The 72089-nt window shown below is 35.6% G+C and overlaps 4 protein-coding genes across 9 annotated transcripts; 1 reads left to right on the plus strand and 3 right to left on the minus strand.

Annotated features, from left to right (window-relative positions):
- Positions 1–1401: 1401 nt before the first annotated feature.
- Positions 1402–3443, plus strand: LOC110706213. Its single transcript, XM_021884106.1, has 5 exons — positions 1402–1974; positions 2085–2207; positions 2368–2604; positions 2704–2868; positions 2990–3443. The coding sequence occupies exons 1-5, from the start codon at positions 1846–1848 to the stop codon at positions 3293–3295; spliced, it is 960 nt and encodes a 319-aa protein (XP_021739798.1). The 5' UTR covers positions 1402–1845; the 3' UTR covers positions 3296–3443.
- A 9272-nt stretch (positions 3444–12715) lies between these two features.
- On the minus strand, positions 12716–19974 carry LOC110706214. Of its 5 annotated transcripts, XM_021884109.1 has the most exons (11): positions 18760–19100; positions 17916–17976; positions 15355–15548; positions 14958–15263; positions 14836–14890; positions 14249–14731; positions 13901–14116; positions 13719–13811; positions 13547–13636; positions 13083–13450; positions 12716–12954 (listed from the first exon to the last, which is right to left on the minus strand). In XM_021884109.1, exons 3-10 carry the CDS (start codon positions 15435–15437, stop codon positions 13094–13096), a joined length of 1683 nt encoding a protein of 560 aa, XP_021739801.1. In that variant the 5' UTR covers positions 15438–15548; positions 17916–17976; positions 18760–19100; the 3' UTR covers positions 12716–12954; positions 13083–13093. The 5 variants fall into 5 exon arrangements, with proteins under 5 accessions (XP_021739801.1, XP_021739800.1, XP_021739802.1 ...); XM_021884108.1 differs by having other exon boundaries at positions 15355–17976; XM_021884110.1 differs by having other exon boundaries at positions 13547–13630; positions 15355–17976; positions 18760–19099.
- Positions 19975–27411: 7437 nt separating this feature from the next.
- On the minus strand, positions 27412–30248 carry LOC110706206. 2 transcript variants are annotated; one of them, XM_021884103.1, is made up of 7 exons: positions 29357–30248; positions 28613–28810; positions 28418–28520; positions 28199–28326; positions 28043–28101; positions 27819–27930; positions 27412–27668 (listed from the first exon to the last, which is right to left on the minus strand). In XM_021884103.1, the coding sequence occupies exons 2-6, from the start codon at positions 28728–28730 to the stop codon at positions 27901–27903; spliced, it is 438 nt and encodes a 145-aa protein (XP_021739795.1). In that variant the 5' UTR covers positions 28731–28810; positions 29357–30248; the 3' UTR covers positions 27412–27668; positions 27819–27900. The 2 variants fall into 2 exon arrangements, with proteins under 2 accessions (XP_021739795.1, XP_021739794.1); XM_021884102.1 differs by having other exon boundaries at positions 28023–28101.
- A 2341-nt stretch (positions 30249–32589) lies between these two features.
- On the minus strand, positions 32590–33954 carry LOC110706199 (ATP-dependent DNA helicase PIF6-like). Its single transcript, XM_021884094.1, has 2 exons — positions 33493–33954; positions 32590–33375 (listed from the first exon to the last, which is right to left on the minus strand). Exons 1-2 carry the CDS (start codon positions 33952–33954, stop codon positions 32590–32592), a joined length of 1248 nt encoding a protein of 415 aa, XP_021739786.1.
- Between the last annotated feature and the right edge of the window lie 38135 nt (positions 33955–72089).

A 72089-nucleotide genomic window follows, 5' to 3' on the forward strand; every position in this document is an offset into this window, starting at 1 on the left:
GGTGGTTTTCGGGGTGAAAGGAATGGGAGAGATGAGGTATTTTTTGTGATAGTTTTCGTGGGTGGGTGGTAGGAATTGGGGCGATTCAGGGGAAGGGGCTGTTTCGATGGATGGAAGGGGTGGGGAGGGGGTTTTCAACTGGGCGTGGGGAGAGAGGCTACCGGAGTGTGGGAGTTGGGAAGGGGGCTACCAGAGCGAGGTTGAGGAGTGGTAGCGTGATGGCTTTTCTTTTTCATATTTTTTTTTTAAAAAAAAAAATCTTATTTTTTGGGGCCAATTAAGTGGTGCTACGTTTTGGGACCAATAAAACAAATACCCCATAAAGTTAAGATTATTCAATAATAATTCATAATTGGGATTATTAAAAGTGAATGCCTCAAAATTGAGATTAGTTTTATCAATCTAATATATATAAATAAAGTAGGCATTTTTGGAAAGCATTGGGAGCGCCACATAAGAAAAGGTATATTTTCGATCAAAAAATTATATTTTTATTTTATTTTAGAACTAAAAAAATCACTCGCCACCTAAACAAAAGTGACGAATGAAATTTTAAATTTTTGCCATGTAGGTAAAAACGACGAATAGTAATTTATTAGGATTTTAATTATTTAAGAACACTAAATTTTATCATTTTTATTATTTAAAAAACTAAAAATTATATTTTGATATTTAAAAAATATAAACTATCATTTGATGTTAATGGTTTTATGTAAATATCTAATGATATGATACTTTCATACAAAATTTTAAAACTTATAATGCAAGAAAAAAAATTAAAAGATCACCAAAAAATATTTATATACAGAATGTATATAAAAATTCGTGCATCGCACGCCACATAAGCAAAAGTAATATTTCGACCAATGAAAAATTAGATTTATAATTAATTTAGAATTTTAATTTTCAGTTGCCATTTAAGAAAAATTTAACAAATGAAATTTGAGAATTGAAAACAAAAAATAGTAATTTAATATTTAAATTATGAAAAAAAACAAAAATTATCTTTTATATTATCTTTTACATTAGGATTTATATTATTTTAACAAATAATTAGAAATTAAAAAATATATTTGGATTTAATGATTTTATCTAACTATCCGATGAATGAGATGATACTATTTATTTCAATTTATATATTCAAGTTCTATATATGTAAAATTTGAATAAGAATAATTTAAAACTTAAAAAAATATTTTACCTTAAATTAATGTTAAAATAATAGAATAGAAAATATAAACAAAAAAAATTAAGAAATTACAAAAAAATATACAAAATGAAATATTTAAAAACCGTGCATCGCACCGGCTTACATCTAGTTTTTCCTAAAATAATCCAACCATGTGTTAATTGAAACACTCGAACATAACTCAGTCATTAACTAGTTAAAAATATTTTAAAAAGTAGTTGTATTTGTGGAATTGTAAATTTTTCCAACAATATTAAGGAAAAACATTCAATTATAATTTACTCCATATAACATATTAAAAGTTTTAATTACAGCTCATTAAAGTAACATGTCCCACAACCTCAACTACAAAGTCTACAATGAACACAGTTTAATCAATGCCGTTGAATTCAGATGGATCCACCGTCTCTAACTCTTCGAACGTTAGTAACACAAGCGCCAACTATTTAAACACCAAAAAAGCTAAACCCAACATTACCCCTTTATTTCTCCAAAGAAATACTAGCCGTTACAACCTTCATATTTTCTCTTTCTACAACCCTCAATTCATCATCATAATCTGCTGCTCATCTAAAGAATTTACACACCACCTCTCTCTTCTAGATCTCAAACCCAAACTCGACTCAAACTAGTGTTTTTTGGAATCGCTTTTGTCAATGGCTACTCCTGCATCTCCTTTGATTAGCCCCTCGTCAGATAAGCGCTATTGGAGTGCTTTACATGAAAGGGTTGAAACCCTTCTTGAGAATCGCAAATCTGTTCGATCCTGTTCGATTTCCCTAATGGTAATCTATAATATGTGTTTTTTTGTTGTTTATTAAAAAAGAAAATTGGGGAAAAAAAAAATCCTGAACTTCTGATTTTTTTTCTAATTTGTTATGGGGTTTTGGAACAGCATGATGGAGAATTAAATTCGGCTAAGAAATCGAAGGCGGACTCGATGCTATTGATCAGAGGTTTCGATTCGATTGCCTCTTCACTCTCTCAGCTCACTGGCAACATTGAGAAAGCTCTTCAGGTAATTAATTCAGTCCGGAATTAATTATTTATTGAATTCGTAGTTCAAATACACCATCAACGTGACAAGTAATTCCAGACCATTGGACAATTTTAAGTATACCTATTTCTGATTTGATGTACGAATTATTCTAAACTCGTATTATTACTTCTTTTGTTAGGGAGCCAGAGAACTAGAAAAAACTTCAACTGTAACAGAGATTATCCACAGCAGCAGTAGCAGCGACGGAGCTGAAACAGAAGAAGATAAGAATCAGGAAATTTCAGAGAAAAAGGGAGTGAAGAGAAAGCTTGATGCAGAAGATTGTTCAAACGGTGAAGGAGAGAAGGAAGCAACTCCTGATAACAAAAAGAAACAGAAGCACCAAACAGAACTGAACCTTAAGAATGTTAAAAATGTAACAGAGTTTTACAATATTTCATTTTTAGCATTTTTGTTTTTCAAATCCAGTTGTTTTAGTTTATCAAACTGATTTACGTGTCTGATATTCTTTCAGCTATCAGTTGCTATGGCAGCGAAATCATCCTCACTAGCTAGGGAACTAAAATCAGTGAAATCTGATATGTTTTTTATGCAAGAGAGGTGTGCTCTATTGGAAGAGGAAAACCAGAGACTTCGAGACGGGTATGGAAAAGAAGACAGACCTGATGACGATGATTTGGTAATGAATTCCTCGGGTTTAAAAAAAATTCATCGAATATAATTGTTGCCCGAGTCTTAGTTATGTGCAACTTTCAGAAATTGATGTGTTATTCCTGCTTTATGTGTGTGTGTGATAACAGGTGAGGCTTCAACTAGAGGCACTACTTGCTGAAAAATCAAGACTAGCAACTGAGAACGCGAATCTAACAAGGGAAAATCAGTGCCTTCGACAACTTGTCGAGTATCATCAGTTTGCCTCTGAAGATTTGTCTGCGTCATATGAACAAGTGATTCAAGGGCTTAGCTTAGATTTCTCTTCCCCAACAGCAAACGACAAGGACAATCTCGAAGATCTCCAAACTCCTAGGACATCAACAGAGGTTTTTGAGTTTCCGTCCTGCCTTGATGATAGCTTTGCAGGAGAGCAAGTAACGCTAACAGACTAACTCCACTGTCGCATGGATGCTTAACCTTAAATGTACCACCATTTGATTTTCTTTGTAATATCTCTAAAACTATGCCATGTACTTGGAGTTCTTGTACTTTCTATACAAAGGATCAAAAATAGAAATTAATCCGCCTTTGTTAATAATATGAGCTGCATTTGACTGTTGGCGGTTGGTTGTTTATAAAAGTGTTTGACTAGCTGGAATGTTTGGCTGTTTATAATGGCTTTTGAAATTGGCCGTTGGTTGTTTATAAAAGTGTTTGGTAAATTAATTGTTAGTTGTTGGCTGTTTATTAGATAATTTGCAGGCCAACAAGCCAAAAGCCAACAAAAAAGCTACTCAAATCAGCTTTTTCATTTTGGCTTAAAAGCCAGTTTTTTCGCTGACTAAAAAGCCAATTACCAAACACATTTTTTGGTTGTTTGACCACCTAAAAAGTTAAAAGCCAAAAGCTAACCAAAAAGCCATTAAAAAGCCAATTACCAAACATGGCCAAGGAATTGCCGGGTAATTAGTAGAGCTACACAAAAAAAATTTACCCAAGTGTCACCATTAAAAGTAACATAGGATATGAGTTCAACAGAACATGTTATTGCAGTCCAACTTTCATATATCTTCAGTGATACCGTTGTTCTTCTTCTTACAGGTCCTTTCTCCGGAAATTTCATTATCATCAGAAGCACCCAGGGAGCTCTTAAATCTCAAAGGTCAAACCTATATGGTCAAAGTCAAAGTTCATGTGTGCTAGAGTCAAAATTCTAGATCAATGTCCTTTTGAACTAGGGTCTAAGTCCAAGGTCAAAGTCTAAGATCAAGTGTTGAGGACTAAGTCAAACTCTAAGGTCCAAGGGTCAAGTCAATGTAGACTAAGGTTAATGCCAACTAGGGTCAATGTATGTGGTTCAAACTAAGGTCTATAGATGATGTGAACTAAAAGATGACCATGACTACAAGAATACAAATGGACGCGATCTAAGGTCAATAACTGTACACAGACAATTTCTTCTTATGGTCCAAGATCTAGAGCTTCAAAAATAGATTTTGGCATAACATTTATAGTAACACCTAAATCAAGCATAGTAAAAATACCATGATCAAGAATTCAACGTCTTCAATACAAAGCACGAAATAAGAATAATGATGAAAAAAATCCACATCTATTAAAGAAGGCATAACATATGATATCAAATTAAAAAAAATAATAATAAAAAAAAAATTCAAGAAGTTCATATGAAATAATATCCGCATAATCAACACAAACATAGCACAACAGAAACACCCACAGCATCATTTGCATCACCCTCAACAGCAACAGCATCCTCAGCAAGCTCTCTCGGCAGCAGCAGCATCATCCTCAGCAAGCTCTGTTAGGCTCCTTCATCATAGTTCTGAGGACTGTCAGCTTCTTATCCTCCGACTCTTTCGCGTTAAGAAACAACAATACAGGCAATGTGGTATTTTCTTTCAATAATTTATCGAAACGGTAGCTGGCATCAACCATCTCCTCATACGTGAAGTTATCATAATTGTTCTTTAAACTGAGCAGTTGACACGCAACTTTGAGGCCTAGATCTTCTGAGCTACAAGAACTCAGACCCTGATTGGTGCTGGAACCGACTTCATCCCAACATACCTCTAGCCCATTCTCCGGCTGCTCAGTGGGTTCATACGTACTGATCAAGCCAAGGTTTGGGAACTGTGGCACAGGGCAACGACTATTTCGTTTTTCCTGCATAATAAACGTGTAACATCATAAATACTTCTTACATATGATAGTAACATAAAAATCTGCTGGAAATAATAATATCTCTTCTAACATTCCAAAGTACAACAATCAAAACTGCATAAACTGCTTTGCTCATGTCCTAAAAGATTCAAGTAGGAGCTCTTAAATCTCAAGTAGGAGCAGCAAGATTCTCGTTGACTACACATTGCCATAACTTCTGAATACACATTGTTTTGCTTCTCATGCTGCAGTTGCAAATTTTGATTAGAATATATACATTAATAATCAACGAGACACGAGCTGAAGCAAACAATGTAATAAACTAGATCAAACCACTATGAACAAGGTTCAAACTTCAATTTTTCAAAGTCCTATTAAATTACTCTATATTCAATTTATAGCATTAAAGCTTGTGCCCCTTTCGAAAATCAAAAACTTCAAAATTGTCAATCTGATTTCCAATTAAGAAACCCCATATAAGGTAATGCTTTTGTGCGTAAAATGTTATGACTTGAGAACACAAGGATCATATGGACATTCTTATTTATAGCAACTGTATATTGTAACTTAAACAGGTTCTTCGGCTAAGTAAATCTGATCCTTGTAAGAAGCATTGGGACGTAAAGGTATTGTCAAAGTCAGCATAGAATGTCAGCCTGTAATGTTACCATATAAAGCACTGAACAAGTAAACTTCAGTATGTAAAATCTAGCTTTTACTAACAAAGCAAGAGCATTATCATACATTTCATATAATTAATAACAGATTATACTGACTACAATTGAAAAGACTATTGAACAAAATTAAGGCAAAAATTAGCACATACCAGATGGATCTTTCCATTGGCAAGCTCCAAGGCATTACTCAACTTCTTATTTTCCTCCATTAGAGCCTCAATCTGAGAATTTAATGCAGTATGGAAAGGATATATTCAGTCAAGACTCAAGAGATAGGTAGGGCATTCTATGTCCAACTACATGCTTGTATGTACCTTTTTTTGGGAGGATATGTACATGGCTTTTTACTTAACATCTTCGGCATCAGCATCATCCTTCTTTGAAGACCTTCTAGTTTCATATCAAGGATTGAAAATAGCTTCAATCAATAAGAACAAAACCAATAAGCAATGGATCGAGAAAAAGTTGTGATAATTACATCAGATGCTTCCTCGGTGAATTTGTTGTCTTCATGTAGCATTGGCTTATCATTGTTCGGACTTTCACTGATGATTATCTCTTCAATAGTAGGTTCTATTGCTAGGTTACCACATGTGCTCTGGATCCGCGGAGATCTTCTAATAATGGCAGTACGAGCTTTCAATCTTAACAATACGTGAGGTGTTAGAAGGATGAGTGCCTTCAGCGGTAATTGTGTGCACTTCAGGGAGAGATTTTGGTGCTGATGTTGGTTGAAAGTTTTCAGGCTGCCAGCATTATGTTAAAGAAAACACCATTCAAAAAGTTAAAGCATCATTTAAAAGCAAAAGGACAATGTAGGACTTGATTGATCTTGACAGCTAAATATGATAAATTATTATGAAGCGCGGAACAGAAAAAGGAGATAAATTAACAATTTCATTAGAAACAAAAATATGATATCATGCAAAAGGAAACCATCTAATGCTATTTTCACAACTCACGACAAAGGTTCCAAACATAATACTTGCCCTGCAGAAGCCAAAATATTTCAGGTAAGCTAAACTACACTTACACTTTATTTGGATAGGAAGAAATGAAAGGAATAGAAGAGAAGAGAAATGGAGGGGGACAAAATCTCTTGTTTGGGTAAAAGATTGGGGAAGGAAGGGGAAGCAGAGGGAGGGATCCATTTTCCCTTTCTCTATAATAACCATAATCTCTTCAAAATTGGAGAGATTTGGAGGGAAAATGGAGCTCACCTCCCCCTCCCTTTCTTTTCCCTTCCCTTACTCCATTTTACCTCCCCTTCTTTTCCTTCCTTCTTTGCTATCCAAACAAAGCGTTAGGGGGCGTTTGGTATAAATTCCGTAAATGAAATGGAAATGATTTATATAAGTAAGGGAAAGGGTAATGATACACGTTACTTTTTATATATGTTTGGTATCTTTATAAAATGGAAACAAATTGAGGAATTTATGATTGAGGAGGGAAACACACTTTGTTTCCACTAGTTGGATAAGGGTAACAATTTGGGGGATTTTATTACCCTTTCGAAACGGTATTTGTTACTTATAGCTCATACCAAACTAATAGAAACGGAAACACTTATTTGTTTACGTTTCCTATGTTACGAATTTTCATACCAAACACCCCCTTAGAAGGGATGTACAAGATAATGATGGCGTAAAGCTACCCAAGATGCATTCATTGTTATCAGACCAGTAGACCACATAGATGTTGGATGAATCAGCCTCACTGCACCCATAATTAGATTGAAGTACAATAAATTTGATCAAATTTGCTTCTAGCAAGTGATTATTTACATTATAAAAATATAGTTTTTGAACTCCAAAAGTAGCGACAGCATAGGTATCTTAAAAATTCTCCCTCCATCCCGATTCCCAGTTTAATCTTCATGTTGGCTTTGTCACGATCTCATTGCACATCTTCATGCATTCATATATATGTAGCATTTAAAAACTTTGATAAATGATTGTTTTTAATATCTAATATGATGTATCAAAATAAATCCAACAAAACCCCACACAATAATGTTTATTCATATGCATTCGTGATCATTGAGGTCAAAGTCTTGGGTATATGACCAAAACCTTCCTTGCATGTTGTAAGACAACTATAAATGGAACAGAGCCACGGGGAAAGTATGCATATACCAGTGGTTTATCAGGTATGGCCTCTAAGTTAAAAAGTCTCTGATATATGAGTCCCGCCTATAACAAGTATTCAAATGATTAGCTAAACAATTCAAACCTCAAATAACAATCACTACAAGAAAATAACCTTTTCGAAGCGATTATTTTAACCTTTAGTATCGATTGTAATTGCAACAAAAAGCTTTCCCAACGAATGGTCATTCAATACAATATCCCCCGTTGCCTTAGCCTTTAGTAGTGGTTGCGTATATGATTGAGGAGGAAAACACACTTTGTTTCCACTAGTTGGATAAGGGTAACAATTTGGGGGATTTTATTACCCTTTCGAAACGGTATTTGTTACTTATAGCTCATACCAAACTAATAGAAACGGAAACACTTATTTGTTTACGTTTCCTATGTTACGAATTTTCATACCAAACACCCCCTTAGAAGGGATGTACAAGATAATGATGGCGTAAAGCTACCCAAGATGCATTCATTGTTATCAGACCAGTAGACCACATAGATGTTGGATGAATCAGCCTCACTGCACCCATAATTAGATTGAAGTACAATAAATTTGATCAAATTTGCTTCTAGCAAGTGATTATTTACATTATAAAAATATAGTTTTTGAACTCCAAAAGTAGCGACAGCATAGGTATCTTAAAAATTCTCCCTCCATCCCGATTCCCAGTTTAATCTTCATGTTGGCTTTGTCACGATCTCATTGCACATCTTCATGCATTCATATATATGTAGCATTTAAAAACTTTGATAAATGATTGTTTTTAATATCTAATATGATGTATCAAAATAAATCCAACAAAACCCCACACAATAATGTTTATTCATATGCATTCGTGATCATTGAGGTCAAAGTCTTGGGTATATGACCAAAACATTCCTTGCATGTTGTAAGACAACTATAAATGGAACAGAGCCACGGGGAAAGTGTGCATATACCAGTGGTTTATTAGGTATGGCCTCTAAGTTAAAAAGTCTCTGATAGATGAGTCATGCCTATAACAAGTATTCAAATGATTAGCTAAACAATTCAAACCTCAAATAACAATCACTACAAGAAAATAACCTTTTCGTAGCGATTATTTTAACCTTTAGTATCGATTGTAATTGCAACAAAAAGCTTTCCCAACGAATGGTCATTCAATACAATATCCCCAGTTGCCTTAGCCTTTAGTAGTGGTTGCGTATGATCTTTACAAGATTCGAACATGCAACCTCAAACTTTTATATTAAATGTTTCACCAATAAGCTATGATATATTTTATGTATTCTTTTTCTAACAATATTTATATATCTAGTGTTGAAAAGGCTTTTCGTATCGATTTTTAGGATTTAATGGCGATTGTAAATGATACGATTTCTCAAAATTATATAAATGTGTAAAAATAGTGTGAATATGTATTATTATGTTTTCTATATCGATTTTATATGGGAAAACCATGGCGATTGTAAAAATGATACAACATCTTTAATTATTTCACAAACATACTTGCATATTGTAGCGAATGTACAATCGCTACGAAATAATCGCTACGAAAAGAGATTTTTCTTGTAGTGAATGTTCCACAAGACGAGGTGTAAAATGAGTCATATGTGAAATTGTGAATCAATGAATGTAACATGAATTAGAAAGGAAGAATTAAGGAGAAGGATAAACTATGAGCTGGGGAAAAAATCCTTGCAAGTAAAAGTTTAGCTAAATTTGAAACTATTGTAAGAATAAAATGAGCACAAAGGAGCAACACCTTTATCAAAATGCAATCAATTGAAAAATCAAATTTATTCGCTTAATTCAAGGGTACTAATAAACCTTTCAGAGCTAGCTACTCCATCAACAATACCTCACATTGTGAAGGAAAGTTATGGCATCTTAGCCAAATTCCTTCAAAACCATCAAATCAATTGTTATTGAGATATTATCGTATATTAGGAAGATTTGATAGAATATTTCCATATATTTATCTCCTATATTTTAGTTAATTTCCTAAAATCCTACGATATCTTTTGATACGAGGACTAGGACTTTGTAACTATATATATTCCCAATTATAATCAATGAGAAGGCAAGCAATTCTATTCCAATTAATTTCTAATTATCTCTAATTTATCATGATATCAAGAGCAGGTTAATTTTTTTTTTTTTTTGTTTTAATTTTTGTTAAGCCATGGTCGGTGATGATCAAACACCACCGGAGAAGCCTTCAAATCTGCAATTAAATTTCCCCAATTGGGTTTAGCCACAGGCGCATTGCTCACTAATCCGGAGTCTTATAGACGACTTGTAGGTCGTGTGATTTATCTTACTGTCACGCGCCCTGATTTGGCATATTTGGTTCATATTCTATCTCAGTTTATGCAGCAACCACGGTGTGAACACTGGGATGCCGCATTATGGGTGGCTCGATACTTGAAAGGGACTCCCGGACAAGGTATTTTATTGAGCTCTGATTGTGACTTAAATCTGCAGGGTTGGTGTGATTCAGATTGGGCTGCTTGTCCTCTAACTCGACGTTCTTTATCTGTTTGGCTAGTTTTCCTTGGAAATCTCCTATTTCATGGAAAACTAAGAAGCCACCAACTGTTTCTTTCTGTTCTTTTTGGAGGCCGAGTATGGTCTATGACTTCGTGTTCTAAAGAGCTAAAATGGGTGAAGGGCTTGTTGTTAAGTCTTGGAGTACAACATCCAAAGGCAATTAAGTTGTTTTGTGATAATGAAGCAGCTTTGCACATCGCAAAGAATCCGGTTTTTTATGAACGGACAAAGCACATTGAGATCGATTGTCACTTTGTTCGTGATGCTATTACTGAGGGATGGTTATCTACATCTCATGTTTCGACATCTTCACAACTTGCTGATATTTTTACAAAGGCTCTTGGGAAAACACAATTTGATTATCTTCTTTCCAAGTTAGGCATTTTTTTATCCCCATGCTCCAACTTGAGGGGGGTATTGAGATTATTGAGATATTATCGTATATTAGGAAGATTTGATAGAATATTTCCATATATTTATCTCTAATATTTTAGTTAATTTCCTAAGATCCTATGATATCTTTTGATACGAAGAGTAGGACTTTGTAACTATATATATTCCCAATTATAATCAATGAGAAGGAAAGCAATTCTATTCCAATTAATTTCTAATTCTCTCTAATTTATCAATTGTATTCTTAATTATCAGGGTGGATGGGTTAATAATGGACTTATGGTCTAATTTGAAGTAGTGCATTATTATTCACACACAAGTGTAAATTCAACCCCGAAAAGGCGAAAACTTAAAAGTTTCAAATGTCATCGGGTACTGATGCCATGCTACTAAGTTGTTCAAAGTCTAAAGAGTTGAATAGTTTACCACGACCCCTCCGATCAAATCTCATTTATATTACTAGTTGAGCCATCGCGCACCACGCGCGCGATAGCCCAATAAACACGGAATGAGTGTGATTAATGTTGTTATTTATTATACGGGCTATACTAATTTAATTTAGCTATTGCATGTAAAGGGTGTTATTATATTATTGTTTTTGTGTTTAGACTAAGTTTAGATTTAGATAGGTATGTAATGGGAGGTCGTAAAATTTGTAAATACTCGAATCTTATTATTGCTTAAGATAATGTGTAGAAAATCGCTTTCTAAAAATAGAAAAACGACTAACACACGTGTGTATAGATATTAAGCAAAAAAGGAAATCTATGAAAAGGGACTTTCTGTTTTTGCATTTTTTAATGTACATGTACAGTGCTAGAATATAGGATGTCATTAAGTTTTCCGTCTTTCAAGATTTTAGTCATGATTGCTTCACTTGCTTTTGATTGGTCAATGTGTGTACTTCTATTGCGTGGTGTATAAAGTATAGTCTGCTGCCTTTCTATCTTTCATTTTCAGTTGAAATCTCTTTTTTTTTTTCCTTTTTTGTTGTGTCTTAAAAGTTTATCTTGTTCTTTGCTTGACTTTTAATTTCCAAGCCATAACAATGGCAAGCACCGATAGCACTGCCACCTTTGGCAGAGTATTTTCGCCACCAATTCAAAGACCTAATGAAGCGAAGTCAAGAGAAGAAAACGTTGCAAGTTTTCGTTTGTACTCTTTGGAAATGGAGATGAAGATGAAGATGCATTTGGAAATTCTGCAACAAGGGCTTTCAAAGGTTGAAAGCAAAAAAGAAAAAGGTGAATCAAGCAAAAAAAGGAAACGGGAAGTAGTAAGGAATGACTGTGGAAAATGGCCTGTTATCGTGATTGAATCAGATAATGTTGATGCTGAAATTAATCCACTACAACATTTACCTTCTTGTGCCATGGGTATACTCGTGGCTAGCCTTCAAATTTCCCATGGCACAAGTAATTAGCCACGGGTATTTTGGTCGTGGTCTGCTGTGGCACAAAACCCTGAGGCTCTAGCCAGGGGTATATTAACTCCCATGGCATATCCATGAACTACTGCCATGCTTTTTCCCATCGCCAATTTACTACTTAGCCATGAGTTCTCCTGTGGCTAAAGTAACAATTAGCCACGAGTTATCTTGTGGCTAATAGCCTACTGAGCACAAGTAAATGATGGCTAATATATTACATTAGCCATAAGCAATCCTATGGCCAACAAAAAAATAAATAATAAAAGACTACATTATTAGCTACAGGTATATTTATGTCTATCAAGTGACATTGCCACAACATTTCATACCTCAAACCATTTACATAGCCATAACACGTCTTGTGGCTAAATAAAATACCTTGACACAACCTTAGCCATGGAAATTAGTAGCCAAAAAAATCTGTAATGTCCAACTAGTTTAACAGACACATTTTGTATGAGATTTGTGGTAGAGATATAATACTTATATTATATTATATTATATTATATTTATAAGATATAAAATTTAACATATAAAAATAACATTAACTTATACTTGTAAATATTGATACCAAATAATTAAAATCCCAAAAAATTACATCATACCATCACTAGTTTATAAAGTCATGCTTTACAAAAGATATCATTTGTCAATAATGTCTCAAAAAATATTGTTAATTCAACGGCCTTTTATATCCCCTACATCATCTAATCTGGTGAAGCAGTAAGTTCCTAAGTTCTTGACATAGTCATCCCTACAAAAATAAAAAAAAAAAAGAAAAAGAAAAAAGGGGTTAAAAATGTAAAATACTTCAATTATTGGTGTTCCATATAAACCTTAAAAGTAAAAGATATGTAATTAAGCATTGGTAAAAAAACTTACTAGTGATCAAATTAAGTTGTCTTAATGATATCATGGTTTGTTGATGGTGCTCCAAGCTTCTCACACAACTTCTTGAACCTTTCCTCCCACATTTGATCACGTTCAGCTAATTTTTCCTCTATTTTTTCTTCCATGGCCTTTTTAACTTCTTCAACTCTTTCGTCAGCTTTTTTCTCAATTTTTATAACCTGATTAGCAAGATTGATACGACTTGGTTTCTCTTTAAAATGATCTGTAATGCTTTTATTTCTTCCATAAGCACGCAGATATCCATGTTTTTCTTCACCAAGTATTTCCTTAAAAATTTGTTCATCAGACATATTATTATGACCATCTTCTCTCTCTTGTATGGAGTTTTTCAACTTTGACTGCATTTAAGTGGACAATCAAGTGGATTAAAAAATCATTAACATTATCATAAAATCCATTTTAAAAGATAAGAGTTCACAATTTATAACCCATACCACAATCTCCTGGTTTTCAGCAAACTTCACAGGATCAACAGGTTTACTCAAAATTTCAGCGCGAGTAGGTTCTCGATTAAGTTTCTTTCTCCGCAATAAAGATAATTTGTTATTTTGTAACTTCTAAAGTATGATCAGACAAAAATCAAACATGTAGTTGTATAATACGTACTAATTCATCAGCAATTCGAGCAAAGCTTTTTGTTCCTGAGTAGTGAGGAATCTTCAATCTAGATCTATTCTTTCTATTCCTTTGACTTAGCTTCTATAACAAGAAATGTACTTTGTATTTAATTGTCATATAATAATACAAGATTAGAACTGAAATGTATATTAATGACACTAACGAGTTACCTTGAAATCTGGTGAGTGCCAAAGTTTACACAAGTATAACCAATCTCTTCTTGCAACATTTTTTGGCTTATTTTTTTCCCTCTGTACTTGGTTAATCAATTTAGGATCGTCGTAGTATATAGCTTTTAACTTCCTTCTGTAGTCACGATATAGTGCATTCATATGCCTGAGAATGAACTCTTTGCGCATTTCTGGTTGATCCATTGTGAACTTCTCCTAGGTATTAGGTGATGAAAAAATGAGTTAGAATCATCTTTAATATATACATACATATATACCTTTAAATAATAAGGTTGAAAATAATTTATACCAGCACAACATTCCATGCAAAATCAATATAATTTATACCAGCACAACATCATAGCTATGTCGCGCTTGTGTTCTAATAGCAACAAGCCAATTTGGATCAAAACCATCTCGAACATAAAATACTTGTTGCGCTTGACATGCAAGAACAAAGGGCTCATGAGTTTGCAATTTTCTCTTTGTATTTACACTCACAATGTTATGCTTATCAACTTTAATTCCTTTTCCAAAATTACTAACATCCCACCAGTGAGAATTAAATAAGACCACCCGTTTACCATCCAAATATTGCAAAGAAATGATTTCAGTTAAAACACCATAATAGTCTAAATTTCTTGCATCCGAAGCTCCTTCGACTAATATTCCACTATTTTGATTTGTCCGCCTTTCTTCAAGTGCCTTTATATGAAATCGAAAACCATTAGCGAGATATCCATTGTAACGCTCCACACCCATCAAAGGACCAAAAGATAATGATCGCAAGTCTTTTAGCACCTGAGTATGTTTGTCCGGCAAACTGTTCACCTATAAATAGGATATCAACAAAAAAAATCTTACAATGAAAAATTCATAAATAATCTATTGAATATATAATATAAAAGGAATAGACGTTGAATAAAAAAACATACACGCTCACGAAACCATTCTGAAAACTCGTTCTCATTCTGCCCTTGTTCATATTCTCTACATAAAATGTATGATTTTTGTCGTTAGCTATTGCATTAAAACGTAAGAGAAAAAAAAATATTACCTTAGGAAAGGTTGGACCTCATCACAATTTTTCAAAACATAATCTCGAGCCTTTTCCCACTCTTCTTGTGTAAGACACTTTGAATTTTCTTTTCCAAGTGGAACGCCAGACGGTGCAAATATTGAAAGACCCTCATAATCATCACTAACACTATCAGAATTTCGTTCTTGTTGATTAGATTTAGTCTCAACATTATGCAAATACTTTGAGCAAAAAAATAAACATTCTTCGAGAATATATCCTTCTGCAATACTACCCTCTGGCCGAGCTTTATTACGAACATAATCTTTCAACTTCCCTAGAAATCTGCATAAAATTATATGCATATAAAATAAAGTGAGGCAAAGTCATAAAATGTGCTAATTATCAAAATCAAAACAAAAGAAATGTTTCATACCTTTCAATAGGATACATCCATCTACTCTGAACAGGCCCTCCAATTTTTGCTTCACCAACAATATGTACACACAAGTGAACCATAGCATCAAAGAATGATGGAAGAAAAACCTTTTCCAATTTGCACAAAGTCACAATTATGTGATTCTCCAGACGATCAAGATCCTCTACGCTAAGTGATTTCGAACACAACTCCTTGAAAAAAAATACCAAGTTCAACTACTAAATCATACACTTGCTGGCAAGATATCCCTCTAATGGCAAGTGGCAATAATTGTTGTAGAAGAACATGACAATCATGAGTCTTAAGACCAGACACCTTACGCTTCTTAATACATTTGGAAAAAATTGAGGAATAACCATCTGGAACTTTAACTTCCTCCAAAAATTTACACACTTTATCTTTTTCACCAGGAGATAATGTGTACATAGCAGGGGGTATATGCCATTTCCCATTAATCAACTTTGGATGCAACTTTTTTCTTATTCGGAGTTCTTTTAAATCATGTCTAGCCTTGATGTGGTCTTTACTCTTGCCTCGAATGTCTAATAATGTGCCAAGAATGTTATCAAAAACATTTTTTTCAATGTGCATTACATCGAGATTATGACGCAATAAAAGTCGACTCCAATATGGGAGTTCAAAGAAAATACTAATCTTTCTCCAATTATCAGCTCTCTTTGGATGTTTTACATCTTTGCCAAATTTTAAATCTTCAAGTCCACTCATTTGGGCTAACATCTCATCTCCGGGCAGAGGCTTAGGAGCTGGTCGTCTCTCTACTTTTCCATCAAATGTCTTGCTATCCCTCCATTTATGATTAAGAGGCAAAAAACATCGATAATCCATGTAGCATATTTTCCTACAATTAGGCAATCTAAAGGAAGAAGTACCCTTACCACAAGTAGGACAAGCCATATAACCTTTAGTAGACCAACCAGACAAATTCGCATACGCTGGAAAATCATTTATAGTCCATAAAAGAGCAGAACGCATAACAAAATATTCTTTTTTAGATGCATCATAAGTTTCAATCCCACATTCCCATAAATCTTTCAACTCATCAATTAAGGGGCGAAGATACACATCAATATTATTCCCAGGAGCTTTTGGCCCAGGAATTAACAAAGATAGCATCAGATAAGGTTGTTTAGTAAACATCCATGGAGGAAAGTTATAAACAGATAACACAACAGGCCATGTAATATAGTCACTTCTTTGTTGGCCAAAAGGGTTAAAGCCATCAGATGCTAAACCCAACCTAATGTCACGTGGGTCAGAGTTGAAAGTAGGATCAATTTTATTAAGGGTCTTCCAAGCTTCTGAATCTGCAGGATGTCGCAAAATTTCATCTTTTACTCTACCCTCAGAATGCCACCTCAAATCAGTTGCATTATCAGAAGACATGAATAATCTTTGAAGCCTAGGCTTAAGTGGAAAGTAACGTAGTACCTTGCGAGGAATTTTTTTATGATTTTTGGTGACATTTTTTATTACTTTCCACCTAGACAAACCACATACTTTACAAGTCTCAAGACTCTCATTCTCCTTCCAATATAACATGCAATCATTCTCACAAGCATCAATTTTTTCATAACTAAGGCCCAAATCTTGAATAATTTTCTTTGAATCATGGTATGTTGTTGGCAAATTGTTACCTTCAGGCAAAGCCTTTTTTACTAATTGCAGTATATTAGTGAAAGCCTTATTAGAGAGACCATTAACACATTTGATTTGAAACAAATTAACCACAAATGACAACTTTGAGAAACCATTGCATCCAGGATACAACTGTTGTTCAGCATCTTTTATTAATTTTTCAAATTGTTCATGTGTCAGACTAGGCTTCTTAGGCTCTTTGTGACTATTACTAGATATGTTGATGTCATCACTCATATCATCTTTATCAAAGGGATTATCATCAGGATGTCCTAATGCATCATGAATCATCTGGAACATGTCACCATTAAAATGCTATGTACTATCATTTTTAGCCTTTTTTGGTACTGGAGTATACTCCCCATGATATATCCAACGTACATATTATTTTACCATTCCATAGCCCAACAAATCAGCTCTCATTTCGTCTTTGTTCTTGTATTCAGAAAAATGACATTTTTTACAAGGGCAAGACAATTCATCCTCATCGTCAAAATCACAAAAGGCAAAATCAAGAAACTCTTCTATTCCCATTCTATATAAAGGACTAAGTGTGTCAGGTAACAACATCCACTCCAACCTTTTCTTCACAATTTCAGAACAATCCATCTTGAAAATAAATAAATAAATAAATTTCATTACAAATTTAATAGGAAAGATAATTGAAAACAATATAGAACAATAGGCCATGTTAATCACGTAGGCCACATCATTAACATTATAACATTTTTAACATGTAGTGTGGCAAATGATCAATCAAATTCCTAATATATAACAATGGTTAATGATCAATTAAAAGGAAAAACATGTTATAATATGTCAAACATAATCAAAATTAATTCTAAAAGATGGTGATCCATAGACATCTTATATAATACAAAGATATGAAAGGTTGACTATACCTTATCCAAATGCACCGCAAAGTAGATATTATAAATTTGGTTGGAATGACACAAAGATAAACTACAACAAAACAGATAGAATTAGTTAAAAAAGCAATCATCTCATAAACTATATGTAGCCAAAACTTTGCATCTTTAGTGATTAAAAAAATAAATTATATATGTAGCCAAAATAAGAATTAGATATTATATTATCTTAGACATGTAACTAAACTAATCCACCGTAACCCACTATAAAAAATAATGTGCATAAAGTAAATCATTCACAACTTACTAAAGTTAGGCAATCTATAAACATACAAAGAAAACTCTATGTCAGAACATGAGGATCAAGTAAATTCTTACATTACCACCATCTTAACAAACAACACTTCATTTCTAACTTGAACTTAGTTTCTTTGTAATTGCTATATCTTTGTATTTTATAACAATTCCAATTACAATGAAGCAAATTTTATAATAAACAAAACCAAAATAAAGAGCATTTACTGATTATGTACTGCATGTTGCAATTTATTAGAATTAGATTTAATAGAGCATCTTTTAAAAAAACTATTTTTAAAAAAAAAAACTAGTATAATATATCCTCTAAAAATGTAGATCGGTGAATAAAATATTAACAATATCCCCTAACTAACAATGGGATTTGAGATAAACCCCTTGTATAATAATCCATGAAATTTTCTTAATTTTAAAGACCCCATATCAAACAAACCCCATCAAACTAAACAATATTAATGATTAACCATGTTCCCAATTCAATCTAAAATGAAATACCCAGAAATTCAAAAGTAAGGTTTTTTTGACATAGAAACTAAAGTTAGGAGGAAGATGAACAACTCACCAAAAGAAAGGAAGAAATGAATTTCTGAGCCGGCGTGTCCCAGTGGTCAGCGTACCAAATTAACCCAAAGCATCAATTTTTAAAGAATTTCCCAAAATTGAAGTAATGAACCATTAATTTTGTAAATTTTGTTTCTTAATTCAAGAAAAGGGAGAGGATTTTACAACCTAGGAGGAAATTGGAGTTAAATCCATGGCGGTAAGTGAGGAAGAGTGGGAAATTTCTAGAGTATGAGTATCCTAAAAAATATAATAAGAAAGTTAGGTTTTATATGTGAGAGAATATATGTCCTTAAAAAACATCACTTTATCAACAATGAGCTGTTAAGTGATGCGTTTTATCAACATTGAAAATTTTCCTCTAAAATTATGACTTGCTTATAGGAGGAAAAATTCCCGCTACATTTTTGGTGGGCTTGTTTAGCTAAAATGTAGCCACGGGATAAATTGACTGTGGCTAAAACTTTATAAAATTGTATTGTAAAGTTTGCCACTAATATTCTCATGGCTACAAAAAATACTTGTGCCACAAATATTTGATTTCCCGTGGCTAATTCCGTGGCACAAGAGTGCTTTTGTTGTAGTGATCCTAAGGAAGGAGTTGGTGCAGAAGAGGATGGGAAGGAAAGAGACTGATGAAGATGAAGAGACCGAGGAAGACGACAAAACTGATGAGAATCCACAAAGCAATGTGAAATCTGATTCAGAAAGTGAGAGTGAGAAAGAAGTTGTTGTCAATTCTGATGAATCATCCGAATCAAAAAGCTATAGCTATAATGATGATGATGATTCTGGTCCGGATTCTGATTTTTGGAACCAACAAGAAGGAAATCGAGAAACAAGTGAAGATTCATCCATGTTCCGTATGAAAATTTCCGACTAATTGCATTTTGTCTGTTCTTGAGGGTTTTTTTTGGGCTAAGATGTAAGTGGTAGGATGAACAAAGGGTTTGTAAGGGTTTTTTTTGTGCGCTAGGCTATGTCTGGTTTTCTAAGGGTTGTTGGTGTGTTTTTTGGGTTACTAAGCTAGATCTTGGTAATTAGTTAGTTGATGGCACTACTTTAACAAATGTAATTAGCAGTGGAGGGTAGTAGATTGTAATTAGTACAAAATAAGCTTATGCTTTATATATAATGAAGAAGAATTGAACTTGATTATATAATTTTTGTTTGATGTGGTTTTTTATGCATTAAATTATGTTTTTCTATAGTTATGCTTTATATAAGGTAATATTCGATGAGTTTACATATATGATTTAACGTAAAAATGGAATGGGTATGCAGGGATTTGTTGATCTTAAAATATATATGCAAGTTTATGTAAAAAGAAGTAATTTGATTGATGCATACTAAGCAGCTGAAAGTAAAAAAAAAAAGGAAATCAAATAGTAAGCCATAATAATATATCACATTAGTTTGGCATCATAAGTAGGAAATTACCGATTACAATAACAGGAACATGAAGCTAAGTTCCTCTTATATTCTAAATACATAGTGCTTGAGAAACTCTAATCAAGCACTTAGACAACAAAAGATTAGTCTAATAAGAAGTGTTATATAGGAACAGGTAGTCTAGGAGACCTGTTCCTACATAAAACCATAATGCTTGATTGGTTTTGTAGGTAAGCTTAACCAATCAGACAACAAAAGTTAGGCTCATTACATTGAGTGTCAAGGCTAGCATGTCAACAATTGGTGTTGTTAAGGAACAGGTATTTTTGTAAAACCTGTTCCTTTCCAAGACCACAACTTTCAAAATCCTTAAGCATAACCGATATTATGCTTATATGTGGTTTTATTTTAAGACAAGCAATCTGAAGATACCTGTCTTTTATAATTGCCACATTTTGCAAAAGATTTACTTATAATGCATATCCCTAATTAGTATGTACATAGCAAAAGTTTTAATAAGTGAAGCTGTTACACAACTGATCTGTCATAAGTCTCCCTTTTCTTCTTCAAAGGTCACCCGAGTCATCTTCTTGAAACACAAGTGCTCTTCGTTTTCTTTCCTTCTCCTGCTTAATAGCTTGATTTTTTTTCAGTAGAAACAATGTCTGTGTCAAAGGCAACACCCTTGCCCTTAACTGCTGATTGATAAGTTGGATCTTTTTCCTTCTCCTTTATGACATGTGCAGCCTTTATTGCTGACTGCACTTTAGGCTCAATAACGTCTTTTTCTGGTGTAGTGGTTCCAGAACCAACATCAACATTCAGTCTTTTCCTCTTTGGTCCAAAATCTCTTGTAGTTGATTAGGCTAGTTTCCTTGTTGCAACCATTGCCTCTGCCAATATGCAAGCATCTTCCTCTTTCATAAGCTTCAACTGTTTCTTTTTTGATGGTATTCCTCAGGTTCTGGCTATCCGTGGCTGCAGATGCATTACCTTTTTTATGTGTCTATTTTATATAGTATTTTACCCCGTCCCTTGGTCATAATTAGTAGTGTTTTTGGCACTTCAGAGCCACTTTTATTACTAATTGGTGTTTTCTAGTGTTTTTGTAGATTTGGTTGACTTTTACAGGGATTTACACTTTTGGAGTATTTTCCCAAGATATTTTGGAGCAATCACGAACATTGGAGAAGCACGACCAGATTTTATAGCCCAGGGCCGGTTAGAACCATCGAACCGGTGATTAAGGGCTCGGTGTAGGTGATACCGGGGCATTTGGACCGAGTATTAAAGACCGGAAGAGGAAACCCAGGTTGGCCCGAAGAATTGGAGCCCAATCGTAGTTCAAATAGTGGCCCAAGAGAGCCGCCCGGCCAAAGAGGCTGGCGCCCAGAGGCGCGCCCGGCCAGGCAGGGGAAGCTAAGGTCGGCGCCAGGTGACGCGCCCGGCCAGACGTGAGATTGGTACTGACGAGCAAAAAGGCGCGCCCGATCGGGCGGTGCCTCGCCTGATCGGGCGCGTGTAAATATTAGGAGATGATTAGCGTCGTTTTAGTTTGTTTTAGTTTAGGATTTGTACGGAGTATAAATACTCCTCCGTAATACGATTTTAGCAAGTGAAACCGGGCGCAAGAGCTAGGCTTTTATTTCGAGTATTTTCACCCGACCGGGCGCGAAACTCGTCGTATACGGACATATTTGTCCGCCTGACCGGGCGCAAGAAGAGGCGAAAATTATCTCATTAGATCGCCCGACCGAGCGAAGGGCGCCTGACCGGGCGCGAGAGCTGAAGGAGATTCGGGCTTAGATCGCCCGACCGGGTGACGCACCGCCCGACCGGGCGCGAGGACGACTAAATTAGAATGTCCAGATCGCCCGGCCAGGCGACGCAACGCCTGACTGGGCGCGAGAGGCGTCCGACTCTTCTTCTTCTTTCTTTTCTTCTTTCTTCCTCCATTTCTTCTTTCCTCCATTACTTTCTCTCTCTAAAACTCAAATTCTCTCTACCTTCTCTCTAAGATTTCTCCTTCATTTCTCACCCAAATCCAAAACTTTTTACATATTTTCGATCCCTTCTTCATCCTCTACATCTCTACACCAAAATCTTCAAGTTCCAATCAAATAATTTCTAGACCCATTTTCAAAAAAATATCAAAAATGGCGGCAAAGAGGGCAAGAACACTTCTAGGGGGAAGCTCAAGCTCAAGTCAGCAATATGACCCGGCGTTGCAACTACCGCATTGGCCGACGATCAAAATAGCAACCCTGGAACAGAAGGAAAAGCTTGAACAACTCTACGGGCGTGAGGTAATTCCTTCACGGTGGTTACACCGCCCTATTTTAGAAGCATTAGGTTTATATGATTATGTTAGGAGATTTTTGAACGATATTGGTATGAGGAAATTCTTTGATATGCATTATGCCACTTATCGTGAATTTACCTGTGAATTTCTTTCCTCTTTGCATGTTTATAGTCATAAAAATGGGCCAAAATTAATTTTTAGGTTAAATAATAGAAATATTACTTTAACTTTTGTTGATTTTTGTAAATTGTTTGATTTGGAACCTGAATTGCCTCACCAATGGCATGCTGAATACAAAATGGATGACATTTATACTGCCTTGGATAGTTTGCCGGCGCCTAACGCCCAACATTCTAGTGCTAAACCAATCCATCAATCTGTTCCTAAAGTATGGCAAAGATTTGCTGGTGTCAGCTTTTTAGGTAGGAACGAGCCCCATAACTGTCAGACCAATGAACTTGCTGTTATTGGTCATTATGTATTCGGATTCGGGAAGCTTAACATAGCTAGGTATATCATCTATCACTTAGCTAGGTATGCTACGGCTAGTAACACCGCTACTACCCCCATTCGTCTAGGTGGCCTCATCACTAGGATAGCTGTTAAGAAGGCCGATTTTGTAGAGGCTAGACCCCACCAGATGACTAACTGTGGACCTGACACCTACATGACCATTAGGTACCTAGAGGAGTTGGGTTGGGTACGATCGGATGGTGAGCAGACACCCCACTGGTGTATTAGGACTGGGAGCGAGCAGCCTTTGCCCATCTTTCCCCTACCTAGTCCTGACTTGACCGCCTTTCCCCCAAGGCAGCCATCTTACACATATGATGTTTTAGTTGCCAACGCTAGGGGGGAAGAACCACCACCACCAGTTCCACCACCCCAGCCTCAGCCTCAGCCCTAGGTGGCATTCTCTCCACCTCGCATGTCTCACTCCATCCCTCATGTTGACTCTGACCCAGTTTGGGACCTTCAGAGTATAGGTCAGGCCTTAGGACATATCGAGCATTCCCATACTGACCTTAGGAGGATGGTAGGCTCCATAGACCAGAGGTTAGGGTACTTAGAGAGGAACTAGGGTAGAGCTCTCTACCCTATGTACGATGATTATGCTCGTCAAGGCAACATTCCCGATGATGCTATTTACCCTGACTGGTTTCAGCCTCCACCCCAGGGATACGATACGGATCCCACTGCCCGTGGTATTTACACTGACTATTTCGCCTTCCATGGGTACGGCTAGGACATTCCTTTCAGGGGACCGGCGGGGGGGGGGGGGGAGTTTTCATGCTGATTATTTTGGTGGTAGCTCTTCTGGTGCAGGTGGTGCAGGTGGCAGTGGAGGTGCAGGTTTCGGCCACATGGATGAGGATGATCAGGACTAGCTATGCTGGGCTAGTTCCCGAGCCAATGAGGACATTGTCTTATTCTGGCTTGGGGAAGATTTTGGATTTAATATCTTTCTTTTTCTCTTTTCTTTTATTTTTGGTGTGTTTTCTTAGTTTAGATTTATTGTTTTCTAGGTTAGTTTTATTGCTTTCTTATATATGAAAAATACAAAAAAATTGAAAAATAAAAAAATCCAAATATACGTTCCAGTGAATTGTAAATTGTGCTTCCCTGTGCCCCTTACTTGAGAAATTTGTTTTGATTCTTGGTATATGATGATAAGCATTGTGGATTAGTTGATCATGATTTGATGTTTGATTGCCTTGAAACCTTAACATGCGTCAATTTTGCCAACTATTTGTGAATATAGTGCTTGACTAGTTGATTTGGTTAGGAATGTATGATAGTTCCATAGTTCCTGGTATGTCAATGAATTTGAGTATTGGTTTGCAATTATAAGTAATGTCTATATGATTCATTATTATGCACATTGTGGAGGACGAAGGCGTTCATTCTTTTAGGTAGCCTCCAGATGATTGTAGATACATTTGTTCCCTTCTTGCTACCCATGTTGTTGCTTTGACTTTTTGTTGTTTTATTAGCCACATTACAAGCCTATTTTTCCCCGTTGGTTACTAGTCCCAAGCTTGGCTTGGGGGAGCTATTAGTGAGTGAGGTGAGGGAGTTTGTAGTGTGCTTATTATTTGCACAATTTGGGTGGGTTTTTGAGAAGTAGTTTTGTTTTTGATCATGTTTATTTTTGATGAGTTTGAGTGTTATATTTTCTTGGAAAAATAAAGCATGATGTTATGAAAAAAAATAGAAGTTCAAGAAAAAAAAATGTGAAAAAAAATAAGTGAACTTCAATAGAAAAAAAAAAGCAAAAAAGAAAAAATGTTAAATGTTCAAATGTTCTAGTGGGAGGTTGATTCAAAGAGAAAAAAAATAAAGCTTCAATGAAATTGTCAAGTTTGGAAAATAAAGTTTGTTTATTCACTCCACTTCTTCATTATTATATTTTATGAGTGAAATTGTAAGAGTTAGGGTTGTTTGTATTGTTTGGAGTATATTTGGTGATTGATGTTAGAGTTGGTTATGTAGGAGATGTTGATCATTATTTATTTTGATCAAGGGTTTTACTAGGATTTGCTCCCTTAAGCATAGCTTTTCTCTCACTTGTTCCCAAATATTTCCTACCCTTTACCCTAGCCTTACATTACAAGCTTTAAAGACCTTCCGACCTTTGTGCATAGAATTGTATGAATGTGAAAGTGTTGTTTATCAATGCAAGTTATGATTTGACATATTTTGAGTCCACTAGTAGGATTGAGCGTTCATTGTTTTTTACACACGAGAGTGTGAGTTGGGAGGGCATTGTTCACATAAAGGGGTTGGATGGAGAGTGATCGAGTACATCTTTTACTCGCCACAAAAATGAGAGTAGAGTGCGTGAGCAATAGTCTTGAATTCTATATGCTCTTGTGGTTTGCTCTGTTTGACAATTGTTAGGGAAGATTGGTAATTAGATGGATTTGATTGGTTGATTTTGAAGCATGTTTATTTGATTTACCCTAGATTGTTTGTGCTTGATTTTTACTTTTTGGGGTGAAGCATATTTATTGATTCATAGATGAGATCTTCGCTTAGGGACAAGCAAAGGTTTGGCTTGGGGGAGTTTGATGTGTTTATTTTATATAGTATTTTACCCCCGTCCCTTGGTCATAATGAGTAGTGTTTTTGGCTCTTTAGAGCCACTTTTATTACTAATTGGTGTTTTCTAGTGTTTTCGTAGATTTGGTTGACTTTTGCAGGGATTTACACTTTTGGAGTATTTTCCCAAGATATTTTGGAGCAATCACGAACATTGGAGAAGCACGACCAGATTTTATAGCCCAGGGCCGGTTAGAACCATCGAACCGGTGATTAAGGGCTCGGTGTAGGTGATACCGAGGCATTTGGATCGAGTATTAAAGACCAGAAGAGGAAACCCAGGTTGGCTCGAAGAATTGGAGCCCAATCGTAGTTCAAATAGTGGCCCAAGAGAGCCGCCCGGCTAAAGAGGCTAGCGCTCGGAGGCGCGCCCGGCCAGGCGGGGGAAGCTTAGGTCAGCGCCCGGTGACGCGCCCGGCCGGGCGCGAGATTGGTACGGACGAGCAAAAAGGCGCGCCCGATCAGGCGGTGCCTCGCCCGATCGGGCGCGTGTAAATATTAGGGGACGATTAGCGTCGCTTTAGTTTGTTTTAGTTTAGGATTTGTACGGAGTATAAATACTCCTCCGTAATACGATTTTAGGAGATCTATCTCTCTCTCTCTTTACTCTTTCTTTACTCTCTTAATTGTTTTCTTAGATTCTCTCTCTCTTAAACCTTTGTTCTTAATTACTTTCATTAATCCAGATTTCTTTTGGTAACAATTTCTTCTCTTTTTTTTCAGCTATTTCATTTACTTCTTTGATTATGTTTTGTTTTATTTATTTGATTAGTTTAGTTATGATTATGTCTGAGTAGTTTAATTCTAGGGTTTATGGGGATCCATAATTAATATGAAGGGATAATTTGTTATTATTGATTATTGGTATTGCATGATAATTTCTTATTGAATTGTTTTAATTCTTTGCAATTAGATTATGAATCGAGCAGATGTAATTTGATTGTGAATGTTTAGCAATATTGAATTGATGAATCGAGCAGATGTTAATTTAATATTAAAGGCTATTTTTAATAGGAACTTAGATCTAGTAAATTGCGAGAGCCTGTTAGATCTATGTTGATTAATAAATTGCGAGGGCCTGTTAATCATGTTATTTGTGCAATGTTAATTATTAATTATTATGTTTTATCCCGGAATATTAATTATTGGTGAACTTGTGACCCTAGGCCTTCTTATTATTGTTTTTCTCCCTAAACTTATTCTTCGTAGTATAATTCCTTTAACAACAATAAATTGGTTACTTTAATAATTTAGATTATAATTGATTAATTAGGAATAGAAAGACCAGTTTCCCTGTGGATTTGACCCTACTTTCCTATCTACTTTAGTTAGAGGACTTAGGTAATACTTTTGATTAGGTGATACGACTTTACCCTGTCACTTTTTCAGGTTTATCATGTTCAGTGTCAGCTATTTTTGGTGCATCTTTGACACCATCCCTTGCAGAAACATTTGCAGAACTGCTTCCTGCACCATCAGCTGTGACAGTGTCTTCCATCTCCACACCTTTTATACCCCATTGTAGAACGTTATTCTGTTCCAAAGAAGTTGTAGGGCCAATCTTGAGTAAGAAGTATGTACTGTGCAACTTAGAAGGTACCTGGCCAAACTTAGTAGTATCATCTTGAAATATAGATAGATCTTAGATTAATTTTACAGTAAGTATTTTGGTAAATTAAAGAAGAATGGTATCTGTTATTATCAAATGTAAACTTTGGACTATTTTCCATTTCTTTCATGTGATAAATATCCTCGGCTGAAATGCCAAGTAGTGGAACAGAATTTTCAGTAAATGCAGTAAGTTGCAGAGATCCTGTTCCATCTGAAGCAGTAAAAGTAATAGTGGCTCTGCATAAATTGAAAAATTAGTGTTTGTTTTCAATTGTTATAAGTAACATATTGTTTTTTCTATGTAATGTAATCCATAGACAGTTTTTACCGGTAAGTAGCAGACACTTCATTCCTCTCACAATTCAAGCATAGACTGTTCCAAGTGGTAGATGTGTTCGCTTTCCATAGTAGGAACATCCTATATATACTCTAAGCCGGTCGTACTTAATATCAGATGCTATAACTCTGAGACAATAAATCTCTCGTGGAAGCATTTTTGCTGCCTGCATTGCCAATATAAATGTCAGCATGATCTTGATTCTAGATATGTTAACCTAAAAATCATATAATCAAGAACTATTCTATTGATATTAATGAAAGTAAAAGAGAATTCTACAATAGCTACATATAGATACTATACCATATAAGTGTACCTTTTTGGCTTTGATGTAGGATATTGTTGTTAAAATTCTTTCTGTAGGTGGATTCTAAGCAACCGTAACTCTAAGCTAATGCTCAATAAGAACACTGCGATGCTTTCTTTGCCTGTCAATCACAAATACATTCAGGATTAATTTTAAAGAGCTTAAAACTAGAAGCAATTAATTTATGTTAAAAGTAACTGCTGATTAGCATACCATTCAGTTAAGGAAACAACCTTTTCACCTTCAAAAGATTCGATTATGACAGTAGACATAGATGATTCAAGCTGAAAGCCTGTGATTTTACAAAGATAAATACTGTTATAATGCAATCGATAATCAAGGGAATAGTGAGGATATGTATAGACTTATTAGATAGTTTTCTGATGTACCTTTGCGAGTGATAGGACGCAAAGGTGTGATGCCAATTACTTTGAAATTTTCACTGTTAGAGACAAGAGCCTTACACTGCCTTCCAGATAAATCATTCCAGGTACACACTTTGACTGGTGAATCAGTGCTGAAAGTAGATGCATAAGAAAGAATGTAATCACTATAGTTATGGTAATGATGTAATAACAGTAAGTCATTTAAGGTATGTATGCAAGTACCTGTGATTTGTCACCATCAAGTCGCGAACAGATGATTCTTTGTTCAGTGTTGTGACAATTTTTCGCGGTTCATTTGCAACATAGAGCACAATAACAAGTATATCTACCAAAGAAGAGAATGTGTGAGTAAATTGCATGTAATGGACTGAATATTTTTAATTAGAAATTACAGGCATTAGTCTAAGTATTTTTTACCATGTCGAACATCATCAGTAGAAACTCTTGGAATAGAAGCAAGAGATTGATACTTAGGAAAAACTTGTTCTCCTTCAGGATCCAAAGACTGGATGAGAGTCCTATTGCCTATTGTCATCTAAAGTGGCAGATCTGATTCTCTAGCTCTATACTGTGCATCTAGTGGCCTTATCAAGGCATTAGCAATGTCGTAGTTTCCTATAAACAAGATAACATCTTTATATGCATCAATTTGATCACCAAATAATGTCATCTTCATGCGATTTTTCTAGAAAAAAAAAAGCACAAGAATATTCTATTACATGGTCATGTACTATGATCTGTTATAGGTTGAATGTATGTTTGTATATGGCATGTATAAAATATCAAAAACTTTTGTATGCCCCTGGTTTACAATAATTTTATTGTACATTGAATATTTTTGCGAAAAGTGACCCTTTTTCTTTACAAAAGTGACCCTTTTTGTTACAAAAGTGACCCTTTTTGTTACAAAAGTGACCTAAATTTTCACAAAAAGTGACCCGTTTTTTTTTTTTTTTACAAAAGTGACCCTTTTTTTCACAAAAGTGACCCTTCTTTTTCACAAAAGTAACCTTTTTTTTTACAAAACAAAATAGAGAAGTAACATAGGAATTTTCATCAATAACCACTATCATTTGCTTTAAATTCGAGAAGCAAAAAATCCCAGATTCACTAGAACAATCATCATAAATGTTTGTGGGAAACACCATAATGAAGACTTACACTGTAGCGAAAAGAAACGAAGATTAATTTGCCATACCAAATAGCCATTTTTGTGCCGCTTCGATAATGATTTGAGATGAAGCCAATCATCTATTTTTATGTCTGGAGGTTCTTAAATGTTGATAGAAACAATCGATTGAATTTCAATTATATAAATCAAAAACTCAATTCAAACAAAATTTTGAGAAAAAATCGTCATTTGAGAAATTGGTTTTACGGTCGAAATTTTTTTATCAACAAAAGATTAATTGTAGGTTGAAAATTTCAGAATAGAGGAAGTGATTTCTTAGGCATGGAAGATGAAGAGAAAATGAAAGAGTAAAGAATTAGAGAGAGGAAAGTAAGATTAGAGGGTGAAACTGAAAGAAGAAAGAAAGATCCAGAAAATGAAAAATAAGGAAGAAGGTGCAAACAATTAGATGATAACTTACTTTATTTGAACCGATTTACAATAATGCTATTGTACACTGGGTGTTTTTTTATATTTGTGATAAACTATACCTTATCATCCTATAAGATAATATACTGGTACAATATTTTCTAGACCTGATCAATGGGCGGGCCAGGCCGGGCCGAGGCATAAATAATCAGCCCATTTCTGGGGGCGGGCCGGGTCGGACCTAGCTTCGGGCCAAAATTTTCATGCCCAAAACCGCCCAAAATGGACGGGCCTTGTGGGCCGGACCAAAACAATGAACTAAAATAGCTTAAAAAATGCATTCCCAAGCCTGCAAAAAAAAAAAAAAAAATTCGGGTTGGGCCGGGCCCGACCCGATTTCGGGCCGAAAAATGCTGCCCAAAACCCGCCCAAAATCGGGTCGGGTCGGGTCAGGCCAGCGGGCCGGGCTTGTTTTGATCAGCTCTAATATTTTCTTCTCAGATTCTTGCTTTCTACCCTTTTCTACAATATTCACCTTAACCTTGTATGATTTGCTCGATGTATCGAGCTCATCAGGAAATTTTCGTTGTGGTGCCATAACAGATTTTCTATAAAACAGAATCAAAAAATTAAATAAGTTTTTATTTCATGTATAGATCATGATAGACTATCAGGTGATATACCATGAAAAACCTCTGCACATCTATGCACATATACATGTTTTCTTTTTAAAACATCCTATTAGCTGAACATTCTCTTATTTTAGCACTGATTTTACAGAAGTTACATCTTGTATAAACTTGTATAAAAGAAAGAGTATAAGCAAATGGACATAAAGCGCTAAGATCAAGTACAGTATGAATTCTGTGACATTGGAAGCAAGAAATGTGCTAACATATTTCAGTATACTTAAAAGCACAGAATTATAAGCCAAGCACATTATATATGAAACATGATTAGCAATTTATGCATACTTGTGTATCTTTTATCTAAAAAATACTCATTTGTCTACTTGTGTATAAATTTACAGAACTAACATGTAATTTCCACAGTAGCATTTTATCTTATAAATACTGAATAGTCTATAAACCCTAGCATACTAAATAATTATGAACTGTTCAATTTATATCCATTAATAATTAACAGCTAACTTTATCAATTCAGCATTTTATAAACCTAATCATGTGAACTAAATTATGCTAACATCACAGTAAGCACACTATGTCACATTAATAAATAATACTACAGACAAATAATGACTTTTGTTCCTACACACATAACAGTTAGAGTCTGTTACACAATAAATAATAGCATATATGGAATCTATAAATAGATGTTTATCTAATCATAATTTGCATAAAACTAATTTTAATTCTTAACAAAGATAATAAATTGAAGCAGAATAGAGGCTAATCATACCTGTCAACAACCAGAGGATTTAATGCTGATGCTGAAGGATATCAAGTCCTTTTTGTGTGTGCGTGGCTTATTTCTATCTTTTTTTTGTTGATTTTTCTTGTTGTAATGTACTGCTAAGATAGTTAATTTGATGTGGAACAACAAAGCCTAGTCCTTTTATAGTACATTTGATCTTTAAAAAAATTCAAAGAAAGAAGCAAGAATTCAAACTTACTGTTTTCTATAACAGTGTTTTGCTGTATTTTTTTTTGCATAAAATCAGAAAGCTTAACTCCTAAAATAGGTTATTCTATATTCTATAGATATGTAGCATGTACTTGAACAAAACTCAAATATAAATTTCCATATCTATTTGTGTATCTTTTACCATATATATAATTTTAGCTAAACTAAATCTCATGATTTCTGAGAATTTTATCATTATTATCATGTATATATTCCATCACTTACATACTGTTCCTGTCACAGGTATCCCAAGTAAAGAATTAGATCTCATTGCTTGTACATGTTCTATTTTTTTTATTTTTTTTACTTGTATGTATATTTTTTGGACCATACCTTTTTCTTGAAATTCTTCCACGTTACTTGACTTACTTGTACTTATTAGATTTGCTATCTATGTTCTTTTAACATTCCTCATTTTTTCTACCACCACATGTACTCTGATTAGATAAATTGCCTACTGTTTTTTAAAATACAATTAAACCCAAAAATTCTTTCCTTCTACTTATTGGATTTCCTATCTACATGTCCTTTTATTTTTCCTCTTTTGTCTGTTTTTACTTTTTTTTGTTTGTTTACTTGGGAGTACTTGTTGTATTCAAATAATTATTTGTTAAACCATATTTTTTTGTGACACGAGAATGATTGTTTGATGGCAATGCTACTGAATTTACTTTTATTGTCCAAAGAACACGAGTATTGTATGAAAAGTGCTATCAAATCCATATATGTGCATCTAATCATAGTTTAAAATAATCATAGTAGATTCTTTCTTCACCGTAGATACAAATCAGCAACTAATCAGAGCTACTATTGGTCTGGTAGCCATACATATAGATACTAATTAAATTGAAAGATAGAATAATTAGGTGTCTTGTAATGTTGTGATCAGCCAAATGTTCCTGGACCACTGTATAGCAATCACCAAAGGCATCACAAGAAATATTAGTATGCTATAGAGACTGACCTTAAAGAAGAATATTAGTTCCAAAAAAAGATCCTTGACTTACTAACATCATACCTTTGAAGAATATGCCATCTTTCAGAATGAATACCTTAAATTATAGAAAAAGGCTAACCTGTAGAAAAATACACAATGAAAGAAAATTAGGTTGAGTAGGCTTCTTATCTGAATACTTAATTTTTAAAGGGTCTACAAATTAGCAGTAGCCTATAATCTGTAAGAACAAAAAGGTATCACTTACTGATGTACTCAAATGATGCCAGCCATATGTAAAATATCATAAGAGACAACATTTTTGACATGACAAAAACTGGCCTGATCAACATTTATGTCAGTTACAACACTGACATTAGTTGCTTGTCGAGCTCGGGAAAGGGCAACATACAACTGACCATATGAGAAGCATGATCTTGGTAGGTAAACAACAATTTTATTAAGTGTTTGCCCTTGAGCTTTGATGATGGTCATCGCAAAGCTAAGCTTTAAAGGGAATTGTTTCCTTTGAAATTGAAAAGGATAACCTGAAGACTCTGATGGTCTTAGATTAATCCTTGGTATCAATACATGTTCTCCTTTATAATGCCCAATAGTAATAACACATTCAATGAGATTTGGGAATATTTTTTTACATATTAGGCGCGTTCCATTGCAAAGCCTAGATGATGGTAAGATGTTACATAGCAGGATAACTGGACTATTAGGTTTCAATATGAGTTCATGAGGGCTCATGCCACCAGGACAGAGCTTATTCAGAAATTCAGTAGGATAGATGTTATAATCATCATCGATCATTGAATCATAACTCTTGTACGCCACTGCTTCACCTGGAAATTTGTCTATCAAAATTGTATTTATAATATCCACATCATCATTGATTGGTGTGAGTATAGCTCTAGTTGTAAATATGTCTGCACTAAATGGAAGCATATCCATTTCTGGAAATGCAACCGAAGTCAAATGCATATCCTGAGGTGTAGCAACATCATAAGGCTGTACAATTTCTGCTGGCAGCTGCACAAATGAATCTTCTGTATCCTACAATTGTCCGTTCCCAAGTACTAGTAAAAAGGCTGCATATGTTGGGTCAAGTCTAGATCGAATGTTTTCTATTAATCTAAATTTAATTAACAGCGGTCACATAGAAGAACTGACCAAGCTAGCAGCAACTGCTTCACGTTGTGTTCTCTTTGGAACGACAGGAAGAACTTGTCTGAAATCTCCTCCAAAGACAACAATTTTACCTCCAAATAATAAATTTGGATTACAAATATCTCTAAGTAACACATCAAGTGACTCAATGTTTTCCTTTTTTGCCATCGAAGCTTCATCCCAAATGATGAGTGTTGTTTCTCTAAGCAATGCTGCTAGACTTCCTTGTTTAGGTATATTACAGGCAAGTGATTCAAGAGGATCTAGTGGAATCTTTATCCGTGAGTGTGCAGTTCTTCCAGAAGGAATATTAGCTGCAGTTATACCGGATGTTGCTGTTGGCAAGATAATTTTATTTATGAGCCTTATTTCTGCATATAAAGCATTATATAAAAAAGTCTTTCCTGTTCCACCAGGACCATCTATAAAAAATGCCCCATGTATTTGCTTTGTAACATGATACATTATGGCATTAAAAGCCTCTCGTTGACCCTGATTCAATAGGTTCTTGCATTGTAGACACTGATCTGGTATTGGAGCATTCAATGCATCCTATATATCCTTTGTTCTGCGTATTTCATCATCATCGGGCTGAACTAAATGGTCTAGTCCATATGCAGCAAGAGAGCTTCCCATTGATTCCAAAAATTATTCAACTGACTTAACAGTGAGATTCTTCACTTTCAATGGATCAGAAGTATACACGTGTCTAAAATCTTCAGACAAAAAAGTATAATATTTCATCCAAAGAGAGAGATGATTGCTGGGTTTGCAAAAGATAAGCACAGTAGCAAAGAGCTTACGAACTGCAAGTGGCATCTGAACTGCACAACCTTATCTCAAACATAAATCAATTGAATCATCTTCTTCTAATAGTCTTAATTTTAGTGCAGCTTGATGAAAGGTGTCACATAAATGTCCATCAACTGTTCGCAAATCTTCAAATGACTTAGGACTTCTTACATTGTGCAACAATAGTCTCAGATAGTATCTTTCTCCTTCTGAAGGTTTAACAAATGCCAATCTACCAATGACAATTTTCTTATTTCATTGTTCATACCAATGCTTGTCAGATGCATCCCAACGATAGTGCTCTGAAAAATCAGTGTACAACCAACCTATTCCAGATGGTAATGTACAATTCATACGAAAGAACTCTGTAAGACAAGTCCTAGAACGCTTGTCATCTGAAACCACTGATGTAAGCCGTTCATGAGGTCTAAGCTGTATAATCTATGAATTGGGAAAATGCACAGGAAGAGGCAAAATTGGTGGGTGCATTTCGTATAAGTCAAAGCCAAAGAGGCGCCAAGCAGCTTCACAAGGAGAAACCCATCGACCTGATTAATACTGCTGTATTTCATCTTGGACATGCATAACATTTGTAGATTGAACAACACCGAAAGATATCTTGTCATGACCTTTATACACATATTTGTACAAACATTTGACGGCTTCTATAGTAGAGCACACTTCAACATTTAAGTGACAATCAAAGTATGATGAAAGGTATGGATTATATGGGATCACCCATTTATTATCCATGATTGCTTTGTGGATTGTAATAGTCTCTCCCGTGTCTCTTATTCTATGTAATGGATATCCATCACAGCTATTTCTTGTTTCATCAAAAGCTGCTTTGGATAACCATACTTACAACGACCACGACTTTCTTTGTGCTTCATGCAAAGGCATTCTGGATCCAAATGACCACATGGACCATGCATCATGTGTTTTAGAACAAGTTTCCTAAGGTGCATGTTATCAGTAGATGGTATTTCAGCACAAACAAACTTATCAAAATTAGCAGGGCATTTGATTTTATAGTCTTGCTTTAGAATGATTAGAAAATGGGCATGAGCTAAACCTCTTTTTTGAAATTCAATCACATAGATCATTGTTGCTACCTCCTCGAACACCTTTTTCTTTTTAATCAAATGCTTTAAAGCAAGAACCTTTTCCCTAAAAATTCTTGCAACTATGTCTGGCCTGTCTTATGCTTTTTCTCCAACATCTAGCTCTTGTTTAATTTTAGGCCAATTAGCATTACAAGTCATTGTAACGAATAAATCAGGCTTACCAAATCACTGCACCAAATACATTGCATTTAAGTATCTCTTTTTAAGATCTCGAGGACCACCAATTAATGATGGAGGCAAGACGACTCTACGACCCACATTTGCTGCACAGTTTTCACCACAATCAATAGTGTCAAGGATCCCTTGATACATATCTGCTCTTATCGTTTGTTGATTTCTACGGAAGAAATCTAACCGCGTATTCTCCACTTTGACATACATATCGACTATGTAGTGCTGGAAGCATCTTCATGCTCTTAGCAACAAGTTATTTTGTCTGCATTAAAGTTTGTATACATAGTATTCTCTTGCTGAAATGTTTCTATCAGTTTTCGATGAGCCTCCATTTGCACCTACAAAAGCAAAGTTTGTTAAATTTGTTTTCTAACTTTACAAACCAGCAATAATAGGCTACATTACACTAACTAAAATCTCATGTGTAAATATAATAAATCATGTAATCCTTCCCTTTTTGAAAGTGTGATTTTTTTTTCTTTTGGTTTTTACAATATACTTTTTATGTGTATATCTTTTTTGCATAATAAAAAGCACAGAATATACGTACGTCTTGCTTCTTCTTCTAATAGGTCTTCTTCAGTATGAATACTGCATGAAGAAACATGATCGGGTTGTGATTGTAGTTGCTGCCTTCCACCCTAAGACATCTTTTTTAAACCTTGAGTCCACCCACAATCACCATATGGAAAAAGCAGCAGATATTGTAAGGGATCATAGCAGCCGTAACAGTGCATGATTCCATGACACGTTTTTTCCTAGATGAATCGCTGTCAGGTGAATCATCCTCAGATAAATCATCTTCCAATGAATCATGTTCAGACGGCTCTTTTTTTGCTGTGACCAGAATATGAGGACTTTCAGACTCAGTTGAAGACGTAATTTCTGGCCATATGACAACAACCTTATTAGTGGAAGGGGCATTGTAAACACGCTGATCTGGTATAGCTGTCTTATTTATTACAATCTATGTAGACTCAGTTATTTGGATCTCTCTCAGTGAGCGAAAGATTCTTGCATAAGGATTTACTTTAGTAACTTCCATGAGAATAGCTAACACATCTTCCCTTAGCTCTGGAAAATGCCTAGCCGTTTCTTAGCTTCAATCTCTCCATCATAAAAATAGAGCTGCATGTATTTAGGGCCTTCTTTTCCAGGAAGTAGATAAGGAATATATTGATATAGCTGGCCATGTAGTTTAAAAACATAGATCCCTTTTTTTGTCTTAGCATCAAATTTTCCACCTAATGATGTAAATGCAAACATATTGTTATATAAACGTATGTATTGCCTGAAATGTTTAGCGTCTTCATCCATAGAAGTCGACAGCCTGACAAGCTGTGCAGGTAATCATTTGTAGCAATCTTAACTTCACCATCACCACAGCAAAAATGAGTCGTTTCAAAGGCAAATTTGTGTGCCCTACACTTAGAACACTCTGTAGGAGAAGGAAGCTGGTAGGGTTCTACAGGTAGTTTCTTACCAATTGCTGCATCAGGAAGCCCTGCTTACCACAACATGTTTACAGAATATTCAGACATGTGTATCCTAAAACGAATAGGTAATAATGCTTGTATATCTTTATTAAGATGGTGAATACAGATATGAAGTGTCATAAGAATAAAGAAAGACTAAATTACTTGTAATAGGCTTCTTGGGTTTGAATATCTTTGCACGCTTTGCAGCAGGCACAGTCTGCATCCTACAAAAAAAGCGCATCATAAGATGCAACTGCTGCAGAAGCTACTCTTTGAAGTATAAAAAGGCTTTATTGCTTTAATTAACAGATTTATATCTAAAATAAAACACCTCCATATATGTATAACTTTGTTTGAACTTATTTTTATGTCCATGTATATCTTTCCATTCCATCTTGAGACGCAGATTCTAAACTTTTAAGGCGTTTGGTGTTGTACCCTTTTGAAGATGATGGTTCTCGTAACAAATGATCTACAAGATAGTATTTGAAATTCATAGCTTAGAAAATTAACTTCCAGTGTTATGCTTATTTAAAAAGGAAGAACGATATGTTACACGACATACTCATATCCAAACAGCCTATGATTCTCAGCAGCTATCTTACTGTACCTTTATAGGGAAACGCAATGTAATGCCCAACCTTTCATCGGTCTTGGTTACCAAATGTAACATGCAAAAAATAGGTAACCTACACCAATTTAAACATTCAATGATTCAAACAATATAGAAACAAACAATTCTAGATTCTGCATAATCTCATATACAAAAGAATAAGCTAAGCATATGTTATACAAGAAAATATAAAATTAACTCCATTACATAACTTCATCAAATATCATACAAAAGTTTAGTTGCTTAATTTTTTTTAAAAAAATAAGGCCTACACAATGGCACCTGACATAGTCTTATGATAAATCCAGTAACATAGTAGTAACCTAGCTACATTAATAATCAAAAAGAGCTAGGTAGTACATCATCAGCATTACTAATTTATAGGCACACACTAATGGTACTTAATTCTTCTTAACAAACTTCACATGCTTAAAACAATCCCTAAGATCCTCTGACATTGGAAACACTAAAGCCATCTTATAACCAGAATCAACAACAGGAGATGTTTCAGCATATATATGCCTTAGAAGGCGCTTCTTGGGAGGCAAAGCAGGTGGGATAGACACAGGAACCTGGAATTCTTGTCCAAGTGGAGTAAGACAGTCCTGCTTAATAAGAACAGTAGAAGGTTCCAGCTCCTTAATTCCTAACACACGTTCTTGACACTTAAATAGCTCTCCCTTTCTAGAGTACATAAGATGGCATCAAACCTAGCTGTTGTAACCTTATATTTAGCATCAACTATTACAAGGTTAAAGACGTCGCTAAGATAGTCCACGGCCTTTCTAGCCAAGCTTTGCTTTGCAGTAGCTACAATTCGGCAATAATCACTAAATAGACACCGAAAACCTATTCCCTCCTTATGAGGCATGACAGTAAACCAGGAAGTGTACTCATCAGGAGAATGCTCAATGGTTTCAATTGGGGTGCACCTTATCTCAACAGTCTTAAAGATAGCCCTTAAAATAAAAACAAGTCTACCAAAATCTTCATATGGTTGTCTTCAGCTCCTAAACAAAGGTCCTCATTCATACACACCTTACGTTCTTCCTTTTCAATGCGTTCTAGCTCCTCCTTTTTAAACCAAAACAACTGCCCACAATGATCATACATTTGTTTCCTTAAATAAGTCACATCCTCAACAACTATTTCATATTTTTTCATAAGATCATATACAGCCTTTCTAGCAGCAACTTCACAGGACTCTTCTATACTGCTAGTATAGCCACCAATGTAAACAGATGCAATGGGATCGCAGTCTTTCCGAACCACCACACAAGCAATGCTCCCAGGCTCATCAACAAACTGGTAATCTGGATCAGGAAAGTTCAAGTAGTTGGTAATTTTCTTCAAAAGCGGGCGAAATGGCATAACTACTTATGTGGGTGGCAAGTCTATGACCTGTAAACATAGGCATAAAATTTTAAAATAGGTCCAAAAAACCAACCATTATATACAGCCCAAATACAGATATTTAAATAATTCTTTTTACTTTTATATAACATCAAATCAACTTATAATATTGTCTAATATTCTTATAAATAATCCTACACAAGCAGGTTAAAATAGCAACAACAAACATAATACAAGTCACCTAAAATGCTTAAAGGCAGTGACATAGCTATATACATAGACTGAAGTAACCTATACTTAGACAGGACACTTCTTGTGATCCAAAGACCTTTTCTTCTTTCCAAAAAAGAAAGAAATGACAGAAAGTAAAAAAAAAAAAAAACTCTTATTAACATATACCATAATACAATCATGTAAAGCAAGTCCACATCTCTTAATCACATGATTTATCAAAGGAAAAAAAAAGCATATTCTATTAACAATTTTTAAAAGAACAGAAAAGAAACCAGAATACAGAAAAAAGGAATTACTCTATACTTCAAATGGCGTAGTCTTTTCTCAACAACATATGACATGAAATCAATCACCCAATCACAAATAACTTTTTCGTCAAAAAAAATCACAAATAACTTATATTCCAAACAAATAAGTCTAAAACACCACCCATCATATACAACCCCAATACAGATATTTTAATAATTCTTTTTACTTTTCTATAGCACCAAATCAACCTAGAACACTACCCAATATTCATATAAATAGTCCTACAGAAGCAGTTTAGAATAGCAACAACAAACATACAACATAATAAGAGTCACATGAAATGCTTTAAAGCAGTGACATAACTGCATACATAGATAGCCATAACTTATACTTAGAATAAGACACTTCTTATGATCCAAAAATCTTTTCTTCTTTTCAAAAAAGAAATAAATGAAAGAAAGTAAAAAAAAAGACTAAAAATCTATACCATAATATAATCATGTAGTACAAGTCCACATTTCTTAAGTACATGATTACCAAAAAAAGAAACTAAGGAGCACATACTATAAACAATTTTTAAAAGAACAAAAAGAAAACTAGAACACCAAAAAAAGAATTACCCTACACTTCAGATGGCATAGGCTTCTCCCAACAACATATAACGTGAAATCAATCAACTCATCACCAATAACTTATATTCCAAACAACACACACACCTTAGCAACACATGCCATGATTCATAGAACAAGATCAGACAAGACAAACACTCCTACTAACAACACATAACACAGCCCGCAAAACATCTAAACCAGCCACCACACCTCATCACAACTTAAGAGCACATTTAATGACCAAATCACAAAAAAAAACTAACAACCCTTTATTTCATACACCCAAAACAATCGATCCATTAAACACCAACATAAAAAGCATATCCATCCATACTCAAATCATAATGAAATATCTAGGTATGTCCTTGTAACAGTTCTATAATGTATGGAATTGTCTTTTGTCATGGCTAATCAAGATCTTGGCCCATCAGATTATTGCCAATTGTTGCATATATGATAATAATGTAATAGATAATAACAAACACATTTATTCCAAGCAACTAATAAAATTTAAGTTACCTGATCTTTCTTTGTTTAGAATTAATAATGACTTTGTTGTAAATTTCTAGCACCAAAACAAGAAGAAGTCAAATTGTAAGAAAGAGTGCAAGTGACAGACAAACCAAAAACAAGAGGAATCCTCTATATATATCCAACTTAGGAACACACACAATGAATTTTAAAAATATTTTTTCAGTTACAAAAAAGTACAATTTCAAAAAAAATATCTAGACAATCTCAAAGACTATTGACTGTCAAAGAAACAAAGACAATGATACACTCTAATAGCCCTTAAAATATGGAAGACCACATATTTGCAAGTAACCATTCTCATTGACAGTATTAGCTTCTTCCTCTTGTAATAATTAATACTCCACACTAACCTACACAACAAAGTCCCTTAATATACTACTTTTCAAGATTAATGATCAACACTAAATTAGTTACAAATTAGGTAATGATTAACCCAAAACCAAGCGCACTAAGCTACACAACAAGGTGCTATAATATACTACTTTTGAAGACTAATGATCAATATTCAATCAGCTACGAATTAGCTAATGACTAACCTAAAATCACGTGCACTAAGCTGCATAACAAAGTGCTCTAATATTATTTTTTTAGATTAATGATCAATACTTAATTAGCTACGAAATAGCTAATGACTAACCCCAAACCACATGTGATAAACTAATACAACATAGTAAATAGACCTCTTTTTAAATGACTTATTATCAATATGCTCTTTCAAAGCCATTTTGTAAAAAAATTGTTAATAAAAAGGAAAACAAAAAAAGGGAAAATAAAGGGGAACCAAAAATCAAAGGCTGTGCATTCCCTTTTTTTTCTTTTTTTTTTATTTATTTTTTCTAATAACTATTTTTTCGTTTGCTAAAAAAAATAGCACAACGTGAGTATTTAAGTATACAGATAATTACAACCCAAAAAAAATAATAAATGCATTGTGTGTACCCACTCTTCTACCCTTATTAATAATAAAATTAAGTAGAAAACCCAAAAACAATAATAAAGAACTAAGAAAACCCAAAAAGAGAAAAAGAACACTTTTGTTAGGTGGGACCCACATTCCACATCAACTAAATACATGGGCATTAGAAATCAGTGAAGACCCAGCAACAAGAAGCCGTTTTCTGTGGAAAAGCACCAAAAAAACAGAGAAGAAGGGTAAAAACGGAAATACATTGTACATTTCAAATAGTGCCCACAACTTCTGGTTTTTTTAAGGGTAGAGATTTGCCCTTAGCGACTTTCTTTCACCAAGGTTGTTGAATCCCTCATTTTTAATACCAATTTGACAATTAGGACGATCAATACCAAGTAGAATTTAACCGTAACACTAACCTACAGATTAGAATAAATTCCTTACAATAGTCCATATTACTGTAGCCTTTGCATGTAATCTAGATAGTTCAACTAAATTTCATTTGCACATCATACAACTAAAAGTTCAAAACCATTCTGAAATACCCAATTCACTACAGAAACTTGCACAGTAAAAAATTACAAGAACAAAAAAAAAAAAAAAAAGATAATTTTTAAATTACCACCAAAAAATATATCCATTTTCTAAATAACCACCCGTTTAATTTTTTATTTTATTTTATCACCCCTTAAATTAAAAAAACTACTCAAATTACCACCCATTTTAAAATTCAAGTGGATTTTTCTTATGTAGACCCCACCCAACAACTCTTAGTGGTGATAGGAAGAAGATGATCAGTAGTAGTGGCAATTTAGACAGCATGCTCTTGGTTTTTTTTAGTTGTTTTCTTTTGGTTTTAGGTTGTCTTGTTCTTAATAAATTGGTTTAAAGGGGAAATTGAGTGAAGACATGGCTAATTGTAATGCTTAGACATAGTCGTTACTAGCCATTGGGTGAGTCCTCATAACAGAATTTTAAAATGGATGGTAATCTGAGTAGTTTTTTTTTTTTTTTTTTTTTTTTTTTTTTTTTTTAAGGGGTGGTAAAATAAAATAAAAAAAATTAAATGGGTGGTTATTTTGAAAATGAATACAATTTTTGGGTGGTAATTTAAAAATTTTCCAAAAAATAAAAAAAAATAGAAAAAGGTAAAATAAGTGAACCCTCAAGAACAATGAAAAAATAAAAATAAAATAAAATTAAAAACAGAAGAGAGGAAATGAAGTGTAAAAAACAGACCTTTGATGCTCGGGGTTTTCGACCTATTTTTTGTTCAAAATTGGAGAGTGGATTTTGCAGGAAAGGTCAAAGTTTTTTTAAAATTGAAGAAAGAATGATGGTTTTTGGGTTTTTGTTACTCCAAGTGAAGCAGTAATGGAGAAACAACAAAAAGGAGTAGTAATGACAGGTCAAATCGTTCTCACACTTTGTCAAATAAAAAAAAAATACCACCTCCGTTACAGGTTATGTGCAACGTAAAGCAGAGAGGGAAAAATGTCTAATTGTTGCACATAGCCTATAACGGAGGTAGTAAATCGTTCTCACAGCTTCAGTCTACGTTGCTCATTGAGAATGAAGGGAATTGGCGCCTTAACATCATATTTCCTCCGTTTTTAAAGTTGATACCTTTGACTTTCACACTATTCACGCATTACATTTTAACTTATTTTTGTAATTTATAAATACAAAAAAATTAGACCTGCTCAAGTTGAGCCTAGCACGTTGGCCTAGCTCGACCTTACCAGATTTTGGGAGGATTTTGGGTATTTTTCAAGTCTGGAATTGGGTCGGGCCCAGCTTGGCCCAAAAAATTAAAACAATTGGGCGACCTTGGAAAATCAATTTTATGCATTTTTAGTCAATTTTTTTGCCCTGCCTGAAAAGCCCACATGACTTGGGTAGTTTGGGCGGGGTTGGGTAAATTTTTTCGGCCTAAATCTTGGCCCGACCTGAGGAATGGACTTATTGTTTTGCTCTCATCTCAGCCCAAACCCGACACGACCCACTATATATATAAACATACATACTTTTTTGGGCTCCGTGCGATATCCGGGTTGTTTATTACATTTTGAGATATATTTTTAATCTATATGTCAAATTTAAAAATATATCTCTATACAAAATTAGGGTCTGTTCACACTTACTGAACTGAGATAAGCTGAACTGAACTGATTGGAGCTGAACTGAACTAATTGAACTGATCTGAAATGAATATTTTATGAGAAAGGGAAATTAGGAACTGATCTGAACTGATTGGAGCTGAAATGAACTGAACTGAACTGATTGAAGTTGAATTGAATTGAATTGAACTTAAATTAAGTAAATGTGAATAGGCCCTTTGCTAGGAATTGATGTACTTTTGTGACGATATAAACTATGTTGTAGACATGTAAATGAATAATAATATTTTTTTTCTAGTTTTAATCTAATGTATTTTTGAATAAAATTATAATTCAATTTATACATTTAGAATATTAGTATTTTATCAAAAATAAAACTCTCAACTAACAATTTTATCCAAAAATTTTATCAAAATTTGATTGAAAATAGAATTCTAAACTAATTTTATTATCCTATGAAGACTATCTAAATATATAAAACGCACGGCACTTGGCAAAAAAATTAGAATGCCAAGTGTCGCTGTCTCATGACCTAGCTAAAAGTTGTCGATCTATTGTTTTCTTGCAATTTTGAAACATGTTTTGTGTTGTGTATGTACTACATTGTCATGGAGAACATAGTATCATGCAATTAGGAGAACATAGTATTAGTTTGTCATGGAGAAACTAAATACTATAAATAATTCCATTATTTTGCTAGTTTTTAGCCTTGAGGTAAAAATTTAGCGTATAATAGAAAATGCAACTTGAAATAAATAACTAAATAACTTAGGAAATGATGCTAAGCATTTAAATTTTTATTAAAATGCAACTTGAAATAAATAACTAAATAATTAGGAAATGATGCTAAGCATTTAGATTTTTATTTTTATAATAGCATGCCTAGACGACGGGATTGCGATCTTTCCACTCATGGCCGACGTCAAGCTTTTCGGGAGGACACTCCAACGATTCCCGAGGGTATGGATGACGACATCTTAGAGTCTGAGCCTCGACCCTCTACGGGTAGGGGTAGGTGGGATCCACCTCCGTGGACACCAGACCAGTTGGTTTTCTGTCGTGAGAACCACGTTTCTCATCGTCCACTTGTCGGTATAGTCGATGGTACGCTTCGCCATCACGGTTTTGAGCCGGAGATTTAATTCCTCGACTTCATAGGATTGTCACGAGGGATCCCGTTACGAACACTTTGTGGGAATCTGCTGGTATAGTAGACTTTTATTCGGCAATTGTAGGGTTTCGCAGCCCCCGGGGTTGTGGCGCGACAGTCGTTCGCGCGTTGTTGGAGTATTTTTGGGATACTACCAACACTTTTCACTTTTCTTGGGGGGAGATGACAGTGACCCCTCTGGATTTTAGCATGATCAGTGGTCTGCGCTTCACTGATCGGGCCGTAGCACAGATGTCTGATCGTTCTTGGGGGGCGGCTGAGGCAGCCGATTTAGTAGTTCCGATCGTTCAGCATATTAGGACTCAGCCGGTATCTCGAGGTGGTCCTAGGAGCGGGCGATGAAAATTGGCTTTTGTTCTGGCCCGTGGTTTTGACATGGAGGAGACATCACCTGAGCAGCGAGTGCGGATCTTCATTTTGATTCTCATTTCCATGACTCTTTCTCCTGATAGGAGTTCGCGTGCGCTCGTTTGCTACCTACCTTCTTTGCTTAGGATCAGTGAGATAGGATCCTATAGTTGGGCCAGCCTTGGATATGCCGATCTTCTCTTGTCGTTACGTCATGGCTATAGGCAGCTGAACGACGAGTCCCCTGTCACTGTCTACGGTTTATGGAGAGTCGTAGAGGTGACAATCCTTTCCTCTTCTTGTTTTATTTTAATTTGTTCGACTCATGTGCTCAAAGATTACTTTTCAATGCAGCTATTGTTCTATGACACTAGTACATAATTGAGTTTATGTAACACATTTTTTGTAACACTTTTAATTATAGATTCATAAATAACACTTTAGTAACACTTTTATAGAAGGTAACACTTAAAGTATCACTTATAACACAAGTAACATTACTATGTAACACTCTTAAAATAAGTAACACTTTATGGTAACACTAATTTATTCATTTTGTTTTCAGTTTCTCTACAGTTTTCTCGGAATTAACCCAGTTTTCATTGACTCTTTAAAAGAACCAAAAAGACTTCAAGACTCTTTTTTCATTTAATCCTCTTCTTTCTCCTCTGTCAAGCCAGTGGTTCGAAGGCAGATAATAATCAAGGGAATTTTGTAACTTAACAATGTGTGGTCAAACTACCTTTTCTCTCATTCTTCGTTCTATATCAGGGTAATCCTCTCCCCATTTTCTCTTTCTTCTAAAACTCTTCAATTTCTAGGTTTTTTCATTTTGAATGCTAATTTAATCCCTACAATTGTTTATTTATTTGACATTTGGGGTTCCTCACAGTTTGGAATCAGGTTTTATTTCTTTGGGTAAATTCCCAATAGTTTAGAGCTCCTCGCAGGTTTCTTATAGAATTCAGGTGAGAAATGTTTCTCTTTCACCTGGGTTTTTTTTCTTTTCCTTTTGCGTATTATTTATTTTCTGATAAATTTGAAATTTTGTTGGTTTCTCTTGTATTAATGGCCATGAGTACAATTGAAAGAGCTGTGAAAATTAAGATTGTTGAATGACTCTATTACTCTATTAGGATGCAATGCCTCTAATCTCTTTCATCAATTATGTTGATTAATTTATTTTTGGATACCATTTAAAAAAATTAAGGTTTTCAATTGAGGTTGTGGAGCAAATTCCCAATTTATGTTCAATCTAATGAATTTATTGCACTTGATTTTAAAAGTTACTTATCAAGGGAATTGTGTCCATTATTTTCCAGGAAAATGGGATTCATATTAGAATGAGAAATGTTTGTATTGGTGTTATGGACACCGTTTCCTCGAAGCTGAACTACAGGACATGGATCGTGTTCTTGTTGGTGTACTTTTTGATCTTGATAATTCAATTGTCATTGTTGAAATTATAATTTGAATTATATTACAAGTATGTTGTGCACTGTGATTGCTTGCTTGTAAATAAAATGCCATTGGTTTATTTTAAAATGTGATTGGAGATTTGGAGATGTATATATGTCTTCTTGAGCTGATGGTGCCTAATCTATGACTGGTATCTTAAGAGAAGTGATTCATTTGATTGTCTAATTATTTTTGTTGTATTTTGCTTTACAACTAGAACTATAAAGTGTCAAGGCAATCTTAATTAAACTAGATAGCAAATGTTGATTGAAATGTTAGCTTATTGGCATAAAAGCAACCCGTGGAATTATTTTTTGGGGATGGCATGTTTAAGTAGTCGGCCTAGTGTGACTTAGTTATGTTTTATTCAACGTCAAATTTTGAAATCCATGTCAAGCCTTGATCTTCGTTTGACATGAGGATGATAACTAATCTTTCGATTTTTTTTCCTGATCCCTCATTTCACTATTGTGCTAATGTACCTCATACGTACAGTCATTATAAGGAGTGACTTATAATATAGAAAGTGTGTAAAGAAAAAATATACTAGTATATTAAAAGTACGTATACTATAGAAAGTGTGTGAAGAAAATAAAAAACAGGTTTGAGGGGTACAAGTTAATTTATATGCTTAAATCCCAACATTTTCTCATTTCTATGGTAGACATCAGGTGTGGTATTTGGTAAGATATTTTTTTTCCAATTGAAAGGCTGAAAAGTATAGTTAATGGAAAACATGACTATTTTTCTTATTCTGCCTCGTAGTGGTCTCAAGGACCAAAGCAGGTTAGTTTAGTCAAATGATAGCTTCGTTTATCAGTAAAATCTGTTGATGGGTAAATTGAGTGAGAAATTTAACTAAAATTCTCATGTGAGTTTTTCTTCTTAATGAACAATCAGTATGATTTCTTTTCTTTTTTCAGTCTACAAACACCGCTAAAGCTAAATCGATGCAAAGATTGGTATGATCTCCTAAACGTTCGGAAGAAATAGACAAGATGATGTTGGAAGAGTGTTTGAAAGGGAATAAAATTAGATGAACAAATCTTTATCGCTCCTTGGGTAAGATGTCATGAAGTTCTCAGTCTCAACTAGCTCCTTTGTGCTTTCAGATTATAGGTGTTTTAATACAAAATCATGACTATCCGATTTCCCTTTTATGATTTATGTTTCTTAGCCTTTGCTATCGTACATGAAGTAATTTTCATGTTTTATTACAATACAAAGTGTTAAGTGGTCCCTAAGGTGAATAGCTCTGCCTCTTGCATGCGGCATAAATAAATCATGATATTTTGATGAGATATAAACTAATACAAGCTTTTCTATTCATGTTTGCTTTCTTGAGTAAGTGACAAGGATTACTTATACTAGGAAATTGTCTATTTGCTGCAGACACTTGAATTATATCTTAGCAACAGGATCGCAACCTGATGATTATATGTACAAATAAAAGGGCATAGGCAAAGTAAATAAATGGGGCAAAGTGATCTTTCACGAGTATATTTGGGCGTTATGATCTTTCCTCAAACCGTGCATGGCCACACCGTGCCGCCAGTCACCGTTGCACATCTATTCTTCCTTGGACCCCTTGAATAACATGACCATAATTTGGGTTACCATGACAATGTTGTTATTGCCATTATAGATGTTACTTATGTCTGTTGTTGACACTACCGCGACCGTTATCTGCTGGTTCCTGCTAGCTGCTGATGTTGGTTAATACTAGCTACTGTTGTTTGTTTGAAACTCTGTTGAGTGTAACTGTGGTTTTTTTTTAAAAATTTTGAAATTTGGTAGTCTAGAGGTCGAAGTTGACTTTATTTTTGTTTGGATTATTAGATTGATTAGCCAAGAAAAAAAAAGGTGTTTAAGGATTTTGTAAGAAAATATGAAATGATATCATTTTAAATTATTATTAATCACACGTTTGTGGTTGTTGTATATGGTAATATTATTGTTATATATATATATATATATATATATATATATATTATATATATATAATATATATATATATATATTTTAAAAGTTGCATATTTTAAAGAATAATAATAATAATAATAATAATAATAATAATAATAATAATAATAATAATAATAAATGTTACCTATTAATTAAAAAAGGTGTTACTTTAGTTTGCAAATGTGATACATAATATTGAATATAGTGATACTATATGTCAAAAGATGTCACATTAGTTTGTAAAAGTGATACATAATGTCAGATAAAGTGTTACTATATGATTGGAAAATGTTACTAAAGGTAAGTAAGTGTTACATAAGAAATAAAAAGTAACGTTTTAAAAATGATACTAATAATATAAAAATGTGTTACATAATAGGGTTTATAGTAACACTTTTAAAAGTGTTACCATATGTTACCTAAAATGTTACATAATACCTAAGGTAACATGGGCGGATGTATCACCCACTAAAGTGTTACCTATTATCTATAATAACATTTTTACCACTTTATGTGACACTTTTTGCGTGTTACTTGATGTTAGTTATGTACTAGTGTGAGTACTTTCCGGGATTGGCCCCTCGACGGCGTCGTGGAGCGGTTTATGACTTTCCTGTCAGAGCTAGTTGGCTTGACCGAGGCGAGTCACAAGTGGAGTCTGTCTCTGCGCTACGCGGGCTGCTACGTCGAGGCACCTCTTCTGTTGGTGTAAGAATTACTTCCGTAGCCTATTATTTTCTATCTTGACGTTATTTTCGACACTTCATTGCAACTTTTTATGGTTTTCAGGTTGCTATTGATGTCCAGTATCGGCCTTAGGCTAGGATGACTAATCTTCCGAGGCCTTGCACCTTTCAGCGTATCACACTGTCTTTGTTGGTACTGGACGCTTTGACTGGTATTTGGGGGAGCGTGTCGTTCGTCAGCACAGTGGTGATCGCTTTGTGGTGCCCTTGTCTCCACCGGAGTCGATGCTAGACTCACGCTTGCTTAGGGAGTTGATAAACAGGGGAGAGCGCTACATTTTTCCTTGGCATGAGCTTGTGCGCATGGAGCGCGATTATGCGCAGTACTTGCTTCCCTCTTTAGCTCCTCTACCTTGTCTTCCTGAGGTATGATTTCTTTTGAGGAGTTTGTTTCTAGTATCTGTTTAAACAGTCAAATAACTTGATTATTCAATCGTATTTTCAGACGACTGTTCGCCGTGTGGGGAGGATTGAGATTCCGCCTCAATCTGTCCGCTACCCAGGGCCGATTGGTATTACTGAGGACCATATTGCTGACGCGCCAGAAGGTTTCAGATAGAAGCAGGAGTCTCTGCCTGATGTTTTTGAGCCGGTAAGCTTTTGATACATTATTCATCCTTTTTAATACCACTTGTTACTGATTTTTCTCTTTGCTTTGTTCTTAGCCTATCATCCGGAGATGATGGGCTTCATGAAGCTGGTTGACGCTTTGAAGTACTGCATCATCAAGCTTCGGCGTGGTGCGAGTTGTCGAGGCGGTTGTGGCGATGTTCTTGAGGTATGTTCACTTTTTCATTTTTACCATTTGTTATGTCTTTCGCCATTGACATCTTTTGATTTTGTGTCTTTCTGGAGCGACAGAGGTTCCGCTCGCGCTCAAGGCATAGAGGCTCGGACGAGGGGGAGCCTAGTCGTGGCAGACGATCTCCTGAGGTTCATCGACATTCTCAGTCTAAGAGGGAGCCTTAGATTTCTCAACCGTTTCAGGAGGCTCAGTGGCAGCAGCCTCAGTCTTCCTAGTGCTTTCAGGGTTAGGGTCAGTGGCAGCGACAGTCGTTTTCATAGTCTTCACAACCTGAGTTCAGGCCAGTTATCACTCCCGTGGATCAGGGCCTATACTCAGCTCTATCATCTGGGGCGCTTCCTCCCCCGATGCCAAGCTTGTTTTCAGTTCCAGTGTATAGGACGATGCCTCCAGCGACGATTCATTCTTATTTGAGTCAGTCTACACCGTTTGCCAGTTACTTTGAGTTTGATTGCTACTAGAGTTACAGGGACTAGTAGGGATACTACTCCTCATACGCGGATGATGGCGGGGCTCTTTGGCTCGCCGCTCCCATATTCACAGGCTGGAGATGACACTGATCCTTACTCTTCTAGTTCTGCAGATTTTTGACCGAGGGTCTTTATTTGTACATACTGTGAGTTTGACTGCTACTGGAGTTACAGGGACTAGTAGGGATACTACTCCTCATACGCGGATGATGGCGGGGCTCTTTGGCTCGCCGCTCCCATATTCACAGGCTGGAGATGACACTAATCCTTACTCTTCTAGTTCTGCAGATTTTTGACCGAGGGTCTTTATTTGTACATACTGTGATGACACTTGACGCTGCTTATTTATTATGACTCATTTTGTACATTATTCACAGTTTATGTATTTATTAGTGTGTGTTAGTGTGTGCTTGAGACTCATTGTGTGTGATTGTGTATGACGCGACAAAAAAAAACGTAAGTGGAGAGTACCGACCTTCCCCAAAAGAAAAAAGAAATAAAAAGAAAAGAAAAATATGAATAAGTTTTACAACTACTCCAAAATAACTTCCCCAAAGAAAAAAAATAAAATAATAATAGAAATAAGAGTAAATAATAAAATAAAATAATAAATAATAAAGATGAATAGAAATAATAATAATAAAGTAAAAAAATAAAATGATAAAAAAATGTGTTAATAAAAAAAAGTTGAGAATTTTATTATGGATGAGACTCTCGAAAAACAGAATTAAAAAATAAACGGTGAATATAATAGAATAAAAATCCGGATAGATACAGGAAAAGGATAAAAAAAAGAAAACGCGTGGGCGCCGCGACACGGCACCGTACACCGTGTCACGGCAAAATCTGCCGTGTTGCGGCATAAATTCCCGTGACATAGTGTGAACACCCGTGTCACGTTGCGCGTATTCTACAACAGTGTGGTTTACGCGTATAGAAAATAGATTCTGAGTAGTTCCGAGCGTTTTTTGCTATAAAATAGGACCAGTATATTCGTGATATGCATAATTACGAAACACAAAATAATTAGAATTTCATATTTCAATAATAATGTCTCAGAATTTTGATAATACATTGCGCGACTGGTCTTATTCTTTGACCAATGCTGACAAAAAAGAGTTGGAATTGTTTCATGCCAGGGGTTTATTAGCACTGAGACATGTAGCAATTGAACACGATTTTCTTAGGGCAGCATTAGACTATTGTAGTCCAGAAACACATTGTTATAAATTTGATTACGATGAAATCTGTCCCCTGCCAGAAGATCTCGGTGCCATCTTTGGATTTCCTGCCAAAAATCTTATTACCATGCCTACCTTACGTGAGTATTATTACCAAGACTTTGAACGCCATCTGAATCTAACAGATCCAGATTTAAATAAAATTGTGTGTGGTAATGAGGTAGACTTAGAAAAACTTGCAAATTTATATTTCAATCGCCATGTCTCTGAGTCTTATCATATATACCGTAGAAGGGCTTATATTTTTTGTATGTTTAGCAAGCTTTTATTTGAAAATGGTAGGGTAGGACATGCTTGTCTAGCATCTGTGGTTAAACATGTTGAATTTGGGAGGTCTCTTATGCCTACATGCCTTGGAGAAACTTTTCGAGACCTTGACGAAGCAAAAGCTGACCGGAAAGCCATCAGAAAGGGCTCTCTAGTACTGCTGCAGGTAAAAACATGTTCCGAGTAGCCCCCGTGACACAAAACTGGCCCCGTGTCACGGTGCACTTCTGCCGTGACACGGTGAATTCTGCCGTGTCACGGTGGAATCTGCAATTTTTTTTTTCGACTGATTTTTTTGTTTGTTTTGCAGATTTGGTTGATGGAGAGTTTAGTACTTTTTGAAGCCCCCGACGATATTGAAAAATATGGTCCCAACGATCTAGTCCGCAAGAAGAAGAATTACTCTGTGAACATGTCGTATGAAGATTGGAAGAATTTCTTTGCAAAGAGAGAATTTTCCATTCGTTGTGTGGTGCCTTGGTGGAGGCTTACTAGGATGGTTGGTACGAATGATACTCCGTATTGTCGTGTTCCTAGTATCTCAAGACTGACTTTTTATTGTCCTTCTCGACTGATGCGACAGTATGGACTTGAACAAGTAGTTCCACGCTATAACGATAGTCCTCGTGAAGTATCGTTGCATGAAAGTAACGTTCACAAGTACGAGGCTTATTGGATTGGAAGACCTTTGTGGACCGTTTCTGCAAGTAACCAAGCTCCTCCTCCCTTATCTAGTGCATACAAGGCATGGTTGAATCCTGAAGTAGAAGGGATCGAGTCGGATCACGCAAATCTGATGTGAAGAGCCGTCTTGGAAATAAGAAAGCGCCTCCTAAAGATCTTCTAGGTCCAAGAACACAAGGGATTGAGTTTAAGACTCCTATAATGCCGAAAAGGAAGAATTATGTGAAAGGGAAGGGTCAGGAAAAAATGGTTTATAGAGAGAAGAAACCAAAGAATTTTAAGAAAGGTGAAAGGGGTAAAAGTTCAACTAGGGGTGTGACGGTTCGGGCTACAAAAGACACATTAATGGTGAAGGCCGACCTAGTTGAAAAAGAGAAGGAGGTTCCTAAAGTGAAGAAGGATTAGATTAGTATTGCTTTGCTTTTATGATTTATAATTTTTAAAATAGGGCGCATGATGCCAATAATTGTAGTCACATTTATTTCAATAATAATAGCATATTTATTTTCGCCTTAAATTAAAATTACAATGACCTTTTTTTTTTAATATCCGAGTCAAGAAGTCGGACACAATAGATGAAAAAATAAAAAACGTCGAACAAATAACTGAATTCGCGAAGACTGCGTCACTAAAAACAATCAGAAAATCTGAGATTCTACCGTGTCACGGTGGAGCTTGCCATGACACGACAAACGTTTTTTTTTGCAGTCCACCGTGCCACAGTGAAAATTGTCGTGACACGGTAGAGTTTCCCGTGGCGCGTTAAACTTTTTTTTTTTGCTGCTGCAGTTCCACCGTGCCACGGTGGAAACTGCCGTGACACGGTGGAGGTTCCCGTGGCATGACAATTTTTTTATTTTTTTATTTTTTTTCTAGCTCAATTTTGTCGTGACGCAATGTTGAACTTGCGCGTATACTTGATCGACGGAGGAATGATTTTATTTTTTCTAGTGGCCGGGCCCCCTTGAGGGGTTGCCTACGTATCCTTAAAAAGGAATTAGGCCAAACGTAGATCTATTGGGTCATGAACCCATGCAACTAGGCATAGAATTTCTTGAGTTGATCCAAGTTGGTTAAATTGTGGAAACCGTTACCGTCCATGTCTACCAATTGTGCCGCTCCGCCAGACAAGATGGCTTTAACAATGTACGGGCCAGACCAATTTGGTCTGAATTTTCCTCTAGGATCCAACACATTTTTGTGAAGTGCCTTAAGCACCAGGTCACCTTCTTTGATGTTCCTAGTCTTGAATTTTTTATTGAAATGTCGCACCATACGCTGGTGGTAGGTTTGGACATGATGCAAAGCTACCAAGTGTTTTTCATCAAGTAAGACTAATTCATCATATCTTGCTCTAATCCAGTCGACTTCATCTAGTTAGCTTTCCAACGCGATTCGGAGAGAAGGGATTTCGAGCTCTATTGGTTGTACAGCTTCAACTCCATAGACCAAAGATAAAGGGGTAGCCCCCGTTGACGTACGAACAGAGGTTCGATAACCCCAAAGGGCAAAATGTAGCTTACTTGGCCAATCTTTGTAATTTTCCGTCATCTTTTTTATGATAGTTTTCACATTTTTGTTGGCCGATTCGACCACACCATTTGTTTGTGGTCTGTAGGGTGATGATCTGTGATGCTTGATATGATATTTCTATAATAATTCCGCGCATTCGGCTTGAAAATGCGTTCCATTATAACTGATCATCTCATGAAGTACCCCATAGCGGCATATGATATTTTTCTCAATGAATTAAGCTATGTGTTTTGCCGTTAACTTAACATATGAGGCAGCTTCGACCCATTTGGTGAAATAGTCGATTGCTACGAGGATGAATTCATGCCTCCCTTGTCTTGGTGGTGTTATCTTTCCAATGATGTCGATACCCCAAGTAGAGAAAGGCCATGGAGAGGTATATGTGTAGAGAAGCGAAGGTGGAACGTGTTGTAAATTTGCATAGACTTGACATTTCATACATTTCTTGACGTATTCGTGACAATCTCTTTCCATGGTAGTCCAATAATAACCTTGTCGTTGAATCTTCTGGACTAACATCTTAGCATTCATATGCGTTCCACATATGCCGGCATGAAGATTTTCCATGGTTTTGTGTGCTTCTTTCTTGGTTATGCATAAGAGATTTCTTCCTAGTGCAGTCCGTTTGTGGAGTTCTTCTCTGATGAGCACATACTGTGAGGCCAGGAGCCTTAAAGTCCAGCGTTCCCTTTTATCAGCATTAGGAGGGTATTCTCCTTTTGTCACGTAGTTAAGGATATCTATATACCATGGCTCTTCATCTTCTTCTTGCGATTCTTATTCATCATCAAGTGCGTGAACATAAGCCGGTTCATATCTTCTTTCTATGGTCAACGGCATTCTGATTGTATCCGTTGGAATTCGCACCATTGACGCTAATTTAGCTAGTGCGTCGGCGAACTATTTTTCTTCTCTAGGCAAGTACGTATATTCCACTTCATCTAGTTGCTCCGTGAGAGTTTCTAAATGAGCTTGATACGTAGCTAGACATTCACTTCTCCCCTTCCATCTCTTGGAGATTTAGTTAATGATTAGTGATGAATCACCGTAGATTCTAAGCTTCTTAATTCCCAAGGCCACAACTATTTCTAATCCCAAAATACATGCTTCATATTCAGCGGCATTGTTGGTGACATCAAAGCCGAGCTTCATGGAAATTGGGATATGATCTTCATTGGGTGATACAAGCAAGACTCCTACACCACAACCTTTTTGGTTTGAAGCTCCATCGAAATAGAGCGTCCAACTATCATCTTCGGTCATGAGTAAATCTTCGTCAGGGAAATCATATTCATCTTCTTCTTTCTCAACTTCTTCTAGCGGAAAATCTGCTAAGAAGTCGGAAATCGCCGAACCTTTGATGGCTTTTTGTGGTACAAATTTCAAGTCAAACTGAGCAAGATTGACTATCCACCTTGATAATCTGCCATTGAGTGTTGCTTTTTCGAACAAGTATTTGAGAGGATCCATCTTGGACACGACATGCACTGTATGAGTGAGCATGTAATGTCTTAGTTTCTGTGCGGCCCACACAAAAACGAGACACAACTTTTCAAGTGGTGTGTATCGTGTCTCGTATCATTGAAGCTTCTTGCTGAAATAGTAGATTTCATTCTCCTTGCTTTTGATCTCTTGTTCTAGCATTACCCCCATCGTTTCTCTTGTGAGCGTAAGGTAGAGTCGAAGAGGAAAGTCAAGTATTGCTGGCGCTAGCACGGGTGGGTTTGCCAGATATTCTTTGATTTTGTCGAAAGCTTTCTGGCAATCATCATCCCATGTGACTGGGACATTTTTCTTAAGCTTCTTGAATATAGGTTCACATATCGCCGTGAGTTTGATATGAAACTACTTATATATTGCAACCTTCCAATGAAACCTCGAATTTCCTTCTCATTCTTGGGCGGTGGCATGGCCATGATCGCTTTGACTTTTGTGAGATCTATTTCAATCCCTCGAGTACTGATCACATATTGCCTGACGTGACTCCAAATGCACACTTTGCTGGATTTAATCTCATGTTGTATTTACGGAGTCTTTCAAAGAACTTACGAAGCGCAATGATGTGGCCTAGGCGATCTTTAGACTTAACGATCATATCATCGACATAGACCTCCACCTCTTTGTGCATCACATCATTTAACAATGTTGTGGCTGCTCTTTGGTAGGTGGAACTCGCGTTTTTCAACCCGAATGGCATTACCGTATAGCAATATGTACCCCATTGCGTGATGAATGTGGTTTCTCCATATCTTCTTTGTCCATTAATAGTTTATTATATTCGGCGTAGCCGTCCATGAACAATAGGAGTGCATGGTTTGCTGTGTTATCGACTAGAATGTAAATGTGAGGTAGAGGGAACCCATCTTTTGGGATTTCCTTATTGAGGTCCCTGTAATCAACACAAATTCTGACCTTTCCATCCTTCTTTGGAACTGGAACCACGTTTTCTACCCACTCTGGATACTTGGATACTTTGATAAAACCTGCGGCCAATTGTTTTCTGATTTCTTCTTTGATTTTGAGAGCGACATCAGGTTTCATACGGCGCAGCTTTTGTTTGACAGGCTTCATACATGGAATGAGTGGTATCGTATGCTGAGCTATATCCCTGTCAATTCCTGGCATATCTTGGTATGATCAAGCAAATACATCAACAAATTCACTAAGCAAGTTAATTAGCTCTTTGCGTTCATCTTAACTTAGTTCAATAGCTCTAGAAACACCTAGCTAAGTTCGAAGTTGCCTTCGCCCTAGACGTGAAACTTTGAAATTTCCGAGGGTTTGGTCCCTAATCCTATTCCAATTCTTTGATTAGATTTATTGTTTTATTATTTTCCTTGAAGTTACTAACGCGTGTGTTTTGTTATTAGAAAGAGGTACGGGGCATCGAATTAAGTACCTTAAGTGTTTTATTGATCTTTTGATATAGAAATCATGCTTAGATTATTTTGTTGATTCCTAGTATCATGTTAGGATGTTTTATTGCTTCCTAGAATCATGTTTAGGGTCAATTAATATTTCTAATATCAAGTATGATTATTATGATGCTTCCTATTTCTCTCCTTATATCTTGTTAGTATCATGCTTAGGATCTTGCTATTAATATTATGCTTTAACATGATTATTTTAATTATGATTATTTTTATGATTATTATGATAATTGTTAATATTATTATGTTGCTTGATGTTTATATTATTTGTTACTGTTTGATCACACCTTTTATGCTTGTTTAAAGGGAATTTGTACTTGTAATCCCGCTTACTAAGATAATTAATAATCTTGTTTAGGGTAATATTATTATAATTCAAGTGATTGCCAATAATAGTTTTATTTGTGCATTAATATTCAACCAACATATATTAAACAGGTTTAGGGTTAATCCTATTGGTTGCATGTTAGTCAGAAAGCGCACATGAATACGAAAAGAATAAAGTAAAGGCCTATTTTTAGGGCAGGTTTAATCTCTTTTAAGTTGGATTTGTACCTTAATCCCCGAACATCCAGTCATGGTTCCAGACCTATTGGATTTAACGATGTCCTGGAACGTTAAGGGGTGTAACTTTCACCCTGTGAACGGTTTACAAATTTCTAAAACTTGTTGGCGACTCTTTTACTCTAGATTCCTTCCCTTTGGATGCCACCATGATTACGTGTATGATCACAGTGGGGCTCAAGTGTAGGATGGCTTGAAATAGTCCATACAGTCCGGTTGAAGCCTTCAACAAGTTAATCTCAAACGACATAAAAAAGATGATTGAAAGAGCTGGCGGCCTATGGGCGGATGATATACCAAACGTCCTTTGAGCCATCAGAACAACAAAAAAAGGGGCAACTGGAGAGATCCCATTTGTCATGGTTTACAAGGCAGAGGTCGTCTTTCCCATAGAACACTATGAGCCGTCTCTTTGAATCATGCTATATGACGAAGAGGCAAATTGGGAGGCCATGCGACTAGCATTGGACTTGCTTCCAGAGCGCAGGGGCAATGCCGTGTTGCGCCATGAGATTTACCGTCTGAGAATTACTAGAGATTACAATAAGAGAGTGCACAAGAGGCCCCTAAAGGTTGGGGACTTTGTGTTAGGGAAAATAGAGGAAGTTGGTAGGGAGAATGAGCAAGGAAAGCTAACCCCAAATTGAGAAGGTCCCTACCAAATCTATGAAGAAGTAAGAGACGACACCTACCGTTTGGAAACACTAGATGACAGGAAGCTACCCATAACCTGGAATGTAGATAACTTGAAAAAGTACTAATTCTGAAACTTTGTAAATTTTTTATTCAACTCAGTAATGAGAAATCTTCCTTCTTTCCAAATTAAGTTTATTAATTTCAATTGCATTTGAGGGCACCGCCTGTACGATGTGTAGACGGTCTGAACTCAACATTTTTACTACATTCGAAGAAATCGCCTGCACATTGTGCAGACGGCCTGAATGTTTAAATTCGTGAGATCCGCCTGCACAATGTGCAGACGGCCCGAACACACATTGCATCTTTTAAATTACATAAATAATAACCACCTGCACCATGTATAGACAACTTGAATATTTATGTCTTAAGAAACCGCCTGCACAAACCTACGTACTGTTTATAAGCTAAGTGCAAAAAACTTAGCAGCTTGATTTTCTTTTATAACGAGGCCAAAGGCCCAATATGTTATATTTACAATAGTCGTCTGCTCCAACATAAGTATGACAACCGGCGAAGTTCATTCGGGCAAATTCATCGAAGAGAGCTAACGAGAGGAAAACTAGGTCGTTATTGAATCTTCCCTCGGTCAAACTAAATTTATAAAAACTTAACAAACCTAAATATAAAGGCAAGTCAAGGGTCGAACCCAAAGGAACGGTAATGTTCAAGCACTTTCAATTGTGCGCCTAAGCTAGGTCAAAATCGAAGGTATAGAGAGAATACTAACCACTAACAAAACAAGTATCCAAGGAAATAAAACACTAGGAACGGGGATCAACAAGTAATCATGTCAATTTCAACAACTTGGAAAGATCATGCCAATCAAAAGTTGTGAAAACTAATGATAAGAGCAATCAATTGGAATCAAAGAGTTATCTCCTAATTGCTAAGCTAGGGTTCACTATGGATAACAAACTAAGAGAATCACAATCAAAACCAATAGATAATTGCAATTCCTAAATCAATTGTTCATGTCATTAGCAATTACAATGCAATCTAGCATAATTCTCAAAGCCTAATCGAATTACACACATGCAAACCTTCATTAATCACTTTAATCTCAACAATCAATCAACACATTTCCCAAATTAATCACAATTAATCAATCATACAAGTTTCATCCAATTCCTAGCCAAACAACTACTCAACTATCATCATCTATCAACAATCAACAATCAACTAGAGAAATCAAGAATTCACAATATATCAAGAACAATTACACTAATCAAGCATCAAACATCAAACATCAAACATCAAAATCAATTCAAATAAACATTAAATTGAATAAAGCAATAAAGAGGAGAGAGAGTGAGAAATCTTCTTTGATTGATAATGGAGATCTCCAATACAATTGTCATCTTGAATCTTCAACCTCTCAAATAACCATTAAAATTTCTCACTTTCTCTCTCTACAATCTACTCCTAAAACTAACCATAGATCTAGAGAGAGAAGCTCTCAACTAGGCTAAGAAATATGTGGTCTAATTCTAATTCTAATTTTAATTCTAATTAATAGTTTTCTCTCTAACATAAAAATGGGTATTTATAATTACAAGGTTAAATGAAAAAAAAAGAAAGGAAAAAGAAATGAAAAAGGAATAAAAATTCCGTCAAAAAAAAAAAGAAAAAAGGAATAAAAATAAATAATAAAACAAAAGTAAAGAAAATAAAATGGGAAAATAAATGAAACTAAAAGAAATAAAATACTCCACCACCGAAGTCAGTAGATTCGGTTGCTTTCATTTAATTAGGAAATATTCCCCTGCTTTGCACATCAACACCCACTATCACAAATTACCGATCATCAGCTCCATACTTCGTAGGACTTAATTGGGAAATTATCCCATGCTTCTCACACACCATCACAACCATTTGATTACCAAATTAATCAAGATTGGTGCTGGCTCCATATTCAATTGGAAGTGCCAAAGGTGGTGGTTATTGCGGAGGAATTGGTGCTGGCTGGTGCGGCTGGAAGGTGGCAGCAGCTATGCGGTTGTTGCAGGCTGAAGGTGCAGTTGGAAGGTGGTGCGAAGGTGGTGGTTATTGCGGCTGGTTGCGGCTGCTACTTGGGTGCTTGATGTTGCGGAATATTGGTGGTGATTTTGGGTGGTCTTGCGTGAATAGGGGAGCTGCGTGAATGGTGAGCTAGCTGGAACAGGACACGAAGGGACCGCGCCCGCGGTGAGCCCGCGGAGAGTTCCTGGTCGATTTTGCTGTTTTGGTGCAACAAAGCCCGCGCCCGCGGCTTGTTGACCCGCGCCCGCGGCTATCATGGCTGCTGGGTTGTACGTGTTACTGCTCGGTTCGTGGCTGCTATGCTACTGCGGTGTGGTGGCTTCTTGATGGTGAAAGGGTGCAGCAGGCTATGGCTGAGAACCGTGGTGCAAATGGTGCTCGGGGTTGCTTGCTTGGTGATGAGACTTGTTGGTTTGTTATGTTGCAACACTTAATTGATTTTGAATCTAAGACCTCGAAACATCAAGCTTGAACATCGGAACTCCGAATATGACAATTTAAATAGTGTCTTGTCCCGAGCAATCACCTACACGAATAACCGAACATGAGGGACAAAATAGGAGACAAATAAAGTAAAATAAATACAATAGAAATAAATAAAGTAAAAATAAAAGAAATAAAACTAAAACTATGAATTATGGACTAAAATCATGAAAAACTAATAAAAACTAATCATAATCCAAAATGAGTTATTAAATTGGAAAACCAAGGAAAACTAAGAAAATTATATGAAAATATAGAAATAAAATATAGAAAAAGGACCTAAATCTTATTCTATTGAGCGCTATAAATGACGCTCATCAAATTCCCCCATGCTAAACTTTTGCTCATCCTCGAGCAATACAAAATCAAACCCAATGGAAAATGATGACATTATTCAAGCAAAGAACGAAACAAGAAAACTAGGGAGGATGGGAATATACACTAACTCACTTTCGTAGGAATCACGGTCAATTTTAGCAACTAAAGACAAGCCATTTAAACTCCTAGATCACCCTAGAGGACGAGTGATGCTCTCGTAAAGGTTCTTAAGAGATTAACCTATATTTCTCATAAAGGCAAAGCATGAAAAAGAAACCAAAATACAAGAAAAGCAAACAAATGTTCATGAAAGGACTATTCCAAATGTACAATCACAAATGATTGCAAAACTTCCTAAACAAGTAAGGGAGTGCACGTTCCAATATACCCGAGGTTGATTGAAACATTGCTAATCATAGGAACTAGTTTTCGCAATCAACTTTCTCTCCAAACGGTCTTACCACGTTCTCCTTATTAGTCTCATATCTTCCCTTAGTGAGCATCTGAAAAGTTCCATGAAGGAACCTGAAAAAGAGATAATTTTGAGCTACTCAACGTCTTGACAATGCATCCCCTCTCCTTAGGCTTTAACTCATAATGGCCTCCCTCGATATATGACTCAACCTCTAGGTCAAAAGGACTTTCCCAAGGGTTGTAATGCAAGGACAAAAGGTTGAGAGTAGGCTTAAAAAATCGAATTTGGCGGTATCCCTAATTAGTGAAGGAAAGAGTGATCAATTCTCAACACCATAATCAAGCAATCGCCAAACAAAAACAAACTAACTCCCCCAAGCTTATTCAAAGCTATAACCACAAGAATATATACAAAAAGCGTAAACGCTTCTCCCTCAAGTTAAAAGGAAGCATTGTCCTCAATGCTTGAAAATGAAAAAGAATCACATCAAAATATTTTTGGATTTTCACATTTTCACTTTTTTTTTTCATTTTTTATTTTCATTTCTTTCAAAGAAATATATTTTCCTTGCCTCTTTAACTTTGGACGGCTTTTTCCATCATTCATTTACGATTATTCACAATATATACAAAAGACAAACTTGCTTACAAATAGAACCAACATCCAACCTTATATACCACAAACTCCCAAAACATGACCATTTGCGTTACAAAAACAAAAAATGGAACAAAAAGAAACAAAAGGCTCAAAGCTCTAAAGATGTGGCTTGAAAAGAAGGGAAAAGGCTTAAATGGTTAGCAAGAAGGAAAATGTAAACCAAAAATAATAAAACTATCCTTGAAAAGAAAAATTACCACCCTGAAAAGGTGCCTTTGTCCTCCCTAGATGGTTCGGTCTGGAGTTTGAAAATTATGAGTCAAGATTCTAGATTAGGTATGCAATAGTAACGTATCCATGCCGCTCATGCAAATATATGTTGAAGGCATGAAAAATAATGAACCTCACATGGATGTAACAAAAACTCACTATTGATGTCAATTCGACTATAAGAAGCAACTACCACCATGCCACAAACAAGTAGAATCCGGTTTCATGGTCCCACTAGTTCTAAACAGCTACCTTAGCATGCTTTATCCTAGAATCAACCAAGCATGCTCTCAAACTGTGCACACCATTACCATTTAAGAAGAAAAGCATTCAACTATACAAGTCCAAAAGTATTTTGTGCAAAGCAAGAACAAAATAAAGACACATTGCAAATTTGCCTTGAAAGAAACAAAAATATTTTTAGGATTTTTTAAAATAAAGAACATGGAAAAGCATATACAAAGGTGCATAGCATATATGAATCAATATCCCACAAAACATGATAGAATACCCTCCCCTAAGCTTGAATGAGAAAACATGCTCAAACACAAATCAAATAATCCACGAGAGGGGAAAAGAAAGAAATCAAACCAACAATACCAACACTTGTCTAACAAGTTATCAACCATTAGAGAAAGAGCAAGGAACGATATTACCGGATATTAGGTGGGTGTAAATACCCGTAAATGACCCAATTAAACCTTTCAAAGCTAATTTCCTCAAGAATTGAACCTTACCTTCCATATGCTAGCATAAATAGGAGTCAATCTTCCTTGATTTAAACCAATGCACCAAGTATATCATCAAGTCGTGTTTACTTAGAAAAAGACACACAAACATTTCCATGAGAGAAAATCTATTTTAAAAATAAAAGAAAATGAAAGCAATAAAACATAGGTTACTTCCCGAGAAAGGCTTGCTTAAGGTCCAAGCTTGACCACTCTAGAAAACAATAATTTAACTCACGTAAGAGCTTATCAAATGCACTACTACACATTTCATATGATAAACGATAGACAAATGACAAGATAAGAACGTGCAACAAGATTATTGTGCGCAAGCGAGAAGGGAGATGCCAAAAGAAATAAGAAGAGGGATCAAAAGGAAAAAGAAGAAAATAAGAAGAAAAAGGGGGAATAAAAGAATGGAAAGATAAAGAAACAAGCAAATCCTCCTCACAAAAATGCCTTAAATCACCAATAAGAGCATGAAAATCAATCATAGAATCCTCAAAAGAAGAACACTTATGGTCATATTCTCCCTCAAACATCCAACTTCCAAGAGGAACTACATAATCCCCTTCACTACAATCATGAACAATAACTCCCTCAACTTCCTTAAAGCCTAAAGTCTCGAAGCCATGCATGAATGGATGCAAATTCATTTCAAACTCATATCTCTCCCATGAAGCATTCTTAATGAACTCACTCAAAAGGTTATGGGTTTTCATTTGACACTCAATGAACACATTGGTCATAACCTCAATCGAGTCCAAATACTCATGGATAGAAGAAGCACAATAATACATAAGAGACTCATCAAGATGAGAAGTACGGTTGAGGTTATCAAAATCAACACTCTCTTCTTTCTCAACTCCTTCACCATTACTCAAATGCTCACCAATGGGATCCTCACACTCTCTTGGTTGCTCAAAATCATCATCCTCAACACACACATTAAATTTGGATTTTTCACAAACAAGCATCAAGGATGACAATTGGGTTTCTAACTCTTCTTTTCTTCTCCTTCCCTCCTCAAGACGCTCCTCATTCTTTTTCATAATCTCTAATTGACCTCTCATAGAATTAAGAATCATCTCCTTACTAGGCCCAAGCTCATTATCAAGCTCAATGCACCTAATTTGAGACTCAAATATATCAAGAAGAGATTCAAAAGATGTAGAAGGTTGAGGCTCAACAAGAGAAGAAGAAGAAGTACAACCAAGATTGGAAGAATTAACATTAAGATCATGAGCATATACATCACATTGGGGAGTGGGGGCACAATAAAACACATGAGACTCATCATTAAGGGAACGAAGCACATCACAAGAAGGCATGGTAAATAATGAAGAATATTGAATAACACCATTAGCATCAACTTGAGCATGTACATCTTCAACATGAACAAAAGGGGAAATAAAGTTGAAATCATGTATTTTAGGTTCACTTAAGGGATCAAGTAACAAATCATGGGAATTCATGCTAATATTAGAAGATTCAACACATTGTGCATAATATTAGAATCATGATTAACCTTATTATAACCATCCCTAGCAAACCAAACATAAAAATCCCAAGCATCATCAATTGAAAATGCTCTAAATTCACCATTATGCATGCTTTCAACTTCATTCCTAGTTTTCTCATTCAAACCAAAATAACAAATCTCACAAGCCTCCAAAATATTACAACAATTACAGTCTAAAAATCCCTCTAGTCTATTGAAATATTCACAAAAAGGCTCATTGTCATATTAAGGAAGTGATAGGCCTGCCATTTTTTTTTATTTTCACAAAATAAAAAAAAAATTAAATAAAAGAAAAGTATACACAAAGACCTAGACTCAAGCAATCAAAAACACTCAAACAAAGACACCGTTCCCCGGAAACGGCACCATTTTGACGAGGGGAAAACTAGGTCGTCATCTAATTCTCCCTTGGTCAAACTAAATTTATAAACACTTAACAAACCTTATACAAGTATGCGGTAAGACAAGGGTCGAACCCAAAGGAATGAGTACGAACTATGATATAGTCTATTGTCAAGCTAAATCGAAGAATATCAATGGTTGAGATTGGTAACTAGAATGTCAAGAAGATTGACAAATCAAAGAATTCAATCAATATGCTAAACACTAGGGATATAGGTTCCACATGCAAGCTCAATAATTATGCTAATTGATAGATCACTCAATTGATTCAAACATTACAAGGGATAAATAATTGTTGCAATCAAAGGAATCCAAAGGCTATCTCCTATAAGCCAAGCTAGGGTTCACTATGAATGGCTAACAAGGAGAATCACAATCAAAATCAATCAATCAAAGCAATTCTCAAATCAAGGGTTCATATCATTGAAATTTTCAATGCAATCTAGATTAATTTTATAGGTTTATCACTCCTTGTCTAATTAATCACATGCACAACTATGTCAACCAATTTAATTGCAACAATTTAATTAATCAATGATCATCTCTTAGCAAAAATCATCAATCAAGCATGCTTCCCCTTCTCCCTAGCAACTAATCTACTCACTAATCATGGTGAAATTGAAAGACAAAACAAATTCAATCACAAACATGTTCATTTAAAACTAAATCAAAAGGAAAATCAATCAATCAACAAATTCTCAAACCTAAATCAAAATCCAAATCAAACATTCAAGCATTAAAGAAAATTGCAATTGAAGTAAATTCAAAGGAACGAAATCTCACAAACTTTCATAGGTATGAATAAGAAATCCAAACTTGATTAAAGCAATGTTGTAATAAAAATCAAATCCAAGAATTCCAATCTCTACTTTCTCTCTCTAAAAACTAAGAAAATGAAAGATTATCTAAAAGTTGGCCCTCAAAAGTGACATGGTAAAGTCGTATCCCCTAATAAAAAATAATTACCTAAGTCCTCTAACTAAAGTAGATAGGGAAGTAGGGTCGAACTCCACAGGGAAACAAGTCTTTCTACTCCTAATTAATTATTATAATCTAAATAATCTAAGTAACCAATATTTATAATTGAATAATAAACTAAACTACGGAGATCAAGAATAAGGAGAAAATAATATATAAAAGGATCTAGGGCATAGGTTCACCAATAAATAATAATCCAGGGTAAAACATAATAATCATTCATCAATGCATGCATCAATCAGATTATAAAGGGCTTTCGCTAAGTATTATAATCACACAATTAATTTACCGGTATTGAATCTCATCTTTCTAATCTCGACCTAACCATTTATAAATTAACTTGTCTATTGAAACTAGACCTAAACATCAATTCTCATGTGTCAAATCTCGAATCAATATTGTCAAACTCATGCATAAAAGATCAGGCCTAATCTAGTCACAAAGCATTAAATCAATCAATAGGAAATTAATCAAGCAATGACAATCAACAATAAATTACCCCTTCAAATTATTTATGGATCCCCATAAACCCTAGAAATTGAACTACTCACACATGATAAAAACTAAACTAATAAAAGCAATAAAGCAAGACATAATCAAAGGAATAAAATAAACAACTAATATTAAGAGAAGAGAAATAGTTACCAAACAAATCTAGAATTAAGAGTAGATTAAGAACAAATGTTTAAGAGAGAGAGAGAATCTAAGAAAACAATTAAGAGAGTAAGAAAGAGTAAAAGGAGAGAGAGAGAGAGAGATATCCTAAAATCGTATTACCGAGGAGTATTTATACTCCGTACAAATCCTAAACTAAAACAAACTAAAACGATGCTAATCGTCTCCTAACAATTACACGCGCCCGATCGGGCGAGGCACCGCCCGACCGGGCGCGCCTTTTTGCTCTTCAGGTTGAATCTCGTGCCAGGCTGGGCGCGTCACCGGGCGCCGACCTTAGCTTCTCCCGCCCGGCCGGGCGCGCCTCCGGGCCCCAGCCTTTTTGGCCGGGCGGCTCTCTTGGGCCACTAATTGGACTATGTCTGGGCTCTAATTCTTCGGGCCAATCTGGGTTTCCTCCTTAGGTCTTGATTACTCGGTCCAAATGCCCTGGTATCACCTATATTGAGCCCTTAATCACCGGTTCGATGGCTCTAACAGGTCCTGGGCTATAAAATCTGGTCGTGCTTCTCCAATGTTCGTGATTGCTCCAAAATTTCTCGGGAGAATACTCCAAAAGTGTAAATCCCTGCAAAAGTCAACCAAATCTACGAAAACAATAGAAAACACCAATTAGTAATAAAAATGACTCTAAAGAGCCAAAAACACTACTAATTATGACCAAGGGATGGGGTAAAATACTATATAAAATAGACACATCAAACTCTCCCAAGCCAAACCTTTGCTTGTCCCTAAGCAAAGATCTCATCAATGAATCAATAAATATGCTTCACCCCAAAAAATAAAAATAAAGAACAAACAATTTAGGATAATCCCTAAGCAAAGATCTCATCAATGAATCAATAAATATGCTTCACCCCAAAAAGTAAAAATAAAGCACAAACAATTCAGGGTAAATCAAATAAACATGCTTCAAAATCAACCAATCAAATCCATCCAATTACCTTTTTTCCCTAACAATTGTCAAACAGAGCAAACCACAAGAGCATATAGAATTCAAGACTAGTTCTCACGCACTCAACTCTCATTTTTGTGGCGAGTAAAAGATGTACTCGATCGCTCTCCATCCAACCCCTTTATGTGAACAATGCCCTACCAACTCACACTCTTGTGTGTATAAAACAATGAACACTCAATCCTACTAGTCGACTCGAAATATATCAAATCATAACTTACATTGATAAACAACACTTTCACATTGATACAATTCTATGCACAAAGGTCGAAAGGTCTTTAAAGCTTGTAATGTAAGGCTAGGGTAAATGGTAGGAATCATTTGGGAACAAGTGAGAAAAAAGCTATGCTTAAGGGAGCAAATCCTAATAAAACCCATGATCAAAATAAATAATGATCAACATCTCCTACATAACCTACTCCAACAAAAATCCACCAAATATACTCCAATCATAATAAACAATCCCAACACTTACATATCACTCATAAAAATATAATAATGAAGAAGTGGAGTGAATAAACAAACTTTATTTCCAAACATGAATTTTTTTTCATTGAAGCTCTTATTTTTTTTTTATTTTGATCAACCTCCAACTAGAACAATTGAACGTTGAACACTTTTTTTCTTTTTTTTTTTTCCTATTGAAGTTCACTTACTTTTTCACATTTTTTTTTCTTGAACTTCTCTTTTTTTCATAACATCATGCTTTTTTCCAAGAAAATATAACTATCAAACTCATCAAAAATAAACATGATAAAAAACAAAATAACTTCTCAAAACCCACCCAAATTGTGCAAATAATAAGCACACTACAAACTCCCTCACCTTACTCACTAATAGCTCCCCCAAGCCAAGCTTGGGACTAGTAACCAATGGGGAAAAATAAGCTTGTAATGTGGCTAATAAACAACAAAAAGTCAAGGCAACAACTTGGGTAGCAAGAAGGGAACAAATGTATCTACAATCATCTGGAGGCTACCTAAAAGAATGAACGCCTTCGTCCTCCACAATGTGCATAATAATGAATCATAAAAACATTACTTATAGTTGCAAAACAATACTCAAATTCATTAACATACCAGGAACTAACACACATTCCTAAGCAAATCAACTAGTCAAGCACTATATTCACAAGTAGTTGGGCAAAATTGACTCATGTTAAGGTTCCAAGGTGTAGTCGTCGCTCGAAGTGCGCCTACGTAAAAGCATGTTGTGAATATGCTTGGCACTCATAGGAAGTGGGAATTGACATAATACGATTAGGGACAAGGAAAGTAGGGAGCCGCCAACAAGTTTTTAAGGAACTTGTAAACCGTTCATGGATCATAAAAGGCAACCACGATAAAGGGACAACGAAGGCAACAACGATTGACCCGTGAAGCTTACACCCCATTCATAATCCATGAGATTACTAACTCCATATGGTTCGGAACCACAAAAGGAGGATCGGGGACGATGGTACGAGTGAGTCATGGAGTCACATTCGCCCGTATTGGCCTCTACTCGATTCTTATAGTGAAAAGTGATTCCTGCGATCTCAAAGGCATACAAAAAAAATATTCAATTCGTTCCAAACTATTATTAAGCTAAATTGGTTGAATATTAATGCAACATAAATTCTAAAATATTAGTGATCACTTGAATTAATAACAAGATTAAAAAGGAACCTAAACCGGTCGTCCAAATTATCTTATTAGGCGTGATTTTCAATTACATATTCCCTTTAACATGCAATATAGTGATCAATAAATATAATAAAATAAACATTAATATTGGAAGCAATTCAACAATAATAGTTTTAGTTAAATCAAATATAAAATAACCTAATCATGATACTAGCAATAAGAAAATAAAACAAGAGTAATTAAATTAATTAATTACTCACATTCCGCGCGTTCCTTTAATTTGCTACATCATGAATAAACTGTTAGTAACTTCAATAAAAATATAAATCAAATTAAAATTATTAAATTAAATTAAATAAAAAGTAGAGTTAATTTGGTCCAAACCCTCAGTTATTTGTACCTTTCACGCCTTGGTTTAAGGACGGAACCTCGGGTTAAGTATAGACTCCTTGGAGTGCTTAGGGGAATTATTATGGAAGAATAATGAGGCTAGAAATTAGGTTAAAGAGGGAGAAGAGAATGATTTTTGGTGTAATTTGAGAGATAATGATTATTGGTGCCTCGAACTGCAGAAAGGGGGGTCCTATTTATAGGGAAAATGTGCTGAGGGAGCACACGAAACCCTAAAATGATAAAAACCCTAAAAAGGTATCCCGCGACACGGCAAAGTGTACCGTGACACGGGAAATCCCACCGTCTGACGGGAAATTTTCCCGTGACACGGTACAAATTTGCGTGACACGGGAAATATTTAAGTTACGGGAAGTGAAAACGCGTTTAGGGATTACGCGGAGAAAACACGGAGCAATCCCGTGGCACGGGATGTGCACCGTGACACGGGAAGAAATGCCGTGACACGGCATTGTCCATCGTGGCACAGTGCAGTATGCCGTATCACGGTGTAAAAAGTACGCGAAAATTACACGGAATATTCCCGTGTCACGGAATGGGCACCGTGACACGGGAAATTGCACCGTGACACGGTGCAAAATCCCGTGACACGGGGGAAAATTGAGCAAAATTACAAAAATGGGCACCGTGTCACGGGAATAAGTCCCGTGACACGTCAGCTTTTGCCGCGTCGCGGCATTTTTGCTGCTGCGCGGTAATTTCAGTTTTTTACCCGTTATTAAAATAATCATAACTTTTGATCCGTAACTCGGAATAAGGCGTATAATATATCATTGGAAAGATTATCAAGTCTAATTTCTAACCCAATTGTAATCAAGTCAAAATAATATTTATATTTTATGATATGGTCGTTTTAGTGGAAGGGTGTCGGTTTTAGGCCGAGTTTAGTGTTTTGCTCATATCTTTTTCGTTATAGCTCGGAATTGGGCTTATGATATATGGTTGGAAAGCTTATTTAAATTCCTATCCAATAAAATAATAATTGGATCAAAATTGTATAGCCATAAAATCAGTTTCTCTCAGTGGACACGAAAAGTGGAAAATAGGTTATGGTTTAGGGAAATGAGCTAGAAATTAGATTTATTCATGAAATATGTTGGATAGAACATGGATTTAAGCACTCCAAAGATTAAATACTCAACTCGACCAATAATGGCGGTGAAAGGTGTTCATTAACAGGTTTGGTTTTGGGGAGATATTTTTAGGTGTCTACAGAAGCCCCACTTTGACTGAGTTTGTAGAAACGTCAGTTTCGAAAACGATAGTCAAAGTAGGCGATAGGGACGGAGAATGATTTAAGACGTTCTGAGATCCTAAATCATTTTGTATACGCCGATACCTGCAGAAAAATGTTAGTTCTACAGATAAAAGAGTAAAGGGATAGAATGCTTATCTAACACCAGTGTATTGGTGGCAAATGAGCTTGGTAGCTTCCTATACTTGAAGGAATCCACCGGATAACGTCTGTTGAAACGTTTTCCATGCCTGAGGAAAGCCGACTGAGGAGTTTGGTAGTTTTCTAAGCCTGAAGAAACCTACCAGATAATACTTTCCATGCTTAAGGAAAGTCGACGTATGAATTTGGTGTCATTCTATACTTGAAGAAATCCACCAATGATGCTTTCCATGCTTGAGGAAAGCCGACTTGGCGGTTTTCTATACTTGAAGAAAAATCTACCGATAACGCTTTCCAAGCTTGAGGAAAGGCGACTTGCGGTTTTCTATACTTGAAGAAAAATCCACCGATAACGCTTTCCAAGGCTGAGGAAAGCCGACTGATGAATATGGTGTCATTATATGCTTGAAGAATTCCACCGATAATGCCTTCCATGCTTGAGGAAAGCCGATTTGGCGGTTTTCTATACTTGAAGAAAAATCCACAGGATAATACTTTCCATGCTTGAGGAAAGTCGAAAGATGATGAGATTGCAAGTCTCTGTGTATCGAGAACCTTGCGTCATGAAATGATGGTGGTCCGCTTGTCCCCGGACGTGGGCTGTAGATGGTCCGCTTGTCCCCGGACGTGGGCTGTAGATGGTCCGCTTGTCCCCGAACGTGGGCTGTAGATGGTCCGCTTGTCCCCAGACGTGGGCTGTAGATGGTCCGCTTGTCCCCGGACGTGGGCTGTA

The sequence above is a fragment of the Chenopodium quinoa genome, unplaced genomic scaffold (assembly GCF_001683475.1).
Source record: "Chenopodium quinoa cultivar QQ74 unplaced genomic scaffold, ASM168347v1, whole genome shotgun sequence".
In the NCBI taxonomy this organism is placed as follows: Eukaryota; Viridiplantae; Streptophyta; class Magnoliopsida; order Caryophyllales; family Amaranthaceae; genus Chenopodium; species Chenopodium quinoa.

Excerpts from the sequence above, each read along its gene's own strand:
- LOC110706213 (XM_021884106.1), top strand. The coding sequence starts at position 1,846 with ATGGCTACTCCTGCATCTCCTTTGATTAGCCCCTCGTCAGATAAGCGC. Across the intron at positions 2,208-2,367 it reads ACATTGAGAAAGCTCTTCAG|GGAGCCAGAGAACTAGAAAA; the intron begins GTAATTAATTCA and ends TTCTTTTGTTAG. Across the intron at positions 2,869-2,989 it reads GACCTGATGACGATGATTTG|GTGAGGCTTCAACTAGAGGC; the intron begins GTAATGAATTCC and ends GTGTGATAACAG.
- LOC110706214 (XM_021884107.1), bottom strand. The coding sequence starts at position 17,313 with ATGTTCCAGATGATTCATGATGCATTAGGACATCCTGATGATAATCCC.
- LOC110706206 (XM_021884102.1), bottom strand. The coding sequence starts at position 28,730 with ATGACAATAGGCAATAGGACTCTCATCCAGTCTTTGGATCCTGAAGGA. Across the intron at positions 28,521-28,612 it reads TACTGATGATGTTCGACATG|ATATACTTGTTATTGTGCTC; the intron begins GTAAAAAATACT and ends CTTCTTTGGTAG. Across the intron at positions 28,102-28,198 it reads GCGTCCTATCACTCGCAAAG|GCTTTCAGCTTGAATCATCT; the intron begins GTACATCAGAAA and ends GTAAAATCACAG.
- LOC110706199 (XM_021884094.1), bottom strand. The coding sequence starts at position 33,954 with ATGTATCATGTTACAAAGCAAATACATGGGGCATTTTTTATAGATGGT. Across the intron at positions 33,376-33,492 it reads AAGCAGTTGCTGCTAGCTTG|GATACAGAAGATTCATTTGT; the intron begins GTCAGTTCTTCT and ends GGACAATTGTAG.